Genomic DNA, 71,226 nt, shown 5'->3' with positions numbered 1-71,226 from the left:
AATCTGTAATGTTTCTGTGGTATGCCTGTATTTTTTCACTGATGTATCCTTATCGCCTGGAACACAGTATGCGCTCAATAAATATTTTCTGGCAATGCTGAGCATTAATTAAAGAACATGTTATCTGTGTGATACATATGTACCTGGCCAAATAACATCTGATTTTTCTTTTCTTTTTTCTTTTTCTTTTCTTTTTTTTTTTTTTTTTTGAGACAAGGTCTCACTCTGTTGCCTAGGCTGGAGTGCAGTAGTGTGATCATGACTCACTACTGCCTTGACCTTCCAGACTCAAATGATCCTCCTGCTTCAGCCTCCTGAGTAGCTGGGACCACAGGTGCACACCACCACACCCAGCTAATTTTTGTATTTTTTTTTTTTTTTTACTGCAGAGACAAGGTCTCATTATGTTGCCCAGGCTGGTCTCAAATTCCTGGGCTCAAGCGATCCTCCCATCTTGGTCTCCAAAAGTGCAGGGATTACAGGCATGAGCCATCGCACCCAGCCGACGTGTGATCTTTTCTAGTAGAATATTTCAATGTCTTGATTCTCAGGACCACTTTTCCAAAAGATAATTAAGAGTAGCTTCATCCATCCAACCACACACTCACTCATTATCCACAACCCATCCATCCATTTATCCACTCAATCTTTCGCCATCCATCCATCCATTTTATCCACCATTCATCCACCTACTCACCCAGCCAGCCAGCCACCCACCCATCCATCATCCATGCATCCATTCATCCATCCACTCATCGATCATTCATCCATCCATCCATCCATCCACTGATCCATCCACTCACCCACCCATCCATCTGCCCACCCATTCAGCCACTCATTCATCCATCTGCCCATCATCCATGCATCCATTCATCCTTCCACCCACCTATCATCTATCCATCCATCCATCTATCCACTATAGCATTGTATATAATTGTCATTTGGAAAGGGAATATCTTTGGAAAGTTTTCCAAAGGTGAATTTTCCTTTCTTGTTTCTTCCTTGTCCATATGTCTGCGTGCTTGGTAGTCAACATGTAACCACAGGGCAGCCTTTGTAGGTGCTTTGCTAACCAACATCTGGGTCGAGTCCATTGGTCTGGGAGGTGGACAATGGCAGCCCAAACGCGGGTTTCGTGCCAGCCTCAGGGAGTATGGGATACTTCCTCCCAGGAAGGACAGGAGATGGCCTCGGTGTAGGCTGGCCTTAAGGACAGGACAGGGCAGGGAACAGCGACTTGGGATCCTTACAGTTGCCTCCAGCACAACCCACCCATCCTCCACTCCTCCTGCCTAGAATTCTACTGAGCCTGGATAGAGGCGGGGCCGGGGAGGGGAGAGAGGTGAGGACAGGCCACGGCTGGGCGGGGTCTGGCAAGGTGAGGCGGGTGAGGCGGGGCGTGACTTGAGAGGGCGTGGCATGGGACAGAGGGGCGGGGCCAATGGGTGGGCGTGGCAAGGGAAGAAAGGGCATGGCCTGGAGTGGTGAGCAGAGCTAGGGGGCGTGGTCAAGGCTGGGCGGGGCTAGGACAATGTGGGGCAGAGCCAGGAAAGGTGAGGTGGGGAAATCAGGAAAGGCGAGGCCAGGAGAGGCAAGGTGGGGCTTATCGGGCCGGAAGCCCAGGTGGTGGTGAGGGGATGGGGGAGGTGGGGGTCGGAACCCTGGGCCGGTGTGGCCCTTGTGGGGCCCCAGTTTCTTGCTCCATCCCTGGAATCAAAGAATCTTGTCTCTCAGACCCATCGGAAGTCAGCCGCACCGCACCTGTTCCAAGGTGTAAGGTATCCCACGTACCCAGGAGTAAACCTCCATGTGGATCTGTGCCCTACCCGGTGGTAGGACTTTGACGTCGGGAGGGTCTGACACAAAGAGCTCCCTGCCCACTCCGAGTCTCCCCGAGAGGGGCCTCAAAACCCCAGGCTCTCTCCTGCTATCAGAACTGCTGGCTCCAAACCCATCTCGGCCCAGGCTGAGGGAACAGATGACAGCTCTATTCCAAGTGATATAAATTATTAATATTTATCAAATTGGAACAGAGAAAAATATTTGTCATTTCTAAATAGCTTTATCCAACTCGGACAGGAATGCTCAATATATTGTTCAAGCTAGTGTTTTTAAGTAACCCACATCTCCAACTATAACACATTATTTTGAATGAGTAGCACTTGCTTTCTGAACGATGTAGAGCAATCAGTCTCCATGGTAGAGTACATTTTTCATTAAAAGGCAACTCACAGATGAGCTTACGGAAGTGGGTTCTGCCAGGTGGAAGTGAAACTGAAGGCTCACAAAGGAGCTATTAGCAGCTGCCAAAGAATGAATTAAGTTGTCAAAACCTTGGCATTACCCCAGAGCATAATTTTCCTTGCCTTTCAATCTTGCTCTCACTTTCTGCTTCAGTTTTCTAATTGGCACCGCCATTATATTACACAGCGACTCTCCTACTGCTTGTTTTTGATCAGAAGACAATCAGAGGGGGAAAAAAGCTCGGCCAGGCATGGCGGCTCACGCTTGTAATCCCAGCACTTTGGGAGGCCGAGGCAGGAGTATCACAAGGTCAGGAGTTCGAGACCAGCCTGACCAACATGGTGAACCCCGTCTCTACTAAAAATACAAAAATTAGCTGGGCATGGTGGCGGGCACCTGTAATCCCAGCTACTTGGAAGGCTGAGGCAGGAGAATCACTTGAACCTGAGAGGTGGAGCTTGCAGGGAGCTGAGATTGTGCCATTGCACTACAGCCTGGGCAACAGGGCAAGACTCCGTCTCAAAAAAAGAAAAGAAAAGAAAAGAAAGGCGCAATCTGGCCATTCTTGTGGCCAGGCTGTTTTTTCTTTCTGTCTGCATGTGGAGGACTTGGACCATGACAGTATCATGAAAATGGCCAGGCTGTTTGTACTGTTATTTGAGATGTTCCATTACGGCATTAGGTTGCTGGAGCAGCCTTTTCCACTGTGGGAGCCCTGCAAGTGGCCCTCCTTGCAGGCAACACCCTGCAGTGTGTCTCCCTCCACAGCAAGGGGTGAGCAGCCAGAGGAGCCCCTCCATTGCCACTGGACTTGGGCACATGTTTACCATCTGGAGGGCAAAGTAGAGATTAAAAGTAGGAAAGTAGGAAGCAAAAGGATGAAATTCTTCTTCCCAATAATGAATGTAATCACACATAACACCGAGATTAAATCTTTGTGGCTCACTCCTATAATCCCAGCCTTTTGGAGGCTGAGGCAGGTGATTTACTTGAGCCCAGGAGTTTGACACCAGCCTGGACAACATAGTGATACCCTGTCTCTACAAAAAAAGAAAAAATGAGCTGGACATGGTAGCACATGACTGTAGTCCCAGCTACTCGGGAGGCTGAAGTGGGAGGACTGCTTGAGTCCAAGAGGAGGCAGAGGTTGCAGTGACCCAAGGTCGTACCACTGCACTGCAGCCTGGGCAACAGAGCGAGACCCTGTCTCCAAAAGGGAAAAAAAAAAAAAGATTAAATCTTTATCTGCAGCAATAAATGTATCTGGAATTTAAAGCAGGTTATAAGTGAACTTGGGATATTCATCAGTGAACAGTTTTTAAAACGAAGCCACTTAGACTGGTGTTTAATAGGATTGAATTTCAGTGGGGCTCAAAGGCAAACGTGATCCACCGCAGCAGCACAAGAGGCTCTTTCCAAAGACTAAAGGGCAGCTGTGAAAGATGCTACGAGTCTCGGCCTGGCCGTTGCCTAAGTGGTCTAAGATTTTAGAGAACCAGACTAGGAACTGAGCACATTAAACAGCTTCGCGTGTTAAACGCTTGCTTCTCTCCATCAAGTGAACCAAAACCACGCAAATCCCCGATTGATTCACTTCGTGGTTGGGCCACACTTAAAGTTTATCTCTAACCTTTACCTCTCGGTTTATGATTTCCACATCTCTCTTTCTAATCCCCTTTTCACCTAGGCTGTGTTTCCAGCCACACATTCATTTTCACATAAATGACACTTTCTCCTGAAATGTAACAATTCCGAAAGAGCGCTAAGCATTTTCTTCCTTCCTCCTCCCCATCCCTCAGACTGGCTCTGCCTGCATGTCCCCACTCCCACCCCACCCCAGCAGGACCTCTGTTCCCCCAGAGGCCAGGCTCAACCTCTGATGCGTCACCTGTGAGTCACTGCCAGCACTCATTCACTAATAAGGTCAGTAGTATAGCTTTTTCCGGAAAATGTCTGTACCTTTCTTTTTCATTCTTTCTCCCTTTTCAGTGCTGTCTCTACTCCAAGGTTTCCATTGTCTGCTGGAGCCAACTTGAAGCCCTGGCTGCTGAAAATCCTCTGGCCATCTCCTCAAAGACACGATGTCTAAGACAAAGGAGGTTAAAAGTCTGTGCTCCTACTTCATCAGACCACATGACAAGTGTGAGATTTCACCAGAACTTTTGACAAACCCAATTGTGTCCAGATGATGTTCTGGAAACCATCACTTAGATTAAGGAATACTTGAGTCCGCCAAGAACAATTAGCTGTGGGATGGTTGGAGGAACATGGGGGCTGACTGTGAACATTTTGAGAGTTGTCCTGTGGATATGAGTAGATTCATGGGGCTCTGAACAGACTTTCTGGGTGAGAATCCTGCCCTGCCTCTGACCAACTATGGGACCTTGGCCAAGTTACTTCCCTCTGCTTCTTGATTTCTTCACCAGCAGATTGTGGACAATAAGAGTATGCTCATAACTGCTCGAGGGCTGGTGCGGGGTTAGGGTGCTCATAAAGGGAAACGCTCAACACATATTAGCTGTGATAATAATGGTGGTGAACGTTTTGATGGGAAAAAAAAAAAAAAAAAAAGCCCCAGAGAGGACAAATGAGAAAGTGTAACAAAGTAGAATTTGGCCAGGTATGGTGGCTCATGCCTGCAATCCCAGCACTTTGGGAGGCTGAGGTGGACAAATGGCTTGAGCCCAGGAGTTCAAAACCAGCCTGGGCAACATAGGAAGGCCTCATTTCTATAAAAAAAAAAAAAAAAAAAAAAATTACAAAACCTAGCCAGGCGTGGTGGCGTGAGCCAGTGGTTCCCGCTAAGCAGGAAGCTGAAGTGAAAGGATTGCCTGAGCCTGGAAGGTTGAGGCTGCAGTGAGCTGAGGTTGCGCCACTGAATTCTAGCATGAGCAACAGGGCAAGATCTTGTCTCGAAAAAGTGAGAAAGGAAGGAAGGAAGGAAGGAAGGAAGGAAGGAAGGAAGGAAGGAAGAAGGAAGGAAGGAAGGAAGGAAGGAAGGAAGGAAGGAAGGAAGGAAGGAAGGAAGGAAGGAAGGAAGGAAGGAAGGAAGGAAAGAGACAGAGAGAGGAAGGAAGGAAGGAACGAAGAAAGGAGGGACGGAGGGAGAGAGAGGGAGGGAGGAAGGAAGGAAAAGAAAGAACTCAATATAAGAAAGATCCGGCCAGGTGCAGTGGCTCATGCCTGTAATCCCAGCACTTTGGGAAGCCAAGGCAGATGGATCACTTGAGGTCAGGAGTTTGAGACCAGCCTGGCCAACATGGCAAAACCCAGTCTCTACTAAACATACAAAAATTAGCTAAAAATACAAAAATTAGCTGGGAATGGTGGGCGCCTGTAGTCTCAGCTACTCAGGAGGTTGAGACAGGATAATCGCTTGAACCTGGGAGGTGGAGGTTGCAGTGAGCCAAGATTGTGCCATTGCACTCCAGCCTGGGCAACAGAGTGAGCCTCCATCTCAAAAACAAAGAAAATCCTCTTTTAAGCGCTCTTTAAAAATAGAGCCTCTCCCCCCTTCATTAAGAGTGGAATTAAAATAATAAAAACAAAATCAACCACAAGGATTATCTTCATAAGTGCCCTAAAAAGTCTCCTCAGCTTCTTCACATTCCAAGCCTTTCTCTTGACTTAACTGCCATGGGCTAAGAGTCAGGTTTTTCTCTGCCCTTGCAAGTGACCTGAGAAGTACTTACCCTCTCCCTAAGGGCCATGGACAGAGAGAAGCAAATACCAGCCCAGGTGGCTCTTCTGTCTTCATGGTGAAAACTTAGGAAGCCCTAAAATAGGAATGTGACTCAAAAATCTTTAAATGTAGATCATCTTTGATCTGGCAATTCCAGTTCAACGAACACATCCTAGGGAGATAACCAGAAGGTTTACAGATGCATTTACGAAGATGTTAACAGCAGCATTAAAATGATGAGGTAAATTAGACATTGACATAGAAAGATGCTCACAACCTATTAAGAGTAAAGGATATTGGGAGGCCAAGGCAGGAGGATCCCTTGAGCTTGGGAGTTCGAGACCAGCCTGGACAACAGAGTGAGACCCCATCTCTACAAAAAAAAGAACTAGGCATGGTGGTGTGCACCTGTGGTCCCAGCTACTTGAGAGGCTGAGGTGGGAGGATCACAGCACCGCAATCTGAGTGACTGAGACCATCTGAAAAAGAAAAAGACCTAACCACTCTGTTCCTGGGTATTTACCTGAGAGAAAAGAAAACACTTCCCCACAGAGACTCACGTACACGTGTTCATTCCAGCTTTATTTGTAATACCCCCCCCCCAACACTGGAAACAACCCAAATGCCTGCTAACAAGCGAATGGGCAAACAATTGATGGTACAGCCATGCAGTGGAATATTATTCAGCCCTGAAAAGGAATGAGCTATCGATACATGCATGGATGAATCTCCAGATCATTATGATGAGTGAAAGAAACCAGAAAAAGAACTCATAGAAGCAGAGAGTAGAATGGTGGTTACCAGGTGATGCAGAGCAAAGGATACAAAGTGTCGGTGAGAGAGGAGGAACAAGTTCAAGTCTGTTTTACAACATGGTGACTGTCATTAACGATGCATTATATACTTGAAAATTGCTGAGAGGGCCAGATCACCTGAGGTCAGGAGATCGAGACCGGCCTGGCCAACATGGTGAAACCCCGTCTCTACTATAAATACAAAAATTAGTTGGGCGTGGTGGTGGGCGCCTGTAATCCCAGCTACTTGGGAGGCTGAGGCAGAAGAATCACTTGATCCGGGGAGGCTGAGGCTACAGTGAGCTGAGATCGGACCTCTGAACTCTAGCCTGGGTGACAAAGCCAGAGTCCATCTCAAAAAAAAAAAAAAAAAAAAGAAAGAAAGAAAATTGCAAGAGTAGATTTTGAGTATCCTCATCACACAAAAAAATTGGTAAGTATATGAGGCAATGTGTATGTTCATTAGCTTGATTCAGCCATTCCGCAATGTATAGATATCCTAAAGCGCCATGCTGTGTACCGCAAATATGTACAATTTTTATTTGTCAATTAAAAAATAATCATTAAGATGTTATAAAGAAAGAAACCAGATCAAAAAAGGAGCACATATGTTATCGCTTCATTTATGTAAACTCTAGAACATTCAAGCTCATCTATAGTGACAGCAGACAGGTGAGTGGTTGCTTGCTGATGGGGGATTCAAGGAGATAAAAGGTCATGAGGCCTTGGGGGATGGCTCTGCCTGTGGTCTTGATGGTGGTGACAGTTTAACACATGTGTACACACGTGCCGGCTCTCTGCCTGGTGAAGTTCCACCCATCCCTCAAGATGCAGGGCTGGGAGAACCAGCTAGTGGCCTCCCTGGGCCCCCACCTTGCCCTGGAGTAGCTGTAGCTCCATCGTGCCTGAGAGCAGCGCTGCAGGATGCTTGTCACTGCATGGTCAGGGTCGGTGCACGAGTTTCCTGTTGCTGCTATAATAAGTTACTGTACTACAGACCTGTGGCTTCAAACAACACGATCTTATTCTCTTACCATCCTGGAGGTCAGGAGTCTGAATGGGCCTCACTGAGCTAAGATCAAGTGGTCACCTGGGCTTCCTTCCCTTTGGAGGCTCCAGGGGAGCATCCGTGTTCTTGCCTTTTCCAATTCCTAGGGGCCGCCTGCATTCGTGGGCTCCTGGCCCTGCCTGCATCCACAATGCATTGCGATACAGCATCTTCAAGTCTTTCTCTGACTCTGACACTGGTTCTCCCTCATGTATCTTTTTTTTGTTTTTTTGTTTTTGTTTTTGTTTTTTGAGACGGAGTCTCACTCTGTCATCCAGGCTGGAGTGCAGTGGCTCAATCTCGGCTCACTGGAACCTCCACCTCCAAGGTTCAAGTGATTCTCCTGCCTCAGCCTCCTGAGTTGCTGGGATTACAGGCACCTGCCACCACGCCTGGCTAATTTTTGTATTTTCAGTAGAGGCAGGGAGGCGGGGTATTGCCATGTTGCCCAGACTGGTCTCAAACTCCTGAACTCAAGCAATTCACCTGCCTCGGTCTCCCAAAGTGCTGGGTTTACAGGCGTGAGCCACCTCACCCAGCCCCACATTTGTCTTTCACCGAAAGGCACCCTTGTGATTACACCAGGCCCACCCAGATAATCCAGGGAACTCTCCCACCTCAAGATTGTTAATCACATCTGAAAAGTCCTTTTTGCCATGTAAGGTAAAACATTCATAGGTCTTAGGGCATAGGACGTGGACATCTTTAGAGGTTGTTATTCTGTCCACGTTGTTTGGTTTAGTATTAATACTTGTCTTGTGAAATCTCAGAGCAGAGGCTATGCTTTCTTTACCTTCATGCTCCTAGCTCCTAGCAAAAGGAGCTTAGTAAGTTTTTGTTGGTTGAATAAAGTGATAATGAGTGTTATTAAATGTCTATACTATGCTTATTTACTTTCTCTCTTTTGGACCGTTTGCAATCCTTGAACACAGAGCACTGGCTCATAGTAGGAACAAAATATTAAGGAGATTTAGGCCGGACACAACGGCTCATGCCTGTAATCCCAGCACTTTGGGAGGCCAAGGCAGGCAGATCACTTGAGCCAGGAGTTTGAGATCAGGCTGGACAATGTGGTGAAACCCCATCTCTGCTAAAAACACAAAAAATTAGCTGGTGTGTTGGCACCTGCTTAGAGCACCAGCTCCTCAGGAGGCTGAGGTGGGAGGATGACTTGATCCCACGTCATGGTGAACGGAGGTTGTGCTACTGCACTCCAACCTGGACGACAGAGCCAGACCCTGTCTCAAAAAAATAAATAAATAAAACAAAGCAAACCTAGGGATTTAAATGCTTCCAGAAATACCAATTTTGCAAAAATAGGTGGTGACACATCACAGACCCCCAACAGTGTTGCCATGTGAAGGACAAGCATCTTGTGAGGACTCTAAGACCATGAGCTGAGTATTTACTGGCCTGGTCACCTCCGTGCCTGGTTTGATGCTGCTCCTGGAGGGTACAGTCACAGGGCTGGGAGCGGGTGCACCTGATGCAGTATTGCCCTCAAGGCTGTCTCCACATACTCACCTGTATATTTTGTTGCACTTTTTTTTTTTTTTTTTGAGACGGAGTCTCGCTCTGTCACCCAGGCTGGAGTGCAGTGGCCGGATCTCAGCTCACTGCAAGCTCCGCCTCCCGGGCTTACGCCATTCTCCTGCCTCAGCCTCCCGAGTAGCTGGGACTACAGGCGCCTGCCACCTCACCCGGCTAAGTTTTTGTATTTTTAGTAGAGACGGGGTTTCACTGTGTTAGCCAGGATGGTCTCGATCTCCTGACCTCGTGATCCGCCCGTCTCGGCCTCCCAAAGTGCTGGGATTACAGGCTTGAGCCACCGCGCCCGGCTGCACTTTTTAATATTAACTTACAACGCACTAAAATATGACTGTCCTTCTCTCCCTCACCTTGAACAGAAGGAAAAACCCTAGCCATCATTCACTTTTATGCCACAGTTGGGAAATGATAGATTCTTCTTTGTCTAAAAACCGTAGAGTGAGTCAGAGGCATAGCTAGAGAGAGAATTCGGGTCTGGCTGCCGTGCCAAGCTCTCTCTGCCCAGTGGTGGGGGTGCTTGGCCCCCTTAACTGTTGCTTAGTCACTCTGTGTCTCGCCAAAGTAAATGGAGATGTTTGATGGAGATGTTGGAACTCTACCCCATCCACTGTTCTCTCTGGGTTTGCACCACTTCTCTGATTTCTTTCCTTTATTTTTTTTTTTTCTTTTTCTTTCTTTATCTCTCTCTCTTTTTTTTTTTTTTTTTTTTTTTTTAAGATGAGGTCTTGCTCTGTCTCCCAGGCGGGACTGCAGTGGCATGATCATAGCTCACTGCAGCCTCAACCTCCCAGGCTCAAGTGATCCTCCCACCTCATCCTCCCAAGTAGCAGGCCCGCACCACCCCATCCAGCTAGTTTTTGTATTTTCTGTAGAGACAGGTCGCACCATGTTGCCCAGGCTGGTCTCAAACTCCTGGGCTCAAGTGATCCACCCTCCTCGGCCTCCCAAAGTGCTGGAATTACAAGCATGAGCCATGGTGCCCAACCTCTTTGATTTCTTAGCACAAGGGCTGTGGTGAATAAAACAGAACTGTGCCACACCCCCACGTGGCCAGCGCACTAAGGTCAAATCACATATCACATGTGAGCCACTGCCTGCCCCCTCACCGGTCCCGCCTTGAGACTCTGCATTGCTAATGAATTCCCATGTGATTCTAGGGCTAGAGACCCATGGACTCCACCTTGAATAAACAGAATAACATTTTTGCAATAAAAAATATGACTGGGCACAATGGTTCATGCCTGTAATCCCAGCACTTTGGGAGGCTGAGGTGGGCAGATCACGAGGTCAGGAGATCAAAACTAGCCTGGCAACATGGTGAAACCCCGTCTCTACCAAAAACACAAAAATTAGCCGGGTGCGGTGGCACAAGCCCAGGAGTTCAAGTCTGCAATGAGCTCTGATCACACCACTGCATTCCAGCCTGGGCAACAGAGCAAGACCCTGGCTCAAACAAAACCAAACCTGGAAGTTGTTTATAATCTTTTATTTATTTTTTTGCCTCTATTTTTTTTATATCATTGTAATTGTCCAGATGTTTAACTTATATCTTCTTCATCGGCTTTGTGCATAAGGAGAGCACACCACTCAGTTTATCAGTTAAAATTAGGCCTAGGCCTGGCACAGTGGCTCACGTCTGCGATCCCAGCACTTTGGAAGGCTGAAGTGGGTGGATCACTTGAGACCAGGAGTTTGAGACTAGCTTGGCCAACACGGGGAAACCCTTTCTCTACTAAAAATACAAAAATTAGCTGGGCATGGTAGTGGGCGGCTGTAATCCCAGCTACTTGGGAGGCTGAGGCAGGAGAATCCCTTGAACCTGGGAGGCAGAAGTTTCAGTGAGCTGAAATCGAACCACTTCACTCCAGCCTGGGTGATAAGAGCAAGACTCCATCTAAAAAAAAAAAAAAGAAAAGAAAAATTAGGCCTAAACTGAAAATGTCTGCAGTGATCTTTTTTTCCCCCTCTTAATCCTATTCCCTTTAACTCTTAGGGAACAGAGTGATTCAAAGCTGGTGTGCTCAGTGCAGGAGAAAATCCTCAGGACTGAGAATCTCAGTAAAAGGAAGATGAGGAGTGCAGACTTGTTTTAAAATCAGTAAATTGTCAATTATTAATTGACAGATAACTACCATCTGACGTGATGGAAACTGAAAAATCCTCCTTCATAATAAGAGCTAAACAAGAGCTTGAATTGCCCAATCTCAATTTCTTACTCAAAAATCGCCAAGTTTCATTCAGGAATTTCATTTTGTAACTGAAATAAAAGAGTTGGATATGCTTCACAGGATCTGTGTATATTGAAAAAGCAGCTTTATGAATTATTTATAAAATTCTATTTGAGTGATTTTCACTTCCAAATTACATGAGGTTTCTGTTTCTACATTTTCTTAGTCCTGGCATATTTGAGGATATGCATCAAGTCATTATGGTACAAAGGATGGGTTCTCTCCATTTTCCAAGCCAGTGCTGGATATGCTAAACCCTAGATGCAACATACATTTTTATATCAGTACTTGAGATAAATGACAGTCTGTGTTTCTGTCATCAGACAAGATAACAGAAGTGGAGGGAGCAAATGCCACATTTTCCTTTCAAATGAAAATGCTCCTGAAAATGCTTCCCAAGGAAAATATTATCAGTGTAGAGTAGAATTGTTTTCTAGGTGTTATTTGAACTTTAATGTCTTAGTTAAGCTCAAAAACTGTGTTTTCATTTTTTTCTGTAATAGATACTTGAGTTCTCAAAAATGGTATTGCAGATAAGTGGGGAAGGGATGTTTATCCATGTAAAAAAAAAAAGAAAGAGTGTCCCTACCTCACACCAAACATAAAAATCAGTTCTAGATGGATTAATTAAGACACAGGTTAAAACTTCATCAAATTAAACCTAATCCCAGATGGCTTTACAGATTATTTCTATCAAACATTCATGGAACTGAACATTAATCTTATAATATTATAGTATATATTATAGCCTTTGAATACAATTTTAATATGTGCATGTGTATGCGTGTGTTGTTCTTAGTGGAAAATGTTCCTGAGGAAGCCTTTAAGAGTTTTAAAATGTTATTCCATATTGGTTTAGAAAAATAAATTATTCTATTACATAAAAATTTTTATGGCCGGGCATGGTGGCTCAAGCCTGTAATCCCAGCACTTTGGGAGGCCGAGACAGGCGGATCATGAGGTCAGGAGATCAAGACCATCCTGGCTAACACGGTGAAACCCCGTCTCTACTAAAAAATACAAAAAACTAGCCGGGTGAGGCGGCGGGCGCCTGTAGTCCCAGCTACTCAGGAGGCTGAGGCAGGAGAATGGCATAAACCCGGGGGGCGGAGCTTGCAGTGAGCTGAGATCCGGCCCCTGCACTCCAGCCCGGGCGACAGAGCCAGACTCCGTCTCAAAAAAAAAAAAAAAAAAAAAATTTTATTATATAGTCACTGAAATATCTGATAAGATTTTCTGTGCCAGATGCTAGACTTTTTTATAATTTTTCTTAGAGAATTAGGTTAATCAGAACCTGTATATTGAAAAAGAAGCTTTTTTTTTTTTTTAAGACGGAGTCTTGCTGTGTCGCCCAGGCTGGAGTGTAGTGGTGTGATCTCAGCTCCCTGCAACCTCCACCTCCCAGGTTCAAGTGATTCTCCTGCCTCAGCCTCCCAGGTAGCTGGAACTACAGATGAGTGGCTAATTTTTGTATTCTTTTAGTAGAGATGGGGTTTCACCATGTTGACCAGGCTGGGCCTGAACTTCTGACCTCAGGGGATCCACCCATCTTGGCCTCCCAAAGTGCTGGGATTACAGGCATGAGCCACTGTGCCTGGTCAAAAAAAAAAACTATAAATTATGTATAAAATTATATTTGAGTAATTTTCACTTCCAAATTACATGAGATTTCTGTTTCTACATTTTCTTTGTCTTGGCATATTTGATGATGTGCATTAAGCCATTATATAGCTTCTAAGAATCTGTTACTTTTTACTATGTAAATAATGAGTTCTTGGGGATATTCCTGTTTGAAAATCATTGTACATGTAATAAATCTGTTTGTGGGATCTCCATTCCCATTCCATTGGTCACCTTCTTTTTCCTTCTGCCGATACCATGCTTTGTAAATTACTACATCTTTTAATGCTTGTTTATCTGGTAGGGAAAGTCCCTCTATCCTATTCTTGTTTAGGAACGACTTGGCTATTCTTCACCCTTTGCTTGTTTATATAAATTTTAAAGATTTTAGAGTCACATTGTCAAGTTCCTTGGAAATCCCTGTTGAGACATTTATTGAAACTGTACTGACTCTATACGTCAATTTGGAGAGAAAGATATCTTTACAATATGGAGACTTTCTATCCATGAACATATTATGTCTCTCCATTATTTAGGTCTTCTTTAATGTCTTTCATTAATGTTTCATAATATTTTTTGAGACAGAGTTTCACTCAGTCTGTTGCCCAGGCTGGAGTGCAATGGCGCCATCTTGGCTCACCACAACCTCCACCTCCCAGGTTCAAGTAATTCTCCTGCCTCAATCTCCCGAGTAGCTGGGATTACAGGCACCTGCCACCACGCCCGGCTAATTTTTGTATTTTTAGTAGAGACGGGGTTTCACCATGTTTGGCCAGGCTGGTCTCAAACTCCTGACCTCAAGTGATGCACCCGCCTCGGTCTCCCAAAGTGCTGGGATTACAGGCATGAACCACCACGCCTGATCATGTTTCATGATCTGTATATATGTCATATCCTTCTTTTGGTAAAGCATTCCTAGGAACCTTCTGGTTTTGTTGCATTGTTGCAACTATGCATTGTTGCTGATAGGTTACAAGTCAACTGATTTATGTACATGAATATTATGGCCAAACATCTTGATGAACTTCTCTTGTTATTTCTAGTATTCTATAGATTTGGGGTTGTCCATGTATACAACCATGCCGTCTGCAAATAAGAATGGTTTTGTTTCTTCCTTTGGGATCTTCAAAATTTAAATTCTTTTTTATTGTCCTAAGTTACTGTCTAGAACCCCCGATACATGTAAAATATAAGTGGCAGTTGTTTTGTCCCATCAAACCTGTGGCAGGAGGTACCCCCAAAAGTGGAGGCAGGGGAATTCCCAAAAAGGAGTACCCCAAGGTGTCCTGAGATCAGGCCAGTTAAATTTACAAAGAAAATAAGCACTAAACGCCAGCCTGGAAAAAAGCGTTTATTAGGGGAACTTACATACCGAGAACTGCAGAGTACCCTCAAGATGGACAGAGAGAGAAGGGGTGCTCTGACTACGCATCTCACAGCAAGGGGGCTCAGAATATAGAGTCATATGAAGGTTTGGTCCAGAGCTAGGGACAGTTTTTTTCTAGTAAACCTAGGTACTTTCATCAGTGTCTGGGAATGTTCAAGGCCCTGATTTGGGTTCAATTGGACAAAACCTATACAGTTGGCTGGGTTACTGTATTAGTCCATTCTCACACTGCTATAAAGAAATGCCTGCCGGGCACGGTGGCTCACGCCTGTAATCCCAGCACTTTGGGAGGCCGAGGCGGGCGGATCACGAGGTCAGGAGATCGAGACCATCCTGGCTAACACAGTGAAACCCCGTCTCTACTAAAAATGCAAAAAAAATTAGCCGGGCGAGGCGGCGGGCGCCTGTAGTCGCAGCTACTCGGGAGGCTGAGGCAGGAGAATGGCGTGAACCCGGGAGGCGGAGCTTGCAGTGAGCCGAGATCGCGCCATTGCACTCCAGCCTGGGCGACTAAGCGAGACTCCGTCTCAAAAAAAAAAAAAAAAAAAAAAAAAAAAAAAAAAAGAAATGCCTGAGACCGGGTAATTTATAAAGAAAAGAGGTTGAATTGGCTCGAGGCTCCACAGGCTGTACAGGAAGCGTGGCTGGGGAGGCCTTGGGAAACTTACAATCATGGCAGAAGGTAACAGGGAAACAGGCACACCTTACGTGGCCGGAACAAAAGGAAGAGAGAGAGGAGGGAGGTGCCACACACTTTTCAACAACCAGATCTCATGAGACCTTATTCATTATCATAAGAACAGCATCGCCCCATGACCAATCACCTCCCACCAGGCCTCACCTCCAACATTGGGGATTACAATTAGACATGAGATTTGCTGAAGACACAAATACGGTCTGATTCAAACCATATCAGAGAGCAGTCAAGGCAATCTGATTTTCAGAAAGGACACGGAAAGAAAACAGAGAGGCCGGAGGGATCCCACAGTGATCGTGACCATCTTTATCCTGTTTCAGCTCATAAGTAAAACACTTTCAACATTTTCTCATTAAGAGTAATGTTGACTTTGAGTCGATGTAGTTAGGTGTTTAAAAAAAATAAAATAATAATGTTTACTAATTTTTTCTTTAGATATCCTTTATCAGTTTGTAGCAGGACGAGCTGCAGACAAAACCCCTCAGACACCGAGTTGTAGAAGGAAGGGCTTGATTCAGCCGGGAGCATCGGCAAACTACCGTCTCAAAATCTGAGCTCCCCGGGTGCACAATTTCTGTCCCTTTTAAGGGCTCACAACACTAAAGATTTCACATGAAAGGGTCATGATTCATTGAGCAATCTAAGGGGTACGTGACAGGGCCTTCCTGCACCGGTAGTCAGAGTGAAACAGAACAGAGCAGGGAGTTTCACAGGGTTTTTCCATACAATGTCTGGAATCTATGGATAACATCGGTTGCTAAGTCATGGTTGATTTTTAACTACTAGGTTTAGGCCAGGCAGGCCCAGGCCTGGTTTTGGGTCTGGTTTTGGGTCTGGTGCCTGGCACTGGGCGGCCTGCCTTTGGTTTTACTTCCTTGTTTCTTCCTAAAACAGGTACTGAGTATAAAACAATATGAGAGGGTTTCTCTCTTCCCTCAAGTTAAGGAATTTCCTGTCTAGTCCTGTTATGCCCAGACCGTTTATTCCCCGAAGAAGACCACCAGAGTCCAGAGTCAAAGCTAAGCAGCAAGGATCTTTATTACAGGTTCGAACCTGGAACTCTCCCTCGCTCGTGAAACGAGACGGGCAGGAGAGCTCCCCCACTGAGCTCCGAGCAGTGTTATATAGTCTAAGAAAAGTGGGCATAGAGTTATTATACAAATCAGATATATGATTGGCTAGTGTTTGAACAAGGCGATTTGGCTAACTATGATTGGTTCCCGCCATTTCTGATATTTTGGTTCAAACTTTGAGGCGGGAGAGCAGGTTTATGGCAGCAAGAGTTTATCTTACTTAAACACGTCTTGTGACCTTGCCTCAGAACTTACAAAATCTCTGGTATGTGCAAAACAAAATCTCTGGTACGTGCAGAAAACCAGGTACTCACAGAACTTACGAAATCTCTGGTATGTGCAAAGATTAGAGAGCAGAACAAGGGTGTAGCGGGTGGGGGGGCGGGTACACATCTATCTTTGTGTCCTTTCATTTCCCCCTTCTCATAAGTAACTGGATGTCCAATCCTGGATTTCCAGAGTCTTATAATATAGCCTCACTTTCTGGGTGCAGGAGAGGCTGGTGATGGCTACGGAGGACCATTAGTTGGATGGTATCAAACCTTTCTCTGACAAATTGTAAAATTTTATTTACCACACAGGGGCCTATAGTGAATAGAAGTAGTAAAGACATTAGGGGGCCTAAAAGGGGTGCCAGAAGGGAAAACATTGAAGAGCTCCACCAATTGTTAGCGGCTGTAGTGAATTGTTGCTTTTTCATTTCTTTTTTTTTTTTTTTTTTTTTGAGACAGAGTCTCGCTCTGTCGCCCGGGCTGGAGTGCAGTGGCCGGATCTCAGCTCACTGCAAGCTCCGCCTCCCGGGTTCACGCCATTCTCCTGCCTCAGCCTCCCGAGTAGCTGGGACTACAGGCGCCCACCACCACGCCCGGCTAATTTTTTGTATTTTTTAGTAGAGACGGGGTTTCACCGTGTTAACCAGGATGGTCTCGATCTCCTGACCTCGTGATCCGCCCGTCTCGGCCTCCCAAAGTGCTGGGATTACAGGCTTGAGCCACCGCGCCCGGCCTACATTTCTAAGCTTAGTTCGTGCAGGCTTTGGACTCTTTCCTCAACTAACCCTGACTCATTTATATAGAAACAGCATTCTTCTTTGAGGAACATACAGGTACCTCCTTTCTCAGCCGTGAGTAAGTCTAAGGCTCTGCGGTTTTGAAGGGTGACCTGTGCTAGGGAGGTGAGCTGCCGCTGAAGGGAGGCTAGGGAATAGGCGGAGTCTTCCATAGCAACAGAGAACTGTTGTAACAGCTTGTCGTTTTCTATCATGGAGTGTTGTAGGGCCCCTCCTGCTAACCCCGCTGCAACGACAGAGGTGGTTAAGGATATTCCGGCCATTAGTGGTAGAAAAACTGCTCGTCTATGTCGCGCAGTTTCAGTTGGGGCAGTCCCTGCCCAGCCTATGAACTCTGCTGGGGTCAGCAGGGTCAGTCGGGGAACTAGTGTAACAGGGATGCACAACTGTCCGTCAGAGATGCTTTTGGACAGAGTTTTTAACAGAGTCATATTACACCAGAAGAACACACCAGGGGGAGCACGTATGGGGCTATTAGGGTATGTAGCCGTCTGGTTGCAGAGGCTGCTACTAAATGCTGAATAACAGTAGGGGTATTTCTCTTGGTATGGGTCACGGTACAGGGCTACATCAGGTATTGCAACTGTTGATGAATTAGAATCTGGCATATAGTTTGTGGGTGGGGAGGAAAGGGGAACAGCGGTTAATGGTGGTCTTCCTAAGGTTGCACACATAAAGAAAGAGGACAGGTCGCCTAAACCGGTGAGGTTGGCGAATGCTAGCCCTTCTTGTAATAGGGTTAGCCAGGAGAAGGGCTGCAAGTCTTGTGATAGCTTGGTTTCCTGTCTGTGGATTTGTGTATGGATTAAGGGTCGAATCTGGACTAGACTCCGCCACAAGTACAGGTGGCTACTAGGCCAGCTACTACTGGCATCGTAGTAGACTGCCCCATGTTGGGGCGATGTCCACCGGGAGTGCCCTGGATCTGTTATTATCTAAGTGAATATGTTGGGAGTCCCTGTCGGGTAGTGAGTCCTGAGGAGGTTAGACTTTCTCGGGTATTCGTCCTATACCCTGGCTGAGTGCATTTTACAATAGTGGTATGGGCAACCTGCATTCTGGTGCCACCAATAATTCTTACAATTATATTCAGTCTGATCATATTCAAAACAAATCATGGGTATCCCCGGTTGGGCAATTTGGAAATTAGTGAAATTGAGGTAAATTGGAGTATTGCACCCGGAGGGGGGGCAGTCTGCACTAGCTAGCAGTTTACCCGCTTGGAGGGTTTCCCCGGGGTGAGTTTTGTTCTCATAGAGCCAGAACCTCCAGACATAGGGATTAGACGACGCAGCAGTTAGGAGAGTCAGATGTATAAGGCATAAAAGCATAGGCAAGCTAGACATGGTTACGGCTATGTGGGTGACGGCGCAGGGTTAGCTTTAAGGGATTGTTCTTAGCTTTGTCTACAGTCCATGTAACTGGTGCTCCAGACGGCTCGAGAAGGTCGGATGTTGGGTCCACTGGTTTGACGTGTGTGTAGTGGATCCACGAAGCGATGCCTTCTACTTTGAGAGCGGTGGGAGTAGTCAGGAGTACTTGCAGTGGTCCTTTCCACCTGGGTTGAAGAGTTTCTTGCCGGTGGCGCTTGACTAGGACCCAGTCTCCCGGCTGGAACGGATGAGGCGTCGGCGGAGGTCCTGCCTCGTACAGTTCTCATAGTCTGGGCCAAATTTCCTGGTGAATTTTCTGTAAGGCTTGTAAGGAGAACAGGAGCTCAGAGACATTTTCAGTTTCAGGTTTGAGTAAGTCATCTTTTAGACTGGGGACCAGGGGTGGGGGTCTGCCATACATGATTTCATATGGTGTGAGGCCCAGTCTGTAAGGGGTATTTCGGGCCCGGAACAGAGCGTAGGGGAGAAGTACTACCCAATTAGCGCCAGTCTCCATGGTCAATTTAGTTAAGGTCTCCTTCAGAGTCCGATTCATCCTTTCTACCTGTCCTGAGCTTTGGGGCCTATAAGCACAATGTAATTTCCAATTTGCCCCAAGAATGGAAGCCAAATCCTGACTTACCTTAGCAACGAAGGCTGGTCCATTGTCTGACCCTATTTGGACGGGAAAGCCATACCTGGGGAGGATTTCTTCCAAAATTTTCTTTGCTACAACCTGAGCAGTTTCTCTCTTAGTTGGGAACGCTTCTGTCCATCCTGAAAAAGTATCTACAAAGACAAGTAAGTACTGATACCCATATTTTCCAGGCTTTATCTCAGTAAAGTCTATTTCCCAATAGATACCAGGCCTAGTTCCTCTACACCTAATTCCTGCGGTGGTCTGGGTTTGGGGGCAAGCGTTGTTTAGTTGGCAGGCTTTGCAATTTGTTGTGACATCGCTGGCCAGTTCAGCTATGCGCCTGATTCTAAACTTGGTGTGCCTGATTAAGTCCATCATTCGCCGGGCACCCAGGTGGGTTGTCCGGTGGATGTGTTCCAACACCTGCCATCCTAATTTTTCTGGTAGGATGGTTTGGTCATTTATATCAGTCCACCACCCATTTTTAACCTGTTTTAGGGGAAGCGTGTTCATCCATTCGCGATCCTGTTCGGTATAGTCGGGAAAACATGGCAAATTTCGCGGGCCAGGATCGGGGAGCTGGAGTGCGAGGAGCTGACTGGGAGCTTTTGCTATGCTCCTTGCGGTTTGGTCGGCTAAGAAGTTGCCTTGAGCAATTGGCGTAGTTGGTTTCTGATGCCCAGGGCAATGTACGATAGCCAATTTCTTTGGTTTCCACAAAGCAGTTAATAGAGCTAGGATCTCTTGCTTGTTTTTTATTTCTTTGCCTTCGGCTGTTAATAGTCCCCTTTCTCTGTAGATGGCCCCATGTATGTGCGCAGTAGCGAAAGCATAGCGGCTATCCGTGTATACTGTTAGTTTTTTCTCTGCCCCTAGGGTGAGGGCCTGTGTGAGGGCTATCAGTTTGGCTCTTTGGGCCGATGTCCCTGGAGGCAAGGGTTCCGCCCAGATTACCTCAGTCTCTGACGTTACAGCCGCTCCTGCATACCGCTGGCCTTGGTGGACGTAGCTGCTGCCATCAGTGAACCAGGTGAGTTCTGTGTCGGGGAGCGGACGATCTTGCAGGTCCTCCCGCACCCCATGCACCTGAGCCAGTATCTCAGTGCACTCATGGAACTGGGCGTCCAAGTCTGGATTTGGCAGCAGTGAAGCAGGGTTTAAAGAGGTTGGGGGCAGAAAAGTTATTCTGAGGGGGTTTAACAGCAGTCCTTGATAGTGGGTGAGCCGGGCGTTACTCATCCATCGGTCTGGCGGCTGCCGGAGGACGCCTTCAATGGCATGCGGGGTTATAACGCGCAACTCTTGCCCCATGATAAGTTTATCAGCGTCTCGGACCATTAGGGCGGTCGCCGCGATTATCCGCAGGCAGGGTGGCCAACCAGCAGCCACTGAATCTAATTTTTTTGACAAATAGGCAACTGGCCTCTGCCAGGGGCCTAGGTACTGTGTTAACACGGCTTTTGCAACACCCTTACTTTCATCTACGTATAAGTGGAAGGGCTTGGAGACATCAGGGAGCCCCAGCGCGGGGGCTGATAACAAGGCAGTTTTGATTTGTTGAAAGGCCAGCTCAGCCTCTTCCGTCCAATTGAAGGGCTGCCGTTCCTTTGTTGCCTGGTATAGGGGCTTGGCTAACTCAGCAAATCCGGGTATCCATAACCTACAGAACCCTGCCGACCCCAGGAATTCTCTCACTTGCCATGTCGACTGGGGTCTAGGGATGCGTAGGACTGTTTCCTTTCGGGCTTTGGTTAGCCAGCATTGCCCCCCTTTTAATAGGTACCCCAGATAAGTTACCTCCGACTTGCAGATCTGAGCCTTTGTTGCTGAGGCTCGGTAGCCTAGCTCCCCCAGAGTCTTCAAGAGGTCCTCAGTCCCTTGAACACAAGTTTCCGGGGATCTGGCTGCTATTAAGAGATCATCAACATATTGCAAAAGAGTTATTTCAGGGTGTTGCCGCTGGTACTCACCCAGATCTTCATGAAGGGCTTCATCGAACAGGGTTGGTGAGTTCTTGAACCCTTGTGGCAGCCTGGTCCATGTTAGCTGACCGTTGATGTCCCTCTCAGGATCCGTCCATTGAAATGCAAAGAGTCCTTGACTTTTGGGAGCCAGAGGAAGGCTGAAGAAAGCATCTTTTAGATCAAGAACGGTATACCACTGTTTTTCGGGATGTAAAGCACTCAGAAGGGTGTATGGATTGGACACAGTGGGATGTATGTCCATGACCCTTTTATTAACTTCTCTTAAATCCTGTACTGGCCTGTAGTCCGTACTGTTGGGTTTACGAACAGGTAACAGTGGAGTATTCCAGGATGAGTGGCAAGCCCGTAGGACTCCCTGGTCTAGGAGTCGGCGGATATGGGGCGTAATTCCTTCTCTTGCCTCCAGGGGCATAGGATATTGCCGAACCCGAACCGGGTCCGTCCCTGGCTTAACTTCCACAAATATGGCAGGTCGATGTTTAGCTAGCCCTAAGCCCCCAGTTTCTGCCCACGCTTCAGGGAAACGCTGGAGCCAAGAGTCAATTTCCTGATTGGGGGGCTTTTGCTCTTGATGGAGTCTGTACTCATCTTCTAAGGTGACAGTCAGGATAGATATTGGCCTGTTTTGGGAATCAGTTATCTTGGGCCCTTCTGGCTCAAAGTGGATTTGGGCCCCCATTTTTGTCAGCAAGTCCCTCCCTAGTAGAGGGCAGGGGCTCTCTGGGATGACTAGGAAGGAATGGGAGACTTTTCCCGTTCCTAAGTCTACAGTCCTCTGGGTTGTCAGGGGTATTTTTTGATGCCTGTGGCCCCGTGCACCCAGGATGTTTTCTTAGACATTTTTCCAATTGGTTTGGTTAGGACTGAGCGTTCCGCCCCAGTATCGACCAAGAAGCGAACTGGGGACCCCCCCACTTGCAAAGTTACCCTGGGTTTGGGGAGGGGGTCCGAACCCCGTCTTCCCTAGTCAGAGTCCTGGGTAATGAGTACGGAGGTAGGGTTAGCTGGTCTCCGTTTCTTTGGGCAGTCTTTAATCCAGTGACCACGTTCCTTGCAATAAGCACACTGATCCTTTTCTAATCCTTGCCTAGAGCCTTGCTTTGTCTGCTTTCTGCTTTGGCCATTCCCTGCCTGGGGGAAAGCTGCTACTAAAACTTTGGTCATTTCTTTGGTTGCCTTGAACTGTTTTTCTTCTGGAGTATCCCTATTATTATAAACTCGCTGGGCCATCTGAAGGAGGTCCTGAATCTGCTTTCCCTCTAAACCTTCTAATTTCTGGAGTTTTCTTCTAATATCTGATGCTGCCTGGTTTACAAAGGACATTACTACCGCAGCCTGATTTTCCGGTGCTTCCGGGTCCATAGGGGTATACTGTCTGAAAGCTTCCATTAATCTCTCTAAATACACAGCAGGGCTTTCTGTCTTACCTTGTAACACAGAATATACTTTAGCCAAATTGGTGGGCTTGTGAGCTGCAGCCCGGAGACCCGCCATTAGAGTCTGGCGATAAATGAGCAGTCGTCCCCTACCTTCTGCCGTGTTGTAGTCCCATCTGGGCCGGGTCAAAGGAAAAGCCGCGTTAATGAGGTCAGGATTTGCAGTTGGCTGGCCGTCATCTCCTGGAACCAGCTTTCTGGCCTCAACTTGGATTCTTTCCCGCTCCTCCGTTGTGAACAGGATTCGGAGGAGCTGTTGACAGTCATCCCAGGTCGGCTGGTGAGTAAACATGACACTGTCTAACAACGAGGTTAGATCTTTGGGATTATCGGAGAACCGAGCATTTTGGGACTTCCAATTGTATAAATCACTAGTGGAAAAAGGCCAATACATGAGACGGGAGAGCCCGGTATCATCGAGCGATCCTATTTCTCTGAGAGGCAGGGCTACAGTGGAGTCAGGGAGTCGGGAAGCTTGGTCCCGCAGTACGCGGCCTCGCGTTCGGCCGGCCGGCCCCCCCAGGTTACTTTCGCTCTCGGCTGCTTCCGCTTCTCGGTTTCCCTCTACGGAAGCACCACCCTGGGGGACTGGGTCCTGCGGGATAAGGTGCGGATATGGTGGGGGAAGTGTGGGTTCTAACGTTAGGGGGTCCTGGCTGTCTGGCAGCACAGGGGCCGAGGGAGCAGAGGGAGTCTTTTGTCTTGTAGGTCGCATTACTAGGACCTTGCAAGGCTCAAGGATGAATGGAGTTATCCAGGGCGGTGGGTCTTCCACAAGATTTTGCCACACTAGAATATAAGGAATTTGATCAGGATGTCCTGACTGCCCTGGCAGGAAAATCTTAGTTTTTACCTTAGTAATAATAGAGAGACAGAAAGTTCCTTCGGAGGGCCACCCTACGCCGAAAGAGGGCCACTCCGAACGGCAGAAAGTAACTAGCTTTCCCTTCTTTAGTTCTACGCTTAAGTTACGCCCCCGAGCCTTCACATCCTTAAAATTGGTAACAAGGAGTGAGAGCGGCGTGCTCTGGTTGTTGCCCATCTTTGGACTGCTCCTAGAAAGAGAAGGAGGGACGAAAATGAGTGTGAAGCAGAGGGGAGTATCCGACAGGTCCGGTCCTGGAAGGGGAAGAAAAGGTTTTATGTTTCGTTTTGGACTTACACTTAACACTTAACAATAACGGACAGACAGTGAGAAACGATGAGCCTTCGCGAGCGCGTCGGACTTCCGACCTGAGTCAGACAGGGCAACCAAGGATGGAGGCCCCCAGATGGGCACTGGGGGACGTCTCCCACCAGTCCCGAGTGGCTGTCTTTTAGCGCGTCCGCCAAGACCATGCCACTTATAAAACAGACCAATACAGATTACAGATTACGGATTTCGCGAAATTTCAGGGAGACAGACAGAGACAAAGACAGAGACAGTGACAAAGCCGGCTTACCTACAGATTAAGATCCATTGACTTGGGGGTCTGGTGGGCTTGGGGGAAATCCCGGACGAGCCCCCATTTGTTATGCCCAGACCGTTTATTCCCCGAAGAAGACCACCAGAGTCCAGAGTCAAAGCTAAGCAGCAAGGATTTTTATTACAGGTTCGAACCTGGAACTCTCCCTCGCTCGTGAAACGAGACGGGCAGGAGAGCTCCCCCACTGAGCTCCGAGCAGTGTTATATAGTCTAAGAAAAGTGGGCATAGAGTTATTATACAAATCAGATATATGATTGGCTAGTGTTTGAACAAGGCGATTTGGCTAACTATGATTGGTTCCCGCCATTTCTGATATTTTGGTTCAAACTTTGAGGCGGGAGAGCAGGTTTATGGCAGCAAGAGTTTATCTTACTTAAACACGTCTTGTGACCTTGCCTCAGAACTTACAAAATCTCTGGTATGTGCAAAACAAAATCTCTGGTACGTGCAGAAAACCAGGTACTCACAGAACTTACGAAATCTCTGGTATGTGCAAAGATTAGAGAGCAGAACAAGGGTGTAGCGGGTGAGGGGCGGGTACACATCTATCTTTGTGTCCTTTCAGTCCTTTTTATTTTTTGAGACAAGGTCTCACTCTGTTGCCCAGACTGGAGTGCAGTGGCATGATCACGACTCATTGCAGCCTCGACCTTCCCAGGCTCAGGTGATCCTCACACCTCAGCCTCCTGAGTAGCTGGGACTACAGGCATGAACCACTGCACCTATCCTTATGATGTTTTTTAAATGTTGTTAGATTTTGTTTGTGAACTATATTAACGTAAGAAGTTATCCCACACTTTAGTGGCTTGAAACAGCAAGCATTTGTTATATATGTTTTCTCAGGAGTCCAGGAGGGGCTGAGCTACGTAGTTCTAGCTCAGGATCTCTTATGAAGTTGCGGTCAATGTGTTGGTCAGAGCTGAAGTCATCCGGAGGCCCCACCAGGGAAAGATCCGCTTCCAGGTTTACTGTGTGACTGCCAACATGTAGGCTCTCAGATACAGCAGCTGGCTTCCTCCAGAGCCAGCAATCGCAGAGAGAGCGAGAGTGTACCCAGCCGGGAAGCCACAGACTTGTTATAACCTGGAATCATCAGATGAGTCACTCCATGCTCAAGTGGAGGAAAGCTTAGCTCCACCGGCTGAATGTAGAAATAGCAAATAAATGATCAGGCACAATGGCTCACGCCTGTAATTCCAGCACTTTGGGAGGCCAAGGCAGGAGGATCACTTGAGCTCAGGAGTTCAAGACCAGCCTGGGCAACATAGCGAAACCTCTTCTCTACAAATAATTTAAAAATTAGCCAGGCATAGTGGTGCATGCCTGTAGTTCCAGCTACTCAGGAGGCTGAGGTGGGAGGATCATCCGAGCCTGGGAGGTCGAAGCTGCAGTGAGCCAAGATTGTACCACCACACTTGGCCTGGCAACAGAGCCAGACCCTGTCTCCAAAAAAAGAAAGAAAGAAAGAAAGAAGGAAAGAAAGAAGGAAGGAAGGAAGGAGAAAGGAAGGAAGGAAGGAAGGAAGGAAGGAAGGAAGGAAGGAAGGAAGGAAGGAAGGAAAGAGGGAGGGAGGGAGGTGTCAGGCCTCTGAGCCCAAGCTAAGCCATCATATGCCCATGACCAGCAGGTATACATCCAAATGGCCTGAAGCAGGTGAAGAATCACAAAAGAAGTGAAAATGGCCAGTTCCTGCCTTAACTGGTGACATTCCACCATTGTGATTTGTTCCTGCCCCACCTTAACTGAGCATTAACCTTGTGAAATTCCTTCTCCTGGCTCAGAAGCTCCCCCACTGAGCACCTTGTGAACTCTGCCCCGTCTGTAAGAGAAAAACCCCCTTTGATTGTAATTTTCCACTACCCACCCAAACCCTATAAAACGGCCCCACTGCTCTCCCTTCGCTGACTCTCTTATCGGACTCAGCCGCCCGCACCCAGGTGAAATAAACAGCCTTGTTGCTCACACAAAGCCTGTTTGGTAAGGTCTCTTCACGCTGATGAGTGTGACAGGAGGGAGCAAAGTAGGTTAAATAATGTGTGGGCATGAAACACCACATTAATATTTTGTTTGGCCAGGTGTGGTGGCTCACGCCTGTAATCTCAACACTTTGGGAGGCCCAGCCAGGCAGATTACCTGAGGTCAGGAGTTCAAGACTGGCCTGGCCGACATGGCAAAAACCCCATCTCTACTAAAAATACAAAAATTAGTCAGGCGCAGTGGTTGCCGGTGCCTGTATTCCCAGCTACTCAGGAGGCTGAGGCAGGAGAACTGCTTGAACCCAGGAGGAGGAGGTTGCAGTGAGCTCATATCATGCCACTGCACTCCAGCCTGGGCAACACAGCGAGACTCCATCTCCAAAAAAAAAAAATTGTTTCGTATTTTTGCCTCTATGTCCCTGATTGAGATTGGCCTTTTATTTCTCTTTCTTTTCCTGTCCTTGCCTAGTTTTGGTATCAAGGTTACACGGGCCTCACAGAACACCTAGGAGAAGATAACCACTCTTCTAGTCTCTGGCAGAGTTTGTTTTTTTTTTTTTTTTTTTTTTTGAGACGGAGTCTTGCTCTGCCGCCCAGGCTGGGGTGCAGTGGTCGGATCTCAGCTCACTGCAAGCTCCGCCTCCCAGGTTTACGCCATTCTCCTGCCTCAGCCTCCCGAGTAGCTGGGACTATAGGCGCCCGCCACCTCGCCCGGCTAGTTTTTTGTATTTTTTAGTAGAGATAGGGTTTTACCGGGTTAGCCAGGATGGTCTCGATCTCCTGACCTCGTGATCCGCCCGTCTCGGCCTCCCAAAGTGCTGGGATTACAGGCTTGAGCCACCTCGCCCGGCCCAGAGTTTTTATAAGATAGGAATGATCCACTCCATGAAAGTTTAGGAGAACTTACCTGGAAAGTCATCCAGGTCTAAGTTTAATTTGACAAAGGTTTTCACTCCTGTTTCAATTTCCCTAATCATTTTATGACTATCCATACATTTTCTTTCTTCTTAAGTCAGTTTTGGTAAGTTATGTTTTTTCTAGGGAATTGGTCATTTTGTCTGAGTTTCCAAATGTACCGGCAAAAAGCTGTTCATAGTAGTCGCTCATCGCACAATAAGCTCTCATCCTACATAGATTAAGTAATGGAGCTTGGATTTGAAGCAGGCTATTGGAAGGCTACTGCAATAATCCAGGCCAGAAATAACGCAGGCATGAATTAGGACAGTGGGAGTAGGATGTGAAGAATGGATTGGATTCTAGAAATACACACTGGGATTTGCTGTTTTGTTAAAGGTGGGTGGTGAAAGAGAGGAAAAAGTCAAAAGGTGCTAATCTGATCTCTGCCTCGGAGAGGAGGTGGAAGGAGCTGCTTTATGGAGGAAAATGTTAGCATTTACTGTAAAGGTTGTCATTCATTGAGGTATTCTATGGATCAGGCACTGTGCTACATGCTTTATATGTATATTTGTATATGCTATATACATATGTATGTATATACATATATACATACAGCTGCTATATACTTGTGTGTATATATATTCATCTGTGTGTGTGTGTGTATATATATATATTTTTTTTTTCATTTAATCCTCACTAAAAGCCTGTAAGGTAGGTGCTATTCTCTTCATTTTACAAATGAGGAAATGGACTTTGTGGAGGAGCTGGTTCAATTCATTGCCACCAAAACAAAACCCCTTGGTCAGTTTGGAACACCCTGGGTTTGAGATGCCTATGAGGATCCATGCAGACTGGCCCAGCAGGTCACTGAATGTGTGAGGTCTGTGGGGAAAAGCGTTTTAGAAAGAAGGGACAGCAAATTCCAATGTCCTAAGCCAGAGAAAAGTTTAGTGGATTCAAGGAGCAGAAGGAAATCGAGTGACCCTAGAGGGAGTGGGTGCAAGGGAGAGGGTGATGGATGTGGTGGGAGAGAATGGCCGGGGGTGATTGAGAGCAGGGCTGGACTCAGCGCTGGTAACACCAGGCTGGGAGGGAAGCTTAGGGGCTCTGTGACTTTGGGTAGGGAGGATTGCGGAGGGCGGCAATTCCCCACCAGCTCCTGCAACAGGGTCTGGGATCAGACACAGCCTCCGGGCTCCAGGCTGTCTCTGCCCCCTCCAGGTGAGGGTTGTACAGACCTGACTCCTTCAGGGAGAGTTTTGTCCTGATTGATACCACCCCGCTTTTTTGTATGGAAGTTAGAAATTATCTCTGGTCTCTCTGGGCTCTGGGCAGAGTGCCTGTCTCTTCAACAGGGAGGGGGTGATTCTCTGGGGGAAAGCAGGAAGTCGTGGAAGTTCTGACAATGTAGTCATTTTGGCAAAGACTCTGAAAATCATTCCCATTCACATCATAGGGGCCTAAAGACGGCCTGGGTCGTCAGCGTGGCTTTTTCCATACTTTCACTCCCCATACATTTTCTTTCTTTAGGCGACTTGCACATCATTGTTGGACTATTAAGTTATGGGGGGAGGGCGTCCCTACTAAGGAGCCTCCTATTTCTTTTCTTTGTTGTTGCTGTCAATCTAATTTTTCATAGAGACCGGGGTCTCGCTATGTTGGCCAGGCTGGTCTTGAACTCCTGACCTCACGTGATGTTACTACCTCGGCCTCCCAAAGTGCTGAAGAAGTGAGCCAGGGTCCCCAGCCAGTGCCTCCTATTTCCTTACCTTTTTTTTTTTTTTTTTTTTTTTTTTTTTGAGACGGAGTCTCGCTCTGTCGCCCAGGCTGGAGTGCAGTGGCCGGATCTCAGCTCACTGCAAGCTCTGCCTCCCAGGTTTACGCCATTCTCCTGCCTCAGCCTCCCGAGTAGGTGGGACTACAGGCGCCCGCCACCTCGCCCGACTAGTTTTTTGTATTTTTTAGTAGAGACAGGGTTTCACCGTGTTAGCCAGGATGGTCTCGATCTCCTGACCTTGTGATCCGCCCGTCTCGGCCTCCCAAAGTGCTGGGATTACAGGCTTGAGCCACCGCGCCCGGCTCCTTACCTTTAATTAGGTGGCACGTTAGCCTTTAAGGATAATAGACCCGGGCCAATGGTGGCATGGTTTCAGGTAAGTCGCTGACCCTCTTAGCCATCTCCTTCCCATCCCTGAAGAAGGGGCCTAAGTTAGAGAATCCCCGGGGTTCCTTCCGCGTCCAGAGCCTTCCCTTTGCTCTCGAAGGAGGCCTGCGCGCTGGGTGTCTACTGCCCTCTCGTGGTAGAGCGTTTTTTGTTCTCCAGTTTACTGTCTGACTTTTCTCCCTCCCTCCCTCCCTCCCTCCTTCCTCCCCTCCTTCCCCTCCTTCCTTTTATTCTTTTTTCTTTCTCTCTCTCTTTTTTTTTTTTGAGACAGTCTCGCTCTTTCGCCCAGGCTGGAGTGCAATGGCGTGATCTCAGCTGACTGCAACCTCCCCTTCCCGTGTTCAAGCCATTTTCCTGCCCCAACTTCCGGAGTAGTATCTGGGATTACAAGTTCCCGCCAACATCCCTGGCACATTTTTGTATTTTTGGTAGAAACGGGGTTTCAGTATGTTGGCCAGGCTGGTCTCGAACTCCGGGACTCAAGCGATCCTCCCACGTCGGTCTCCCAAAGTGCTGGGATTACAGGCATGAGCCACCACGTCCGGCCTATTGTCTGATTTTTAAGTACCAAGGAAATCCAAAAGATTGGGGGTTGCAGGAGTAGACACTTGCACAGGAGTGTCACATAACTACATTTAAGTGTCAGGTTTAGCAATAGCAAGAGAAGGGAGGGAGGGAAGAAACGAAGAGTCACAACCCCTTTAGAACCTGAGAGCTTTCATCTTTCCCATGAAAATAAACTGATACTTTGTTTTTACTTAACCAGTACTTCAAATTTGGATTTCAAAAACGAACTTCATGTGTTTCATTACCCATCTGATGTACCTTTCACACAAGGGTTAGGTGAAAGAGGTTTGTTGCTCCTAACAGCTAAAGTTAGAATTTTAGGGTTTTGTGATTTTAGAAATTTAGATCTTAGAATACATTTTTAAAATAAATTTATATTACAATCTTTTTTCATTGATTTAATTATGACCTAATTTCTGGGGAGTTCTAATATTTTTATCTTATACCTGGCTTTTAAGGAATGTGTCTAATGAAAAGTAAAGACAGCCGGGCACATTAGCACTTTGGGAGGCCAAGGCGGAAGGATGGCTTGAGCCCAGGAGTTTGAGATGAGCCTGGGTAACACAATGGGACCACGTCTCTACAAAAAATAAAAAAGAAAATTAGCTGGGCATGATGGCGCATGTCTGTAATCTCAGCTATTTGAGAGGCTAAGGTGGGAGAATTTCTTGAGCCTGGGAGGTTGAGGCTGCAATAAGCTATCATTGTGCCACTGCACTCCAACCTGGATGACAGAGCAAGACTCCATCTCTTAAAAAAACAAAACAAAAAAAGTAGACATGTGTAGTCAATTTGTTTTTACTTTGATTTCAGAATATATTCTGATTGTTGCTGTTTATTAAATATTTACATGTTATGCAGTATTTATGTGTTATTAAGACATGGAAAAGGGGCTGGACATGGTGGCTCATGCCTGTAATCCCAGCACTTTGGGAGGCTGAGGCGGGCAGATCACCTGAGGTCATGAGTTCGAGACCAGCCTGGCCAACATGCTGAAACCCTGTCTCTACTAAAAATATAAAAATTTATATTTTTATAAATTTTAAAAATAAAATTTATTTTTAAATTTTATTTTTAATTTTATGTGGTGGCGGGCGCCTGTAAACCCAGCTACTTGGGAGGTTGAGGTAGGAGAATCGCTTGAACCCAGGAGGCAGAGGTTACAGTGAACCAAGATCGTGCCACTGCACTCTAGCCTGGGTGACAGAGTGAGACTCTGTCTCAAAAACAAAAATAATACAAAAACAAACAAAAAACACATAGAAAGGGGACTTAAAGGCTAATTTAATGAATACATGCATCTCCACCACCCAGCTTAGAAAATAAACATTGCCAACACAGCTAAATACCTCTGTGATGGTTAATTTCATGTGTCACCTTGGCTAGGCTATAGTAAACAGTTTTTGGTCAAACATCAATCTAGATGTTGCTGTGAGAGTATCTTTTTTAATATGTGATTAACTTTTTTTTTTTTTTGAGACAGAATTTCGCTCTTGTTGCCCAGGCTGGAGTACAATGGCGTGATCTCAGCTCACCACAACCTCCGCCTCGCAGGTTCAAGCAATTCTCCTGCCTCAGCCTCCCACGAGTAGCTGGGATTACAGGTATGGGCCACCATGCCTGGCTAATTTTGTATTTTAGTAGAGACGGGGTTTCTCCATGTTGGTACGGCTGGTCTGGAACTCCTGACCTCAGGTGATGCACCCGCCTCAGCCACCCATGGTGCTGGGATTATAGGCATGAGCCACTGTGCCAGGCCGCAATGAACACTAACTAGGTTGGTCCAAAAGTAATTGTGTTTTTTGCCATTAAAACTGTGGCAAAAACTGCAATTTCTTTTGCACCGACCTAATAAATCAGTAAACTTTGAATAAAACAGATGGCCCTCCACAATGTGGGGGGGCCTCCTCCAATATGTTGAAGGCCTCAAGAGAAAAAGACTGCAGCGTTCCAAGGAAGAAGGGAATTGTGCTTCTAGATGGCCTCCAGGCTCAAGACTGCAACATCAGCTCTTCCCTGGATGAAATGAACATCTTTCTTCAGTATTTAAGGACAGGTTGTATTTCTTCCTTGGTGAATTGTTTCTTATTTTCTGGTGGTTCCAAGGTCAGCAGGGATGTAGAGCTTGTTGAGGTTGGGCTGACAGTTTCCTAGGGGAAGGTGGGTGATTGGTTTTACGTTTAGCTCTCTTCTTGGACATTTCATAGTGATGAGGTGGGGCAGTGTCTTGTCGGAGTGAGGGGTGTCTGGGGAGCTTGTCTTGCTGGGCACACAGGGGGGCCTGCAGGGCTCCTTCACAGCCAGTGGGTGGGGGTGGGGATCAGGAACACACGGAGTTCTTTCCAGGTGAGCATCTTGTTTTGAGTCCCCAGAGCTCCCAGCGCTCTGGGAGGCTGAGGCAGAGGATTTCTGAAGACAAGGAGTTTGAGATCAGCCTGACCAACACAGAGAAACCCTGTCTGTACTAAAAATTTAGGCCAGGCATGGTGGCTCATGCCTATAATCCCAGCACTTTGAGGCCAAGGCAGAGTGGATCACCTGAGGTCAGGAGTTTGAGACCAGCCTGACCAACCTGACAAAACCCCATCTCTACTAAAAATACAAAAATTAGTTGGCATGGTGGTGTGTGCCTATAGTCCCAGCTACTCCGGAGCCTGGGGCAGGAGAATCGCTTGAACCCGGAGGCAGAGGTTGCAGTGAGCCAAGACTGCACCACTGCACTTCAGCCTGGGTGACAGAGTGAGACTCCATCTCAAAAAAAAAAAAAAAAAATTAGCCAGGTGTGGTAGCTTGCACCTGTAATCCCAGCTACTCGGGAAGCTGAGGCCAGAGAATTGCCTGAACCTGGGAGTTGGAGGTTGCAGTCAGCTGAGATTGCACTGCTCTGACTGCTCTGACCTGGGCAACAGAGTGAGACTCTGTCTCAAAACAAAAAAAAAGGGAATCATGACTAGTAAACTAAGACCACCCCTAGAAGCCAGCAGAACCCGGTACTGGTCAGATCAGACACCAGCTACACAAGCTTGAGAGGCCACTTCTCTCCCTGGGCCTGGATTTCTATTCCCTTCTGATTTAGAAATTCTGTGGCTCTGCGTCGTTGATTGGTATGTAAATTGGCATATATATTACTCTGTTCTCATGCTGCTACTAAAGACATAACTGAGACTGTGTAATTTATAAGGGACAAAGAGGCTTAATGGACTCACAGTTCCACATGACTGGGGAGGCCTCACAATCATGGCAGAAGGTGAAGGAGGAGCAAAGGCACATTTTTTTTTTTTTTTTTGAGATGGAGTCTTGCCTGTTGCCCAGGCTGGAGTGCAGTGGCGGGATCTCGGCTCATTGCAACCTCCGCCTCCCGGGTTCAAACAATTCTTCTGCGTCAGCCTCCCTAGTAGCTGGGACTACAGCCGTGTGCCACCACGCCTGGCTAATTTTTGTATTTTTAGTAGAGATTGGGTTTTACCATATTGGCTGGGCTGGTCTTGAACTCTTGACCTTGTGATTCACCCATCTTGGCCTCCCAAAGTGCTGGGATTACAGGCGTGAGCCACCGCACCGGGCCTTAAAGGCACATCTTACAGGGTGGCAGGGGAACTGCCCTTTACAAAACCATCATATCGTATGAGACTTATCCCCTATTACAAGAACAGCACAGGAAAGACCTGCCTCCGTGGTTCAGTTACCTCCCACCAGGTCCCACCCAGGAGACGTGGGGATTCGGGCAGTTACAATTCAAGATGAGATTTGGGTGGGGACACAGCCAAAGCGTATCCGTGTACCTTTTTGAAAGGCAATTAAAAAATAATTTTTAGGACTGGGCTTACGCCTCCCAAATAGCTGGGACTACAGGCACCCGCCACCACGCCGAACTAATTTTTGTATTTTTTGGTAGAGACGGGGTTTCAACATGTTGACCAGGCTGGTCTCAAACTCCTGACCTCGAGTGATCTGCCCGCCTTGGCCTCCCACAATGCTGGGATTACAGGCGTGAGCCACCGCGCCCAGCCTTAAACAGCACTCTTGTGCCACAGGAGCACACACAGTACAGAGTCATTTAATCTGCAAAGCATATGTATGTGTTAACCTTACACAAGCCATCCAGGAACTTGTCTTTTAAAAGTAACAGAGTGTTGTTTAAGGAGGATTCATTTGTAAAACTTAATACATGACATTACTGGAGTTCAAAATGAAGGCCTCTGAAGCAAGTTTTCCTCTAAACTTCTCCTGCCCTCCTGTCTGTGACCCTCATTCTCCCCCAGGGCTGCCATGAAACTAGAATCCCCCTTCCCCAAGGTGGGTCATAGAAACCAGAACCCCTTTTTCCCAAAGCCAGCCGTAAAACCTGAAAAGATTACTCCAACTCCCCCTGCCCGCCCACCCTGCATTCCTTTGTGAAAACTGGCTGTAAAGAAATTCCCTGACTTACCTTGTTTGGCTGTAGGTCATAAGGCTCCCATTCCAGAGAGGGTCCTGCCCCACACTCAGAAAGAAGGAAGGCTGCACAGAGAGGCCAAGAAGGACCTACATAGACCCCCCCGGGGTCTCCCCACTCAGTCCATTAGCATCAGATCAGAGACTTTTTGTCCAGTCCTATCTCTACATGGCTGTCCATACTCTGTTGAACCTAAGCATAAAAATTGATGTCTGTATCTTTGGGTCTTCATTCTGAAGGCTCCCATGTAACATAAAACTATGATCAAATAAATTTGTATGCCTTTTCTTCTGTTAATCTATCTTTTGTCAGTTGATTTTCAGCAGCTCTTCAGCAGAGAGCAAAGGAGAAATGTTCCATTGGCCCCTACAGAATGTTTTTTGTTTGTTTTTGGGATTTTTTCAGACAGGGACTTGCTCTGTCTCCCAGGCTGGAGTGCAGTGGCACAGTCATGGTTCACTCAACCTGTTGGCAGCCTCAACCTCCTGGGCTCAAGTGATCCTCTTGCCTCAGGCTCCCAAGTAGCTGGGGTTACAGGCATGAGCCACTATGCCAAGCTAATTTTTAAAAATCATATTCTGTGGAGACATAGGCCTCATTAACTCTCATTAACTTGCCCAGGCTGGTCGTGAACTCCTGGGCTCAAGCGATCCTCCCACCTGGGCTTCCCAAAGTGCTGAGATTACAGGCGTGAGCCACCATGCCTAGATCTACAGAATGTTTTACATCAAAGGGAAGCTCAGGCTAATTTCACCTTCCCAGTGCTTTTGTAGTGAATAAGGAGGAATTGGGGCCCAACGACCGCTATCAGACTGCAAAGGTGCACAGCGGGTGTCCCCCACATTAGACAGTTTGCTTGGATTGCCTTCTTGGGGCCTCTTAGAACCAGGGTCTATATTTGGAAACAGCATAATTGCAGGATGTGTGATCGTAATTGCACTGAATTATAAGCATTTCTTGCATCAGAAATTTTAAATTAGTTAATAGAAGTGAGTGCTATTGTACCGAGCATGGCTAAATACATTACTCATGTTTATTAAATGAGAATCCAAGAAGAGCATTTATTGGGTACTTGATTTGAACGAGGCACTGGGCTAAATACCTCCCTGCAGTCAGGGAGGACTTTCTAAAAGGCAAATCCAATCACACCTCTTCACTGGCTTCCCAGGGACCACATGTTAAAATCGAAGCTGCTACTGCTGCTTCCTTTTTTTTTTTTTTTTAAAGAGACAGAATCTCACTATGTTGTCCAGGCTGGTTTTGAACTCCAGGCCTCAAGGGATCCTGCTACTTTGGCCTTCCAAAATGCTGGGATTACAGGTGTGAGTCACTGCTTCTGACTAAAATCAGAGTTTCTTAATATAACTTATAAAATCTGGCTCTCTGGTCCGTGCTCACTCTGTGGCTTCCTTCCCTTCTCCTCAGTCCCAGCCCCAACCCTCCCTCCCATGTGCCCTCCCAATGAGGTTCCTTCTGAGAAGCACACTGCCTGGACAGGCATTGCCTCCTCTGCATCCCGCCCTCCCTCCCTCCCACCCCTCCCAGCCGAGCTCCCTGGTGTACAGCTGCCCCTTCCCCTGCTTCCCCCCACCTCCCGCCCCCGTGAGCTCCAGGAGGGCAGCTGCTCTCACTCCCCTTTTACAGTCCATCCACGGTGCTTGGTGCCTGGTGGCATTGTGTGGAATGAAGAGTCCTCTTAGAGAAAGCATCTTGGACCCTAATATGGATCTTATCAGGTTGGACATGCCATTCCCCTCGAATGAAAATTCGCAGCTGGGAAGTGAGTTTTACCTTATCATGTGGATGTGTGGATCTTACCAGGTTGGACATGTCATTCCCCTAGAATGAAAGTTCCTAGCTGGGAAGTGAGTTTTATCCTTGTGCTTGTGTCCTGATGTGGTTCCTGGTGCAGAGTAGACACCTGGATGGCTGCTAGTTCAGTGAAGGAGTCATTTGGATCCTGTAGTCAGCGTCTTCAATGAATGTCTCAGAATCTGCCTCTTCAATGAATTTGGAAAAGGTGTTTGAAAGGCTTCAACGGCTTAGTGAATTTTAAATACAGCTATCTGAATCAATATTGATGTAAAAACAGGGTTTTTTTGTTTTTTTGGTTTTTTTTGAAACAAGGTCACACGTTGTCATCCAGGCTGGAGGGCAGTGGTACATTCATGGCTTACTGCAGCCTCAAACTCCTGTGCTCAAGTGATCCTCCCACCTCAGCCTACCAAGTAGCTGGAACTACAGGCATGGGCCATCATGCCTAGTTAATTTTTTGTATTTTTGGTAGAGATGGGGTTTCACCATGTTGCCCAAGCCAGGAAAACAGCATTCTTCTTTTTTTTTTTCTTTCTTGAGACGGAGTTTCATTCTGTCTCTCAGGCTGAAGTGCAGTGGTGTGATCTCGGCTCACTGCCACCTCCACCTCCTAGACTCAAGTGATTCTCATGCTTCAGTCTCCCGAGTAGCTGGTATTACCGGCGTGTGCCACCATGCCTGGCTAATTTTTGTATTTTTAGTAGAGATGAGGTTTCACCATGTTTGCCAGGCTGGTCTCGAACTCTTGGTCTCATGTGATCCACCCGCCTCAGCCTCCCAAAGTGCTGGGATTACAGGTGTGAGCCACCACGACCAGCCAAAAACAGCATTCTTTTTTTTTTTTTTTTTTTTTTTGAGACAGAGTCTTACTCTGTCACACTGGAGTACAGTGGTGTGATATCGGCTCACTGCAACCTCCGCCTCCCAAGTTCAAGCGATTTTCCTGCCTCAGTCTCCCAAGTAGCTGGGATTACAGGTGCGTGCCACCACACCTGGCTAATTTTTGTATTGTTTAGTAGAGACGGGGTTTCACCATATTGGTCAGGCTGGTCTTGAACTCCTGACCTCTGGTGATCCATCCCCCTTGGCCTCCCAAAGTGCTGGGATTACAGGTGTGAGCCACCGCACCCGATCAACAGCATTCATTTTTATGTGACTAATAAGTCAACTGTTGGAAGAAAAAGGAATCTCATACTGGAAATCTTTAGCATCTTTTGGCACTAAAGCCTAAGATTCCATCGTTTACAAAGCATGGCACCTTATTTCATGATTAGCCTTTATGATTTGATGTTGCAATAGTTATAAAAACCTTTTTAAAATAAGGTCTTTTTTTCTTATTCTTTTTTTTTTTTTCTGTGAACATCATAGATTCGTGTCTTATTAGAGAGTCCTTTAAATAAAAACGCTGATAAAGATCACTCTCCAAGTCCTACCACACACAGGGCATACGTAACCTGCCCTAGCTGCAGTGGGCACCTCTCACCCACAGATGGAAACATCTTCCTGTGGGGGAAGACGCCCACTTTAGTAGTCATCTGCCTCTCATATCAAAACTTTCCATCAGAGTGATATCTTCCACTAAAGAAAAAAAATCAAAACTTTCTTCTGAAAAAAACCTGAGCTTGTTCTTAGCATTTAGAAAATGATTTATAATTTGTATATCCCTAAATATGCTAATTTATTTTTAATCATAGAAATTTACATTTATTTCTATGAAACCTAACTATGGAACTTCCTAAATTAAACCCAGAAGGGGATTGTTTTATTCCGTCTCAGTGTTCCTTCCTTATTAATTGTCATTTAGGGGGAGCAGTGACTCACATGCCAAGTTCCTGTGTTTTTCATTTATAGCTTTTGCACATGATACCAGAATAGGCTATGATAAAAATATCGCAGTCTGTATCATAAACACAGCCTCCTTTATCCACAGAATAAACTGTGGATTTTTGGTTTGTAATCTAGGACACATGAGAGGCTCGCTCAGTTATCTCGGATGCCCTAACCCTGTGGGGCATGACCAGTCTCTTTCTGTTTGAGGATAGTGAACAGCAGGTAATTAAACACCACGTGTCCAGAGCCAAGAGGAGAAAGCACTTTAGAACTTACAGCATCATGATTTGGAAAGACAAATAAATTCACACCTAGCTTTGTTCCTGAAATGGCACCAGTATACTTCCTAAGCTTTGCTTTGCCTACTATTTGGAAGTAATTGTACAGCCAATAATTGTTCTCTTATTCTTATTGGAATACCAGATGACTTAATTCTGTAAAACTGTCAACTCTCCCTAAATTGACCTGTAGATTTAATGAAATTCCAATCCAAATCTTTTCAAATTCAGCTTCTAAAATTCATATTGAAGAACAAAGAACCAAGAATAACCAAGACATTTCTTTCTTTTTTATTTTTCTGAGACAGAGTCTCACTCTGTCACCCGGGCTGGAGTGCAGTGGCACAATCTTGGCTCACTGAACCTCCGTCCCCAGGGTTCAAGCAATTCTCCTGCCTCAGCCTCCCAAATAGCTGGGATTACAGGCACGTGCCACCACACCTGGCTAATTTTGGTATTTTTTAGTAGAGACAGGGTTTCACCATGTTGGCCAGGTTGGTCGCAAGCTCCTGACCTCAGGTGATCCACCCACATCGGCCTCCCAAAGTGCTGGGATTACAGGCGTGAGCTATCGTGCCTGGCCTAGCTAAGACATTTCTGAAGTAGAAAAAAAAGGTGGAGGGAGATGTCCTACCAGATATCAAGAGCTGTTACAAAGTTATTGTAATAAACACAGTGTGATATTGGCACAGGATAGACAAATTGACAATGGAACAGAACGGGGAGCCCAGAAGCAGACCTGTGGCCATATGGAAACTTGATGGATGGTAGATGAGATTGCAGACCCGCAGGAAAAGGATGAAGCATTGAATACATGGCGCAGGGACTAGTGGTTACCTACATGCAAGACACGGAATCAGATCACTACCTCCCAACAGGCACAAAAGCCAATTCCTGGTATGTTAGACTTAAAGATGAAAGACAAAACTCAAAACTTTTGGAATAAAATGTGAGCAAACATCTTTATAGTATTGTGGCAGAAAAGGATTTCTTTAGCCAGGCCAGAAAAATTATTAACCTTATGAGAAAACAGTTATAAATTTAACCATATCAAATGAAGAACTTTTTGCTTATTACCAGAAAGACAAAGAAAGACACCATTAATTAGAGAAGAACAGGAGGGGTGCGGTGGCTCATGTCTGCAATTCCAGCACTTTGGAAGGCTGAGGTAGGAGGATCACTTGAGCTCAGGAGTTCAAGACCAGCCTGGGCAACATAGTGAAACCTCACCTCTACTAAAAATAAAAATAAAAAAGAATTTTATAAAAATTTTTTAAAAGGGAAAAATAAATTACAAAGGATATACACACACACACATACACACACATATATATATATATATATTTTTTTTTTGAGACAGAATTTCACTCTTGTCACCCAGGCTGGAGTGCAATGGCGCAATCTTGGCTCGCTGCAACCTCTGCCTCCTGGGTTCAAGCAATTCTCCTGCCTCAGCCTCTGGAGCAGCTGGGGTTACAGCCGCCTGCCACCACATCCAGCTAATTTTTGTATTTGTTTAGTAGAGACGGGGTTTCACCGTGTTGGCCAGGCTGGTCTTGAACTCCTGACCTAGATGATCCACTCACCTCGGTCCCCCAAAGTGCTGGGTTTACAGGCGTGAGCCACCGTGCCTGGCCACAAAGGAGATATTTTTTAACACATATAACTGACCAAAGATTATTATCTAGAATACAAAAAGACCTTTTAGGAATCAGGACAAACAACCACGTTTGGGTTTGTTTGTTTTCTGAGAAAAGGTCTTTCTCTCTTGCCTAGGCTGAAGTGTAGTGATAACAGTCCCGGCTCACTGCAACCTCTGCCTCCCAGACTCAAGCAAGCCTCCTGAATAGCTGGGACCACAGGTTCACACCACTGCACCCGGCTAATTTTTGTATTTTTTGTAGAGACAGGGTTTCATTCAAACATGAGGTTTCACCATGTTTGCCAGGCTGGTCTCGAACTCTTGGCCTCATGTGATCCACCTGCCAAGGCTGGTCTCGAACTCCTGGGCTCAAGCGGTCTGCCCACCTCGGCCTCCCAAAGAGCTGGGACTACAGGCATGAGCCACTGCACCCGGCCCCAAGTTTTTTTTTCAAATGGGCAAAAAAGCATGAGCAAGCATTTTATTTAAAAAATAAACACAAATGGTATATAAATATGTGACAAGGTACTCATCAGTAACCAAGCAAATGCACACTAAGACCACAGTGAGATCTCATTTTGTACCCACTGGCTTGGCAAAATTAAGGGCACCTGATAGTACCAGAGGGTGGCAGGGATGTGGATCAATGGGATACTTACATGACACTTATATGACTGACGGGGGTACATTAGGACAGCCACTTGGAAAAGCAATTTGTTACTGCAGTAGACTATTGTTCAGAAATATTTTCTCCTCCCCTCTATTTAAAGTTTATACTTTTCTGCCCTATTGATGCCTGGCTTGGCTGCGTGATTTGCTCTAAAGGTTACAGTAGAACCAACTAAATAGGAGCAGAAGTGACAGATATCCATTTGCCATGTGATGGCCAGTGTTCCAAAGAGAAGCTGCTCCCTCCACCTAAATCCCAGAGTGAAATAACATGGGACAGAGGCATGGCAAGCTTGCAATAGGCATATCACACAAAAGTGTAAGAAATGGCCAGGCACGGTGGCTCACGCCTGTAATCCAGCACTTTGGAAGGCCAAGGCAGGCAGATCACCTAAGGTCAGGAGTTCGAGACCAGCCTGGCCAACATGGTGAAACCCTGTCTCTACTAAAAATACAAAACTTAGCTGGGTGTGGTGGCATGGGCCTGTAGTCTCAGCTACTCAGGAAGCTGAGGCAGGGAGATCACTTGAACCCGGGAGGCAGAGGTTGCAGTGAGTCAAGATCGCACCACTACACTCCAACCTGGGAGACAGAGTGAGACACTGTCTCAAAAAAAAAAAAAAAGAAAAAGAAAAAGAAAGAGAGAAAGAAAAAGAAATGCACCTTTGTTGTTTCATTGCAATCTATTAAGAGTTGGGGAATTATTTGTTACTTCTACATAACTTAGCATGTCCTAACTGATATAGGCACCAGCTCGTAAAGTTGAGCATCACATGCCCTAAGACCCAGCCTTCCATTTTTAGAAACTTCCCCTGGAGACACTTCTGCAGAGGAGATGCGTAAAATAACATCCATGACAACATTGCCCATGATTTCGAAACACCTGGTAAAAACCCAGCATCTCTTGGTAGAGGATGGATCTATAAATAATGGCATATTTCCAGCAGAGTTAAGACGAATGCACTAAAGCTACACACGACAACACAATGAGTCTTTTTTTTTTTTTTTTTTTTAAGACAGAGTCTTGCTCTTGTCACCCAGGCTGGAGTGCAGTGGTGCAATCTCGGCTCACTGCAACCTTCGCCTCCCTGGGGCAAGCGATTCTCCTGCCTCAACCTCCTGAGTAGCTGGTATTACAGGCACCCGCCACAATGCCTGGCTAATTTTTGTATTTTTTGTAGAGATGGGGTTTCACCATGTTGGCAAGTCTTGTCTTGAACTCCTGACCTCAGGTGATCCACCCGGTTCGGCCTCCCAAAGTGCTGGGATTACAGGTATGAGCCACCATGCCTGGCCACAATGAGTCTTATAAATATAATTTTGAGTGATTCAGGCAGGTCACAGAAGTCTCCATATAGCCCAATACAATTTTCATAAAGCTCAAAAACAAGCCAAACTAAATAACATAGTTTTAGGATATATAATTATATGAGAAATGATTTTTTAAAGCAAGGGAAAGATAGACTCAAAATTCCTAAGAAAGGCTGTCTGGGGATGGACAGAAGGTGAGGGGAGAAAGCAGCACATGGATGGTGGCTCTGACCTTGACTTTGACCCTGTAAGTGTTCAGATATTAAACATTTTGGATTTGTGGTCTATGGAGTCTCTGTCACACCTACTCAACGCTGCTCTTGTAGTGCAAAGCCAGTCTTAGTATATAAATAAATGTGTGTGGCTGTGTTCAGTAGAACTTTACCTATTGACTCTGAAATTTCAGTTTTATATAACTTTTTGTGCCATAAGCTATTATTCTTCCTTGGATTACTTTTAAACCATTTAAAAATGTAAAAGCTGGCTGGGCCCAGTGGGTCATGCCTGTAATCCCAGCACTGTGGGAGGCCGAGGTGGATGGATCACTTGAGGCCAGGAGTTCGAGATCAGCCTGGCCAACATGGTGAAACTCTGTCTCTACTAAAAATATAAAAATTAGTCAGGTGCAGTGGTGCACACCTGTAATCCCAGCTACTCTGGAAGCTGAGGCACGAGAATTGCTTGAACTGGGAGGCAGAGGTTGCAGTGAGCCAAGATCGCACCACTGCACACCAGCCTGGGCGACAGAGTGAGACCCTGTCTCAAAAAAAAAATAAATAAATAAAATTTAAAAAGCTATCCTTAGATCATAAGCCAAACAACGGCAGCCATGCCAGGTTTGCACCTGTAATCCCAGTTACTTGGGAGACTGAGGCGGGTGGATCACGTGAGCCCAGGAGTTTAAGGCTAAAGTGTGCTATGACTGTGCCTGTGAGTAGCCACTCCATTCCAGCCTGGGCAACATAGCAAGACTCTGTCTCAAGCAAGCAAACAAACAAACAAAGGCAAATGGTGCACCAGGTTTGGCCATGGGAGTTTGGCGGCCCCTACTCTAGTGCTGTGGTAGGACGGTGAGCTCGCAGGTGTTCATTTTCTCACTGTACTTCACACCTATCGTGTGTGGTTCATTTATTGGCTTTTGTATAAAATATTATGTTAAAAGTTAAAAATTTTTAGAATATAACCTGGCTTGAAAGGGAGCAGGACAAAGGCAGGTGGTGTACAGGATATGCAGACACTTGAACTCTTTCCAAAACTTCCTCCAGACCTGAGGTTTTTTGCTCTTGACCGCAGAGACAGGCAGTCTCCTCATACTCCCCTGACGGTGGAGCATGTCATGTTACATGACAGAACCAATGGGAAGTTTAGTTGGGGCACTTACTGCACCTTGTGGCTTACTGTCATATGTCATATTAGCACCAAAACACAAACCTGCACTGATTTTGACTATCATTGTAGTTGGACCACTGGCCTACATAATTGAATTTAAACTATGATTTTCTTTGGATTTCAAAAAAACTAGCTCAAGCCTGTTAAGTGGTATCTAGAAAATGCTTTTTTATCACCAGCTCTGGCCCCATCTGTCTGTTCTGTTAAAAGTGGTGCATTATTTTGCCCAGGCATGGCGGCTCATGTCTGTAATCCGAGCACTTTGGGAGGCCAAAGTGAGCCTAGGAGTATGAAACCAGCCTGGACAACATGACGAAATGCCTTCTCTACCAAAACAAAAAACAGAACAGTTAGTCAGGTGTGATGGTTCTTCCTTATAGTTCCAGCTACTCAGGAGACTGAGGCAGGAGGATCACGTGAGCTCCCGCAGGTCAAGGCTGCAGAGAGCCGCGATGGTGCCACTGCACTCCGGCCTGGGTGACAGAGTGAGACCCTGTCCAAAAAAAAAAAAAAAAAAGGAAGTGGTGTGTTTTTAAAGGCCAACTCATTGGCACTGAGGAAAGAACATGTGTTGGGGGAATCCTGGGTATTTGTAGGATGGTGTTCTTGATTTTGAAAGCTGTGATAGTGAGATGACTCATATCTCCTTGCTTCTTTTCAAGGAAGTCCCAACAGCCCTATCGACTTCCATTTCACAGTTCACATCCTCCTTCTTCTTCTTCTGGAAATCGGCAGCTACATCCATCTTCCTCTTGAGTGGTTTGTACCGGTCTCATAAATGCTAAAAAAAATTTTAAAGATACATATATTTTGTTGTCTATTTGAATCATTTAACACTTATTTTCCATAAATTACAACTGCAGACAGTCTCCCTTTTAATTTTAACAAACTCAGCCAGGCGCAGTGGCTGACGCCTGTAATCCCAGCACTTTGGAAGACCGAGGTGGGCAGATCACTTGAGGTCAGGAGTTCGAGGCCAGCCTGGCCAACATAGCAAAACCCCATCTCCACTAAAACTACAAAAATTAGCCGGGCATGGTAGCGGGTGCCTGTAATCCCAGCTACTGGGGAGGCTGAGGCAGGAGAATCGCTTGAACCCGGGAGACGAAGGTTGCAGTGAGCCGAGATTGCGTCATTGCACTCCAGCCTGGGTGACAATGGCGAAACTCTGTCTCAAAAATAATAATAATAATAATAATAATAATAATAATAATACTTTTAACAAACATCCACAAGAGAGGTAACAGCAAGGATGAACTTCCTCTGGAGATTATTTGACATTTGTTTCCGTTGACCAAATATTTTTACTGGTCTTTAAGAATTATTTTCTTTATTTTCTACATTAGCTAAAAAAAAATCATAAGCATGAATCACTAAAGCATAAAATATTAGCCATATCCCAATCATAGCTCTAGTTTCAATTCAGCAGCACATATTTTCGTCTTGAGGGTTAGGTAGATTCAAGATCCAATGGTTTCTTTGGAACACAATGCTATGACTCCAAGAGTGTGGAGGTATCCCCACGACTTCCATCGTTAGGAACCAAGAACTGATCTGCGCATGAGCTGCCGGGCTTTCTTTTACATGTTAGTGAAGCATTTATGTTAGTGCTCAGCAGTTTTTCAATCCTAAGCAGGTATTTATTTACAGACAAGCAAGTCAAAAAGTCCTACCCCAAGTTCATATGCTTGTTGCTATAAAAAAATAACCCGGGCCGGGCGCGGTGGCTCAAGCCTGTAATCCCAGCACTTTGGGAGGCCGAGACGGGCGGATCACGAGGTCAGGAGATCGAGACCATCCTGGCTAACACGGTGAAACCCCGTCTCTACTAAAAATACAAAAAACTAGCCGGGCGTGGTGGCGGGCGCCTGTAGTCCCAGCTACTTGGAGGCTGAGGCGGGAGAATGGCGTGAACCCGGGAGGCGGAGCTTGCAGTGAGCCGAGATCGCGCCACTGCACTCCAGCCTGGGAGACACAGCGAGACTCCGTCTCAAAAAAAAAAAAAAAAAAAAAAAAAAAAAAAACCCAACCCAAATAACCACACCATCTCCTAGAACTTATGAAAAACTGGCAAGATGTTCAGAAATACCAACGGGATGTCTTTTGAAATTGATCCAAAGATGAATTTCAAAATGGAGATCTCCTCTGGGAAGATTGAGATGTCATGCTTTCCGTATTTGTCCCGCTGAGTACTGCTGAAAACCTCTCCAAAAGGCAGAGAGAGGAAGGCCAATGGGGCCGTGATCTCCGGACCCAAGAAACAACAAGGCAATGGGCTTCTTTCTGCCTCGTTTCCCTCTGACTGGGAACCAGAGAAGCAGCAACCTAAAAATGCCAATAGTATGGACAAAGCAAAACGAAAACCAAGAAGAGGCCAGGTGTGGTGCCTCACATCTGTAATCCAAGCATTTTGGGAGGCCAAAGCAGGCAGAACATCTGAGGTCAGAAGTTCGAGACCAGCCTGGCCAACATGGCGAAACCCTGTCTCTACTAAAAACACAAAAATTAGCTGGTCATGGTGGTGCACACCTGTAATCTTAGCTACTCAAGCGGCTGAGGCAGGAGAATCGCTTGAACCTGGGAGGCGGAGGTTGCAGTGAGCTGAGATTGCACCACTGCACTCCAGCCTGGGTAACAGAGCAAGACTCCATCTCAAAAAACACACACAAAAAAAACTAAGAAGAGTTTGTACTCCCTAGTTGTGAGACTAGGAAAGGGGCAGCAGAGCAAGACTAAAAGCTTCTTTTTTTTTTTTTCTTTTGAGACGGAGTCTCTCTCTGTCACCCAGACTGGAGTGCAGTGGCGCAATCTCATCTCACTGCAACCTCCACCTCTCGGGTTCAAGTGATTCTCTTGCCTCAGTCTCCCGAGTAGCTAGGACTACAGGCACCCCCCACCACGCCCAGCTAATTTTTGTATTTTTAGTAGAGATGGGGTTTCACCATATTGGCCAGGCTGGTCTTGAACTCCTGACCTTATGATCTGCTTGCCTCGGCCTCCCAAAGTGCTGAGGTTACAGGCATGAGCCACTGCGCTTGGCCCAAAACCTTCTAGACAATAACCACTCAATTCTAACAAAACACCACAAAAAACACAGTGGCTCCACCTGCAAGCCCACCAGGAAAGACTGGGTAGAGAACCTGAACTTCCTCCCTCACCGTGGATTAAGCCTCATCTCCCCGTCCTTCCTGGGGTGGTGTCAGAGGAGGCCTAGTGGGAGCTGGAACTCCCACATGTCTAGTAATAAAAAGGAGACGCTCACCCTCCAGGAGGTATAGCGCAGAACCCAAACTTCCTCCACCCCTGCCTGGCTGTAACAAGCTGCCCATCCTTCCTCCTTCCCTAGAGTGATGTCAGAGGAACCCTGAGAAAATACAAGACCTAAATTAGATCTAGAAACTGGGCGTGGGGGCTCACGCCTGTAATCCCAGTACTATGGGGGCCAAGGCAGGAGGATTGCTTGAGTCCAGGAGTTCTAGACCATCTTTGGTAACACAGCAAGGCCCTGTCTCTACAAAACATTTAAAAATTAGCCAGGGGTGGTGGCACATGCCAGTGGTCTCAGCTACTCTGGAGACTGAGGTGGGAGGATCACTTGAGCCCAGGAGGTTGAGGCTGCAGTGAGCCGTGATCATGCCACTGCACTCCAACCTGGGTAATACAGCAAGCAAGACCCTGTCTTCAAAAAAATTTTTTTTTCCTTAGGCCTAAATCTAACAAAACGCATACAGAACTTGTATAGTGAAAACTACAAAATGCTGTGAAAGACATTTTAAAATATATAAATAAATGGAGAGACATACCATGTTTGTGCATTGGAATACAGTCATACAGCGTAAAACGATGTTTTGGTTGAAAACAGACCGCATATATGATCGTGGTCCCATAAGATTATAGTGGAGCTGAAAAGTTCCTGTTGCCTCGTGATGTCCAACCATCATAACACTGCAGCACTGCTCACTGCTCACGTTTGTGGTGATACTGATGTAAAAAACCTACTGAGCTGCCAGTTGTATAAAGTGTAGCATATGCAATTATGTACGGCACATAATACTTGATAATAACAATGAATGAGTATGTTAGTAGTTTATGGACTTACTATGCCATACTTTTTATAGTTAGAGTATATTCCACGCACACACACACACACACACACACACACACACACACACAGAGATAACCAGTTAAGGCCAGGTGTGGTGGCTCATACCTGTAATCCCAGCACTTTAGGAGGCCGAGGCGGTGGATTGCCTGAGCTCAGGAGTTCGAGATTAGCCTGGGCAACACAGTGAAACCCCGTCTCTACTAAAGTACAAAACATTAGCCGGGCATGGTGCCATGCACCTGTAATCCCAGCTACTTGGGAGGCTGAGACAGGAGAATCCCTTGAACCCAGGAGGCAGAGGTTGCAGTGAGCCGAGACCGCCCCATTGCACTCCAGCCTGGGCAACAGAGCAAGACTCTGTCTCAAAAAAAAACAAACAACAAACAAACAAAAAAACAGTTAATTGTAAAACAGCCTCAGGCAGGTCCTTTGGGAGGTATTCCAGATATTCCAGAAGAAGACATTGTTCTCATAGAAGATGACAGCTACGTGCATGGTTTTGCCCCGAAGATCTTCCAGTGGGACAAGATGTGGAGGTGGCAGACACCAACTCTGTGTGGGTCTAGGCTAATATGTGTGTTTGTGTCTTAGTTTTTCACAACAAAGTTTAAAAAGTAAAAAACAATTTAAAAACTTTTAAATAGATAAGTTTATAGAATAAGGAAATAAAGAGAAAATATTTTTGTGCAGCTGTACAATGTGCTTGTGTTTTAAGCTAAGAGTTATTATAAGAGTCAAAAAGTTTAAAAAATTGTTTTTAAGTTTATAGGCTGGGTGTGATGGCTCATGCCTGTAATCTCAGCACTTTGGGAGGCCGAGGTGGGCAGATTACCGGAGCTCAGGAGTCCGAGACCAGCCTGGCCAACATGGTGAAACCCCATCTCTAATACAAAAATTAGCCAGGTGTGGTGGCAGCTGCCTGTAGTCCCAGCTACTTGGGGGGCTGAGGCAGGAGAATCACTTGAACCTGGGAGGTGGAGGCTGCAGTGAGCCAAGATCTTGCCACTGCATTCCAGCCTGGGCAGCAGACGGTGCCTCAAAAAAAAAAAAAAAAAAAAAAGTTTAAAAAATTAAATTAAAGTTTATGAAGTTAAAAGTTACAGTAAGCTAAGGTTAATTTATTACTGAAGAAAGAAAACATTTTAAATAAATTTAGTTTAGCTTAAGTGTACAGTGTTTATAAGACTACAGTCATATACAGCAGAGGTCCCCAGCCTTTTTGGCAAGAGGGATCAGTTTGGTGGAAGACAATTTTTCCATGGACTGGGTGGGGGGATGGTTTCGGGATGATTCAAGCGCATTACATTTATTGTGCACTTTATTCCTATTATTATTACATTGTAATATATAAAGAAGTAATTATACAACTCCCCATAATGTAGAATCAGTGGGAGCCTGAGCTTGTTTTCCTGCAACTAGACAGTCCCATCTAAGGGTGATGGGAGACAGGGACAGATCATCAGACACTAGATTCTCTTAAGGAGCCGCAACTCAGATCCCTCCCGTGCGCAGCTCACAATAGGATTCATGCTGCTATGAGACTCTAATGCTGCTGCTGACGTGACAGGAGGCGGAGACCAGGCGGTAATGCAAGTGATGGGGAGCGGCTATAAATACAGAGGAAGCTTCACGCGCTCGCCCACCACTCTCCTCCTGCCGTGTGGCCCCATTCCTAATGGAGTCTCACTCTGTTGCCCAGCCTGGAGTGCAGTGGTGTGATCACGGCTCACTGCAACCTCTGCCTCCCAGGTTCAAGGGGTTCTCCCACCTCAGCCTCCCGAGTAGCTGGAATTACAGGCACGTGCCACCACGCCCAGCTAATTTTTGTATTTTTAGTAGAAACGGGGTTTTGCCATGTTGGCCAGGCTGGTCTCGAACTCCTGACCTCAGGTGATCTGCCCACCTTGGTCTCCCAAAATGTTGGGATTACAGATGTGAGCTACCGCGCCTGGCAAAAATCATATTATTTTCATGGTACCTCTTCTGTGTTTAGGTATGTTTAGCCACACAAATACCATTATGTTACAGTTGCCTATGGTATTCAGTACAGTCACACACCCTACAGGTTTGTAGCACAGGAGCGACAGGCTATACCATCCAGCCTAGGTGTATGGTAGGCTGTACTGTCTAGGTTTGCCTAAGTGCCCTCTATGATGTTCACACAACAACGAAATCACCTAACAACACATTTCTCAGAACGTACCCCTGTCGTTAAGTGATACGTGACTGTACTTCACATAGTAAAGATGTCAATTCGCCCCAAACTGATATGCAGATTTAACACAACTGTTATCAGAATCCCAGCCAGCTTTTTGTAGATATAGATATTATCCTAAAATGTATGTGGAAATGCAAAGGAACTAGAATAGATAAAACAACTCTGAAACGAAATAATAAAGCGGGAGAAACTACCACCCTCTACCCAATTTCAGTGTTTATGGATAACCACAGTAATCAAGGCTGTGTGGTATCGGCAGAGGAAGAAACACATGGATCAGTGGAACAGAAGAGGGAAACCAGATAGCCCCACGTAATTGCAGCCAACTTACTTTTGACAAAGCTACAATGAAAGAAGACTAATGTTTTCCACTAGTGATGCTAGAGCAATTGGACACCCCTAGGCCAAAAACAACAACAAAAAAAGACTTGGCTAAAACCTCTCACACTTTATACGAAAAATTTAAAATGAATCAAGGCTTGGCACAGCGGCTCACACCTGTAATCCCAGCACTTTGGGAGGTCAAGGCAGGAGGATTGTTTGAGGCCAGGAGTTCAAGACCAGCCTGGGCAACATAGTGAGACTCTGTCTCAAAATAAATAAATAAATAAAAAATTACCCAGGCATGCAGGGAGCTGAAGCCGTGAGACATGACCAACTCAACATTCCGCTGGAGGCTATATGATCAAACAGCAAAGTGTTTATCATGAATGCAAGATGTGAGCAAACTCACACTGCCTTGCCGCCAAAAGGTTTGCTGAGGGACATCACTCCCTGGCTCCTTGAAGTTATCTACTGAGAAATCTAGCACCTATTGTTCAAAGGATGCAGTCTGTCAAGTCTGCTGTGAACCAAACACCAAATGGCCAACTGACAATTACTGACAGGACAATCATCCCCACTTTCTCGCTATCTCTTTTGCCTAATAAAGACAGTGGGCTGTGTAAAGTTTAGGGCCTTTGTCCACTAGACGCAAGGTTACCCCTGACTCCTTCTTCCAAATATATTCTTTTGTCTCTTGTCTTTTATTCCCACGTTCTCCCCACTTTGTTCAGTCCAATAGGTCTGCGGCAAGTGGTGGCACACTCCTGTAGTCCCAGCTACTTGGGAGGCCAAGGAGGGAGGATCACTTAAGCCCAGGAGGTGGAGGCTGCAGTGAGCCATGATCACACCAGTGCACTCCAGCCTGGGTGACAAAGCAGAGACCCTGTCTCAGAAAAAAAAAAAAAAAAAAAATCAAGATTTAAATATGAAATAAAAAATTGTAAAAGTTATAAGAGACAGAGGAAAAAAAATCTAAATCTTTGAGACCTGGGACTTAATGAAGAATTCTTAGACATGACTCCATCAATGAAAAAAACCCATAAATTGGACTTCATCAAAATTAAGTAGCTTTTCTCTGTGGAAGAGCCCGTGAAGAGGATGAAAAGGCAAGCTACTGACTGGGAGAAAATATTTGTAAATCATATATATGCCAAAGGACTCCTATCTGGGAAACATAAAGAACTCTTGGATCTCAACAGTAAAACAAATAATCCAACTAGAAAATAGGCGAAAGATCTGAAAAACACTTCACTGAAGAAGACATAAAAATGGAAAATAAGCATATGAAAAGATGTCCACCCATAAGGTAAATGCAAATTAAAGCCCCAATGAGATGTCACTACACACCTATTAGAACAGCTGAAATAAAAATTGAGGCAATGCAAAATGCGAGCAAGGATGCAGAAAAACTCCGATGAGAATGTAAAATGATACGCTTCCTCTGGAAAATAGTTTGGCAACTTCTTTTTTTTTTTTTTTTTTGAGACAGAGTCTCGCTCTGTCGTCCAGGCTGGAGTGCAGTGGCCGGATCTCAGCTCACTGCAAGCTCCACCTCCTGGGTTTACGCCATTCTCTTACCTCAGCCTCCCGAGTAGCTGGGACTACAGGCACCCGCCAACTCGCCCGGCTAGTTTTCTTGCATTTTTTAGTAGAGATGGGGTTTCACTGTGTTAGCCAGGATGGTCTCGATCTCCTGACCTTGTGATCTGCCCGTCTCGGCCTCCCAAAGTGCTGGGATAACAGGCTTGAGCCACCGCGCCCAGCTGGCAACTTCTTAAAAACTAAACAAGCACCAAACGTATAGCCCAGGAATTGCACTCCTGAATATTTCTCATAGAGATACAAAATAATGCCCACACAAAAACTGTACATAATTATTCCTCGCAGCTTTATATGTAATAGTCAAAACAAAAAGCAAACAAAATATCTTTTAATGGGTGCATGGTAAAACAAACTGTGGCACAAGCGTATCATGGAATACTATTCAGCAAGGAAAAAGAACGAATCATTGAAACACACAGCAACTTGGATGAATATCAAGGGCATTCTGCTGAGTGAAAAAGCAAAATCTTAAAAAAGTTCACATTTGTAAAAGTTGTCAGAATCAAAATGGAGTAACTTGTGTCAAAACCCTGACAAATGGGCCGGGCATGGTGACTCACACCTGTAATCCCAGCACTTTGGGAGGCCGAGGCAGGCAGATCACATGAGGCCAGGAGTTCAAGACCAGCCTGGCTAACATGGCAAAATCTCGTCTCTACTATAGCCAGGCATGGTGGCGGCTGCCTGTGATCCCAGCTACTCAGGAGGCTGAGGCACGAAAATCGCTTGAACCCAGGAGGCGGAGGTTGCAGCGAGCGGAGATCACACCACTGAACTCCAGCCTGAATGACACACGGAGATTCTGTCTCAAAATTTTTTTAAAAAACTCTGACAAACGGAGCCAGGGAAGGCCATGAAGAGGGTTTCTTATGCGTGCATGCCTGATAAAAACAACTATCACAAGACTGCAGAAACCACAACCTTGCACAAAGGCTACTGTGTCTTACACAAAAAAATACTTCTGCGGGTATTGATCTTTGTAGCAAAGGATCATTGTTTCAAAATAACTTACATAATCCTCCTCAGTTTTTCTTTTTTCTTTTTTTGAGACAGAGTCTTGCTCTGTCACCCAGGCTGGAGTGTAGGACGTGATATCGGCTCACTGAAACTTCTGCCTCCCAGGTTCAAGCAATTCTCGTGCCTCAGCCTCCTGAGTACCTGGGATTACAGGCACATGCCACCACACTGGGCTAACTTTTTGTATTTTTAGTTGAGATGGGGTATCACCATGTTGGCCAGGCTGGTCTCGAACTCCTGACCTCAGGTGGTCCACCTACCTCGGCTTCCCAAAGTGCTGGGATTACAGGCATGAGCCGCTGCGCCCGGCCCATCATTTTTTCTTTTTCTTTTTTTTTTTTTTTTGAGACGGAGTCTCGCTCTGTAGCCCAGGCTGGAGTGCAGTGGCCGGATCTCAGCTCACTGCAAGCTCCGCCTCCCGGGTTCACGCCATTCTCCTGCCTCAGCCTCCCGAGTAGCTGGGACTACAGGCACCCGCCACCTCGCCCGGCTAGTTTTTTGTATATTTTAGTAGAGACGGGGTTTCACCATGTTAGCCAGGATGGTCTCGATCTCCTGACCTCGTGATCCGCCCGTCTCGGCCTCCCAAAGTGCTGGGATTACAGGCTTGAGCCACCGCGCCCGGCCTATTTTTTGTATTTCTTAGTAGAGACGGGGTTTCACCGTGTTAGCCAGGATGGTCTCGATCTCCTGACCTCGTGATCTGCCCATCTCGGCCTCCCAAAGTGCTGGGATTACAGGCTTGAGCCACCGCGCCCGGCCCATTTTTTCTTTTAAAAACTCTTGTCACCTTTACCTCCCTGAATACACCCATCATATTCCCACTGCAATGCTACTCCTGAAAAAAATACCATAATCTTTTAGAGAGCCTCTTTCTCTGTCTGTGATTTAGCTTGACACATGCTGTATGATTCTATTCACACAATATTCCTTAAATAACAAAAGTATAGAGATGGAAGACAGATAAGTGGTTGCCAGGGGATGGTGGGGAGAGGGAGAGCACCTGACTAGAAAGGAGTAGTGGGAGAAGATCTTGGCGGTGATGGAAAGTTCTGATTTTATTGTGTTGGTTGTTATACGATTTCACATGTGTGACAAAGGGACAAAGTACACACACACCCCATGCCAACGTCAATTTCCTGCTTTGCCATTGCACTGGAGGATGGAACCCAGAAATGGCATGAGAGATGTACCTGTCTTGGCAAATTCCTGTGAATCTATAATTATGTCAAAATCAAAATTTCTTTTAAATGACTAAAAACTTTTTTTTTTGAGACAGAGTTTCGCTCTTGTTGCCCAGGCTGGAGTGCAGTGGCGCAATCTCCATTCACTGCAACCTCCGCCTCCCAGGTTCAAGCGATTCTCCTGTCTCAGCCTCCCGAGTAGCTGGCGGGATTACAGGCACCCACCACCGCGCCTGGCTAATTTTTTGTATTTTTAGTAGAGAGGGGGTTTCACCATGGCCAGGCTGGTATTGAACTCCTGACCTCAGGTGATCTGCCTGCCTCGGCCCCCCAGAGTGCTGGGATTACAGGTGTGAGCCACCGCGCCCGGCCAGAAGGAAGACTTCCCTGACTGGGAATCGAACCCAGATTGCAACGGTGAACGCCGAATCCTAACCACTGGACCACCAGGGAGTGTCCTAAAAACTTTTAAAAAATGGATTACGGTTCCACTGAAACTCACTAATTACTCATAAATACTTTTGAAAAGCATTTTCTAAAGAACTTTGTTGCAGTCTGGGGTGTGGATGGAACTTTGTTGCAGAGGTAGTCCTTTAAATCAGGATTAAGTCCAGCACTTTGGGAAACCGAAGTGGGAGGACCACTTGAGCCCAGGACCGGGCGCGGTGGCTCAAGCCTGTAATCCCAGCACTTTGGGAGGCCGAGACGGGCGGATCACGAGGTCAGGAGATCGAGACCATCCTGGCTAACACGGTGAAACCCCGTCTCTACTAAAAAATACAAAAAACTAGCCGGGCGAGGTGGCGGGCGCCTGTAGTCCCAGCTACTCGGGAGGCTGAGGCAGGAGAATGGCGTGAACCCGGGAGGCGGAGCTTGCAGTGAGCCGAGATCGCGCCATTGCACTCCAGCCTGGGTGACAGAGCCAGACTCCGTCTTAAAAAAAAAAAAAAAAAAAGACTGGCCTGGACAACATAGCGAGACCCCGTCTCCACAAAAAAAATTAAAAATCAATTAAAAATTAGCTCTGCATTGTAGCATGCACCTATAGTCCCAGCTATTTAGTAGGCCGAGGCAGGAGATTGCTTGAGCTCTGGAGTCCGAGGCTGCAGTGAGCTGTGATCACACCACAGCACTTCAGCCTGGGTGACACAGTAGACCCTGTCTCAAAAAAACAAAAGACAAAACCGAAATCAGGCTTAAGTGAGAGCATAGAGGTTTAAATTGGAGGTGTAGACCTCAAAAAGAGAATGAAAGAGCAAACCACAGACTAGGAAAAGATATTTGCAGCTCATGAACAGCAGACTAAAAACTTCCTATACGTAAGAAGAGGACAGACGATCCTATGAGAAAATACTCAAAAGACTTGATCAGGCCCTTCACTAAAGAGGAAATAGCCAAAATAACATGAAAAGGCATCTAACCTCACTAGCAACCAGGAAGCGTAAGTTAAAACCACAATGAGATACGACTATCCGCCCACCATATCGATAAAAATAGTCCGATGATGCCAAGAGTTATCAGGGGATGTGGAGTAAAAAGAACATCATTACTACCAGGGCAGTGTAAATGGGGTCCAATCATTTTGGAAAACAGTTTGGCATATTCAAGACCAAGACACACGTTCCTTGTAGCTCAGCAATGTTATTCCTAGGTTTAAAAACACAACCAAACCAGAAACACGTGTTTACATGTGCTGAGATACACGGACAAAAATATTCAAATGTCATTGCGTGTAATAACCCCAAGCTGGAAGTGATCCCACTGTCCATCAATATTAGAATGGGTAAGCAACAATGTCATCATTCAATAAAAGAGTGTGCAACAATGGAAATCAACTAAAGATGAACTCAACGTGGATGAATCTTCATGATACAACGTTGAAAGAAGGAGCAAGATACAGAAAACACAGTGTGATTCTATTGTATGAAGTTCACAGCAGCCTGATAAAACTGTGTTGTTGGGTAGCAAAACTATAGCAAAAGGAAGTTAATACCATACAAGTCTAGATGTGGTTAGCACTAGTAGGCAAGGAAGGCTGTGATCTAGAAAGGGCAGCCCAGGGCTTCAGGAATGGGTTACGTTCCAGTTCTTGATCCTGGTAGAGTTATTTGGATGTTCGTTTATGACAATTTGTTAAACTTTGCATTTATGCATTTTTCTATATAGGTCACAATGTAAAAAAGTTCTATATTGCTTTAAAAAGAGGCTTTAAATAAATTAGCATAATGTATTAGATAAGACTTTACTGGCCGAGCGCAGTGGCTCTCGCCTGTAATCCCAGCACTTTGGGAGGCCGAGGCGGGCGGATCACCTGAGGTCGGGAGTTCAAGACCAGCCTGACCAACATGGAGAAACCCCGTCTCTACTAAAAATACAAAATTAGCTGGGCATGGTGGTGCATGCCTGTAATCCCAGCTACTAGGAAGGCTGAAGCAGGAGAATCGCTTGAACCCGGGAGGAGGAGGTTGCAGTGAATGGAGGTTGCGGTAAGCCGAGATTGCGCCATTGCACTCCAGCCTGGGCAACAAGGGCAAAACTCCGTCTCCAAAAAAAAAAAGGAAAAGGAAAAAAAAAACTTTACTAATGCTGTTCCTGCACATATATTTTTAACAACCTACAAATAGACACATTCTGGTCTTACATGGTGTTTTGGGTTAAAATTTTGCTCTCAAAAAGCTCCTTCTATTATATCCCTCTTATTAAGTCTTATTAAGCCTGTTATGTCTCGTTCTATCCTTCACGAAGACAAAAAACAGGTTGCCTTCCATCTATACACTTTTTCAAATAAATATCAATGGCTTTTGTCTAGTGGGTGCTGACTCTGTGCCAGGTACTTGCTGAGTACCTTATAGAAATAATACCTTGTTGAACAAATGAATGAATGAAATTCATTATTGAAATTTTTCATGTAATCCATACTGGTGCTGTAATACTCCATTTGTTAAACCCCCTTCAAACTCCCTCTTTGTTCTCTCTGCCTTCCTCAAACACGGGTCTAAACTCATTTTAAACCAGTTTATCAACCAGAGGGACATGGGGACATGGGGGGAACATGGTTTTCTGATTCTTATTTGCCAGTGTCCTCCACACGCACATACACACACACACACACGTACACACACAAGGCACGCACATGCACACACATGCACACACACATACACACACACACGCACACACAGGCATGCACAGACGCACGCACACACACAAGGCATGCACACGCACACACATGCACGCACACATACACACACGCACACACAGGCACTCACACACGTATGCGCGCACACACACATACACACACACGCAATAATCCAAGGCTGCAGCATATTTAAATCTGACATTTTTCTAGAACCGAGGTGTGCTCTTCTATACGCAAGCTTTCTCCACCTCAGCACTGTTGACATTTAGGCAGCATCATTCTTTGCTGGGAGGCTGTCCCGTGCATGGTAGGAGTTTAGCAGCATCACTGGCCTCTACTCACTAGATGCCAATCACCACCTAATCACCCTAATCACCACCACCACCGCCACCAAATACTCCCGGGGACGAAATTGCCCCTGCTTGATAACCACCGGGCTATATGAACCTCATTTCTAGAATTTTTTAAAGAATCATCTTTTCCTTTCTATTATAAAAAGTCTTGCTTTGCCAGAGCTCTAATATGATTACGTTAATCTTACGTTGTTTGAATATATACAGGAGTTTCTTTCTGCTCCGTGTAACAACAGAGAAACGGAGCACGAGGAAGAACAGCAGGAAGAGTACCACAGTCGAAGTCAGCGCAAGAAAGAAGATGATCTGCGGAGAGTGTCCTGCAAAACACAGCAAAAGGAGAAACGCATGCAGAAATGTATGGACACTCATACACCCATGTGTATATTTACACTGGTAAACTCCTAAGCATGAGAAGAATCAGAGCCTTGGGCATCTCCAACCTGCTAATGGAGTAAACTTGGAAAACTTTTAAAAAGGCAAGACATGGTGGCTCATGCCTGTAATCCCGATACTTTGGAAGGCCGAGGCAGGAGGATCACTTACAGTCAGGATTTCAAGACCAGCCTGGCCAACACAGTGGTGGCAGGCACTTGTAATCCCAGCTACTTGGGAGGCTGAGGCAGGAAAACCGCTTGAACCCGGGAGGCGGAGTTTGCGGTGAGCTGAGATGGTGCCCCCACACTCCAACCTGGGCAACAGAGCGAGACTCCATCTCAAAAAAAAAAAAGAAAAGAAAAGAAAAGAAAAAAAGAAACTGAATGGCTGGGCGGTGGCTCATGCCTGCAATCCCAGCACTTTGGGAAGCCAAGGTGAGCAGATCAACTGAGGTCAAGAGTTTGAAACCAGCCTGGCCAACATGGAGAAACTCCATCTGTACCAAAAATACAAAACTTAGGTGGGCACCATGGTGGGCGCCTGTAATCCCAGCTACTCAGGAGGCTGAGGCAGAAGAATCGCTTGAACCTGGGAAGCGGAGGTTGTGGTGAGCCAAGATCGCGCCATTGCACTCCAGCCTGGGTGACACAGACTCCGTCTCAAAGAAAAAAAAAAAAAAAAAGAAAGAAACTTAATAGTTTTCCTAGAGGCCACAAAAATTAAGCAGTTTGTCCTTTCTAGCACATAGAAAATATGGGACCCAGGGGCCGGACGCGGCAGCTCACGCCTGTAATCCCAACACTTTGGGAGGCCAAGGCAGGAGGATTGCTTGAGCCCAGGAGTTTGAGAGCAGCCTGGGCAACATAGCAAGACCCCGACTCTACCAAAAAAAAAAAACACCAAAAAACAAAAATTAGCCAGGTGTGGTGGTGCGTGCCTACAGTCCCAGCGATTGGGGAGGCTGAGGTGGGAGGATTGGTTGAGCACAGGAGGTGGAGGTTGCAGTGAGCCAAGATCATGCCACTGCACTCCAGCCTGGCACAGAGTAAGGAACTCTCTTAAAAAAAAAAAAAAAAAAAAAAGAAAAGAAAATATGGGACCTTATAATCCCCTTTCCTTGGCATTGATAAAGATATAGACTCTGTCTGGGTGAAGTGTCCTCTGGCACTGCTTACAAATGTGTATCTCAGACTGAATAACAAATGCCTGGGAAGGAACCTGCTGGGTCCCTGAGGGCAGGATTCAGGAAGGAATGCACGTGGGCGGTGCCTGTTGTAGGTGGAGATGTGAGACATCATGATATTGGGGCGATTTAGATACCATCTGGAATCGCCATAAGATATACACTTTGATTGAATGGCATAGCCCAGCTACCTGGCTCTCTCGCAGGGGCAGGCGGGGTCGCAGAGGATGCTCCTGGAGAGAGGTCGGCTGGAGATGGTCCGCAGACCACGTCCCTCTCCTTCGTCCCATTCACAAGCACAGACTTTCCATCCAAAGAACAGCTTAGACAGTTCAATGAAAAGAGTTTAAATAATTAACTTAGGTCCAGACGATTCTGATTTAAAACTTTGTCAGTTTTTACCCAATGAAGTAGCCTAGTGAAAAAGATATATGGGTCTGGGTTCGAAGGCGATGCAAAGATATTTTGAGAAACTTCCACTTGACTGTTTGGCTCCCTGCAGCTTTCCATGGCTTCCTTCTGTTCGGTGACAGCTTAGTTCAGGCTGTTTTGCCTGGTTAGTCTCTCACCCCCAGTTTCTTAATCAGACTTGACCATCTCTGGCACGGATGAAGGCCAGCATAGGGTTAACAGGTCTGGCACTGGCATCAGGCAAACCGGGGTTTGAGCCCTGGGTCTGCTGCTTTCCAGAATGACCTTGGGCAAGTTAAGAAATCTCTGGGCCAGGCGCGGTGGCTCAAGCCTGTAATCCCAGCACTTTGGGAGGCCGAGACGGGCGGATCACTAGGTCAGGAGATCGAGACCATCCTGGCTAACACGGTGAAACCCCGTCTCTACTAAAAAATACAAAAAACTAGCCGGGCGAGGTGGCGGGCGCCTGTAGTCCCAGCTACTCAGGAGGCTGAGACAGGAGAATGGCCCGAACCCGGGAGGCAGAGCTTGCAGTGAGCTGAGATCCGGCCACTGCACTCCAGCCTGGGCGACAGAGCGAGACTCCGTCTCAAAAAAAAAAAAAAAAAAAGAAATCTCTGTAGCCCAGGCACGGTGGCTCACGCCTGCAATCCCAACACTTTGGTAGGCTGAGGCCAGAGGATCACTTGAGACCAGGCGTTGGAGACCAGCCTGAGTCACATAGCAAGACCCCATCTCTACAAAAATTAAAAAACAAACCAAAAAAAATTAGCTGGTGGTGCATGCCTGTGGTCCCAGCTACTCAGGAGACTGAGGTGGGAGGACCACTTGAACCCAGGAGTTCCAGGCTGATCACTTGAACGCAGGAGTTTGATGCTGTCTCAGAAAGAAAAGAAAAGAAAAATGAAACCTCCCTAAGCCTCGGTTTTCTCATCTGCAAAATTAGGATTGTATGTGCTGCCAGAACTGTTTCAAAGAACAAACGAGCGAGAGTCAGTGACACACTCTTGCACGTCTGACACGCTGAGTAAATGGCAGCCATCATCATCATCATCACCATTACTGCCATCATTGTTGCTGTTCTTGTTACGCCTTTCCCTCGTCCCTTTACCGACCCCAAATCCACCCATCCTTCAGAGCCAGATTAAACCCACTCTTCCACGCAGACTCACTTAACAACTCTGAAAAATTTGTATTGAAAGACTTTTTTTAAAAAGCCACTTTCCAGCCGGGCACGGTGGCTCACGCCTGGAATCCCAGCACTTTGGGAAGCCCAGGTGGGTGGATCACTTGAGGTCAGGAGTGCAAGACCAGCCTGGCTAACATAGTGAAACCCCATCTCTACTAAAAATACAAAAACATTAGCCAGGCGTGGCGGCGTGCACCTGTAATCCAAGCTGCTCCGGAGGCCGAGGCAGGAGAATTGCTTGAACCTGGAAGGTGGAGGTTGCAGTGAGGCGAGACGGCGCCATTGCCCTCCAGCCTGGGCAAGAAGAGTGAAACTCCATCTCAAAACAAACAAACAAACAAACAAACAAAACAGACCTTTTTAAAAAAACCACTTTCCAAAGAGAGAATTCAGCTAAGTCCGAGAAAACAGTTAATACTTTTCTTGTGAATCACGATTCCATTTGTCAGCCACTCTGATGCTGATAAATTGTAAATAACAAAAGCAGAGGGAAACCATGATTCCTGTTTTAAAACACTTTGTTTTCTCTCCAAAAAAGTCACTTTCCAGTCTGTTATAAACCAATACACTTTTGAAATACAATAAAAATGTCAAAGTAAAATAATAAAAATGATTTTCTAGTAAGAAAATCAAATGGAAAAAGAACAAATACATATAAAATACAACGCCCAAATTTTTACTCTTAGTCAACAGACCGCATTACTCTGCCAATTTGCCTTAAAAGTTTCTAAATGCTTACTCTCTAACCCTACACCGCTGTTGATGGGGGCACAGGACAAGCCATGTGTGGACCAGCACCTATCCACAGACCACAGTGTGAGTTCTGATTCCACAAAACAACAGTCACATTCTCTCGTATACTACTGGCTTTTTACCACCTGTGATGGCCTTGTGTGCCCAAGTGTGTGCCACATTTTGGAGGGTAACGAGCAATTAGTTACTTCTGTATCATTCTAGGGGCTGGCATTGAGCACATGGAGATGGGCTGATCAACAAGAGAAGATAACAGGCAGCAAAGGAATGAGAAGGAAACAGAGAAGAGGCAGACAGTGGCAAAGTTCCACTGGCAATTCTTTTCCTTTCTTTTGAGACAGGGTCTCTGCTCTGGAGTGCAATGGTGCGATCATACCTCATTGCAGCCGTAACTTCCCAGACTCAGGTGATCCTCCTGCCTCATCGGCCTTCTCTATAGCTGGCAAGGCTATAGGCATGTGCCATTATGCCTGGCACATTTTTTGATTTTTTTGTAGAGACGGGGTCTCACCCAGGCTGGTTTCGAACTCCTGGGCTCAAGCAGTCCTCCTGCCTCAGCCTCCCAAAGTGCTGGGATTACAGGCATGAGCCACTGCACGTGCCCACCCTCCACTGGCAATTCTGATCTAAATGTTCCAGGCACTGTTTCTGGAGAAAATGCCCACTTTGCCTATTGAGTTGCTACAACCTCACAGTGTTCCCACACTGCCTATTAGTATGTTACATTCTGTCTACACTTGATGGGTGCAAAATAAGCTTCAATGATAGCATTCCTTATCTTCCAAAAAATTTAACCCAGATCCTTTATTCCATAAACTAAAGGAAATGATACCTACTTTGTCCAGGGTCGACAGATGCCACGTTTCTGGTCATTAAATGTCCCAAAGCAACAGTCTTTACAACCTTGCATTAAAAATGAAAGCAATAACAAAAAAGAAGCATTTTCATCATTTGGTAACTTTCCCTGTGATGAACTTAATAAAATCATTACCGTAATGCAATCTGCACAAATTATTCTATAATTCTTGAAACAATACCCTAAGATGGCTAGTTTTTATTCTAACTGTACATAAAGTATTGTCTATGTCTGAAATGTGTGAAGATGAATGGTTCTGGCAATTAACAAACTTTCTGATTTCAAATTACTTCCATTTATGAAGAAATAACGGAAATATTTTATTAATTAAAATATGACATATCATATACTCACTTGTTACTTTAAGGTTCTACAAATCTGTTTATTTTCAAAGGATCAAGACCTAAGCTAAGTTTGTCTACATCACAAAACTACTCTAGATCAAAGAAGCGCAAACGCAAACGTACCTTTTTTTGTCAATTCTTGACCTTGTTTACAATCCTGTTCACACATGCTGCATTCTGCCCCCAGGCAGTGATATCCTGAAATGCAGTCACACTCTGCATTGCTGGTGGAGGAACACTCCTTCCTGGTCTTGAAAACACCTACAAAGTCCCCCCCAGCCCCCGTTTTATTACACTTGACCTCCAAATCCAGGAAGCAAATTTACGCTCTGCAGTAACAGTCATGCTCACTCAACTACAGTGTTCCCAGTGATTTTAAAGTTTACTTTTAAATCTCCGTAATGACATTTTTACATTTTGGTAAGTAAAAACTTCTCTCTTGTCAAATGAATGTTTCCTCTAATATTTAGAAAGCTCAGTCCACAAATAATTGCTGTCACCCGATATTATTTTACTGGACCTGCTGGTTGTCAGAAGAATCAGAGTCTTTGACACTTGAGATTTTCAAAAGACAGCAGTTAGTAAAGAGGAAAGAAAAGCTTATCTTCCCAACTATCTTCTAGAAGAAGAAAATGTCTTTGAACTCATACCTTTACACTGCCTGCATATGTCACAGGTCCTTTGTCCACCTGCGCTGGAGAAACTATTTGGAGGACAGGGACTGCAAATCTGACTCCTGTTATTATCACAGAATGTACCTAAGAAAGGCAGACAATAATGGTACACATTTGACAATGGGCAATCGTCACCCAAGGCATTCTGAAGTTTACAAGAAAATAGGATTATAAAAGAATGATGAGTTTTCTAGATGCCACAGTGATAGACATTAGTTTGATTGACTTCCTAAAATGATACATTTGCAAGATTATTCTTTGTGTAATCACAGAATTAGAAATAACAAAATACAGGCTAGGTGCAATGGCTCACACCTGTAATCCCAGCGCTTTGGGAGGCCAAGGCGGGCAGATCAACTGAGGTCAGGAGTTCAAGACCAGCCTGGCCAACATGATGAAACCCTGTCTCTACTAAAAATACAAAAATTAGCCCAGGCGCAGTGGTGCACGTCTGTAATCCCAGCTACTTGGGAGGCTGAGGCAGGAGAATTGCTTGAACCTGGGAGGCCAAGGTTGCAATGAGCTGAGATCATGCCACTGCACTCCAGCCTGGGTGACAGAGTGAGACTCTGTCTCAAAACAAAAACAAACAAACAAAAAAAACAAAAACAGATATTGTAACAAATAAATCAGCAGAAAGAAAATACTTTATCTATTGAATAAAACACAATTATTATCTTGATTGATCTAGGAGATGAGGATGACTGGATCCAGGAGGACATCAATGTCCTACACTAAAATTTAAATGCGCCTGACTTTCCCCACTCTGTTAAGCCCTTTACCACCCACTTACTCGCTGCTCTGCCCCCAGTCTGAGCACAAAGTCCTACACACAAAACTAACATTTATTTACATTTTGGTAAGTAAAAACTTCTGTCTTGTCAAATGAATGTTTCTTCCAATATTTAGAAAGCTCAGTCCACAAATAATTGCCACAAATAAATACCACAGTCTTGCCATGTGCCATGCACTGTTCTAAGCCCTTCATTTGATCCTCCCAGCCATCCTATAAAACAGGTTCCCTTATTATCCCCAGATGAGAAAGTCAAGGCACAAGAGGTGGCATGACTGCTGTGTTCACACAGCTAGGTTGTAGCATCCAATAAATATTTGTAAATGAATGAATTTTCATTTTCTGTTCCTTAAAAGGGAGCTCATTGGCCCTGACTACTAGACTAACTGAACCATACTTCCAACAGAACAGATCAAATGCACATGATAACTGGGTACTCACCAGCTGGGCAGTTACTACACAGATCCTGCAATGATCTTGTCCTCTCAAAGTTCAGGACCAGCAACAGAGTGGCTACTATGTTGTAACAGCTGTTTCCCATGATGAAATCTGGTACAGGTATGATACTAGCAAAGCTGATTCCAAGAGAATTTTAATCAAATTAGCTGGTCTCACAAATGTCACTCTGCAAAAGGTAAACATTTCCAAGGAAAGGTGGTTTCTCCTTTCAAAATTATCTATTTGCAATCATTACCTATACAATTCTACAAGAGGAAAACTCAGGGTTTTTCAGGAACAATTAATGATGGAATATTGTGGAAAAGTAGCAAATTCATAGAAACCACTACAACAAGGCAGGCATGATTAAACACACTGCTTTGTGCACGTTTGCCAAAGTCTGAGGGTGCATTTTCCATCGTGTTCTGCCGAAATGCAGAAATAACAATAGCCAGAACTTTTGGGGACTTTCATAGGTACTTTGCAGTACCATCCAGCAATAATGCCAATTACTTACTGCCCCTGGAATAAACTCCTTACAAACAGAATCTGTCAGGGGCATCAGACAATTCAGTTCAAGAAGAAGCTATCACAAAATCACTCTTCCCCCTTTAGCTGAACACCTAACTACTAACATGTGGAAAGACCTCCCTGTTCAACTCACTAACACATTTTCTTCAACACAGACATGTTCTGAGATGTGAAGCTTGTATGGTAACAAAACTCAGGAGTGAAAAACTCTCTTCAGGCCGAATTATTGATGTTTATTTAATGGGCTATTGAAGAGAAGTTATTATAGATTAGAAGGAGAAAAAGTCTAGAAATGGGCAAAGGGAGCAAAAGTTCTATCCTCACCCCCTCTCAGTGCCCCCACCCACTCCCCCAAATGGACAGACCTTGCGATCTCAGGGCTGCTGGAGAACTTTCCACTGCTTGGTCTTCAGGCTTCTGCAGCTCAGGAGGGGGAGGACTTCAGGTCGAACAGGAGTGGATGACTCAGCTGGGGGCGGGGTCTCGTAGGAAATTCCCATCACCGCTCTGTAACAGCTCTGTGAAATCGTTCATTTCACATCTGCTGACCCCAAAATCCCCTAGAGCCCCTGTCCCTGCCTGATAATGGCATTTTAAATTGCTTCTTGGAAGCTGCTCTCTACTGTCAGGATGTGTCATAGCTGATGTAGGGAAAAGGATTTTGTCCCTTAACACAGCTCTCCAGGACAAACCATTTAGCATGTCCCTAAAATACTGGATTTGAGATTAGAGGGACGAAACCATCTTCAAAATAATGATCAGCATTTTGCCATATGCGGTCCCTTAACTCCACAGTTACTGTAAAGCAATAGCTGTCATTACTTGAGCATAGCCGACATCCGAGGCGTCAGAGGTGCACTGTGGTGAATACACACTATCCTCGAAAGAACCCTAGAACTTTGTATGATTGCTGTTGTTACTGGGGGAACACTATGCAAATGAGGAAACTGGGGCCGCAGGTGGAGTCAGAGCGTCAACAGGACAGGGAGCCTGCGGGGTTGGAACCCATGTCTGCCTGGTCCCTTAGGAAGGAGGGAAATGGAAAAAGGGGAAGCACAGCAGTCGCACGGCAAGTGAATGACCAGGACTTGATTCGGGGAAGCTGAGAGCTAGAAGGGATTTTCAGAAAACTATGATTTCAATTTTTCTTAAAAAATAAATAAATAAAGGAGAAAGAGACCAGGCGTGGTAACTCATGCCTATAATCCCAACACTTGGGAGGCTGAGGTAGGTGGATCACCCGAGGTCAGGAGGTTTAGACCAGCCTGGCCAACATGGCAAAAACCTGTCTCTACTAAAAGTTAGCTGGTGGGGGGAGGTGGGGGGTGGGGGGTGGGGTGGCGGTGGACCCCTGTAATCCCAGCTACTGAGGCTGAGGCAAGAGAATCGCTTGAACCTGGGAAGTAGAGGTTGCAGTGAGCCGAGATCACGCCACTGCACTCCAGCCCGGGCCACAGAGCAAGACTCCACCTCAAAAAAAAAAAAAAAAAAAAAAAAAAAAAAAAAAAAAGGAAGAAGAGGAAGCGGAGGGCAGAAGTGCAGAAAACAGAAGGAAAAAAAAAGAACAGTAAGAAGAGAGGAGGAGGATAAGGAGAAAGAAGAGGGAGAGGAGGAGGAAAATAAAGAGAAAAGGAAGAGAAGGAAGAAGAAAAGAACAAAAAGAGAAGGGGAGGAGGAAGAGGAAGAGGAAGAATGAGGAGGAGAAAGAATGAGAAGGAAGAATGAGGAGAAGGAAAAAGAGGTGTTTCTGGAGAAGGAGGAGGAGGAGGAGGAGGAGGAGGAGGAGGAGGAGGATGCTCCAGGCTGTAGATGAACCTGCCCATCACTGAGCAGCTGGAGAACCTCAGGAAAACCAGGGGAACTGTGGCTGGAGCAGGCGTGGGCTGGGGAATGACATCGAGAGTAGTTCGGGCTGTCGCCCCGCCCCGCGGTACCCAGCACGAGCTCTGGGGTCAGAACAGCAAAACGCGGAGCGACTCGGTTCAGCGCGGAGATGTGGCCTTTGTGCCACCGCCTGCAGGCAGAGGGACTCGGAGATCAGGCTGCAGAAGCAGAAGGCAGACAGGAAGGAGGAGGAACCCAAGGAGCCTTGTGGCTTCGTGTCCCACCCTCCTGCCCTTGGCCCGCGTGCCTGGAGCCAGCCCCACCGCGCCCGCGTTTCCTCCTGCGGGACCCTTGGCCCTGGGTCTGCAGCGGGTCCTGCGGAGCTTCCTCCCCTCAGGCAGCCTGTCTCCCGCTGGCCACTCCCGCGGGTGAGCGGGTTACCTGTTCCCAGTGATTTTTATTCACTTTGCTCTCTCCCGTCTCATGTTCCCCATTCTCCTGCCTCAGTTGTGTAACCTTGAGCAAATTTCTCAACCTCCCTAACTCCGTTTTTCCAAGTACATCTTAAAGGTACAGTAACACCATAGGTCTTCCTCGTGAGTGAGGATTAAATGAGACAATGAGCGTGAAATACTTAGCTCAATGCTTGGCACATAGTTATCAAGAAAGTAGGAATTGTTAATGATCAGACTTACTGGTTTGAAATGTTCCTTCCCTATCTCCCACACCGATCATCAGCAGAGCGACCACAGGGCAGGTCATGACAGAAAAGGAGAAAAATGCATGAGTTGCCTACAAAATGTGTTCCCAAATACTGACGGTCATCTGAGAGTCATCTTACCTGTGACATCTGTGGGATCCCTCCTTGCCCCACTTTGGCAGAAATTGGCTGAATGTGAGAGTGTCACACCATGAAAATCAGACTGCTGATCCCCTCCTAACACTTTGAAAGTCACCATCTAACCAAGTAACCCCCTCGTTTACATGTGGTACTCTGTTTAACATTGCAGTGTGACATTTAACTGGGCCGTATTTCATTTAACTAAATGACACTCACTAGTCTATGTTTTGGACGTTCTGTAGGCAGAGACATTACTTCCTCTGAAAGTGACATATTTAGTTTCCCAGCACAGTAATTAGCTCACTGTCTCAGGCTTTTATGCCAGTAACGTAAGAGTCTTTACTGAGCTAAAAGAGTCTCAACATTAGTTTTGCCAGCCCACAGTTAAACAAAATCAACCACTTCAGAATTATGCTACTGAAGGCTATGCTCAACTTTATTCAGGTGTTTAAAAAATTCATGGCCGGGAACAGTGGCTCACACCTGTAATCTCAGCACTTAGGGAGGCTGAGGTGGGAGGATCGCTTGAGCCCAAGATTTCAAGACCATCTGGGCAAGATGCCCAGACCCTGTCTCTACAAAAAATCCAAGAATCAGCTGGGTTTGGTGGCATGCGCCTGTGGGTCCAACTACTCAGGAGGCTGGGATGAGAGGATTGCTTGAGCCTGGGTGGTCAAGGCTGCAGTCAGCCATGTTTGCACCCTAGCACTCCAGCCTGGGCAACAAAACTAGACTGTCTCAAAAAAAAAAAAAAAAAAAAAAAAGGAAGAAAGAAAGAATTCATCTTACTGCATGCATTTTTGTGTGGTATAAAATCATCATAGTAAGCTAAGGCAAATTATATAGTTAACCAGATATACATACTATCTAAGCTAGGCAAAGGTGTAATACTCTTTTGGTATAATTTTCATTTGCTTTATAATATATATCATATTGCTTTATCCGTTGTAGCCCTGTAATCTTTCAAATGCAATGATGTTTTTCTATTCCATAAAACCATTTCAAACTAAATCAGAGATGACACCAATAAGACAGCAACACGTTAGCCGTATTAATAATACGTTTCATTACATCCTAAACATCTCATTCTAAACCAAGAAATAGGCCGGGCATGGTGGCTCACACCTGTAATCCCAGCATTTTGTGAGGCCAAGGTGGATGGATCACAAGGTCAGGAGATCAAGACCATCCTGGCTAACACAGTGAAACCCCGTCTCTACTAAAAAAAAAAAAAAAAAAAAAAAAAAATTTTAACTGGGCGTTGTGGTGGGCGCCTGTAGTCCCAGCTACTCGGGAGGCTGAGGCAGGAGAATGGCGTGAACCCAGTAGGCGGAGCTTGCAGTGAGCCAAGATCGTGCCACTGCATTCCAGCCTGGGCTACAGAGTGAGACTCTGTCTCAAAAAATAAATAAATAAATAAACAAACAAATCAAAAAATAGATTTTATTTCATTTTGATTGACTATAGGTCTAATCTTGAATATCTCAAGCAGCTAAATACTTTGAGGCTAAATAGCATGAAGGCCCAACAATTCTCAACAAGATAAAGAAGACATTTAGAAAGAGAAAGCCCTCAAAATAAGCTTCCTATAAAATATTCTTCCGTCCTTCCAGGGCGCATCTTAGAGCGAATCTCATCTGTGGGATATTCACTATTTACACTTGTTATCTGCCCGAAAGAGCTATTCTTTCAAGATTCAATGTCGCCACCCCTACCCCAAACACCAAAACTAGTAGTCACTATCAGACATATCTGGTGCTTGTGATGTCAGTAGGTGTTCTGAGGCCTGGGAAGGAGTACATTGTTTTTAAACTTGGAACAAAGAAAATGAGTAGGAAATCAAAGAGGAGGCAGAGTAAGGAGAAGGAAGTACGAATCATAAAGAGAGGCAGGTGTCAGAGGTCGTCGACTTTGCTCACCTTTCCTCCTTGTTCTGCCCTTTCTCTAGGTGGCATCCACTCATATAGTAAGACTTATCAATAGTTGTCTCCAACTTCAGACCACCTCCAACACTGTGCAATCCCCAGGACAAGAGTACAAACAGAGGCCTGCTTACCATGTGTCCAAATATTTAGAAATTGTTGGCCGGGCGCGGTGGCTCAAGCCTGTAATCTCAGCACTTTGGGAGGCCGAGGCGGGTGGATCACGAGGTCAGGAGATCGAGACTATCCTGGCTAACATGGTGAAACCCCGTCTCTACTAAAAATACAAAAAACTAGCCGGGCGTGGTGGTGGGCGCCTGTAGTCTCAGCTACTTGGGAGGCTGAGGCGGGAGAATGGCGTGAACCCGGGAGGCGGAGCTTGCAGTGAGCCGAGATCACGCCACTGCACTCCAGCCTGGGAGCACAGCGAGACTCCGTCTCAAAAAAAAAAAAAAAAAAAGAAATTGTTCATCAATCCAAATACGCTGTTAAGTATGTTCTGTCCAGAGTAGAGACACAAACACACACACACAATGAACACAGAGGTGCGTCTGTGACTGGGTGTCTGGTGCATGGTGCTGGCATAGGGACGCATAACTCGGCTCCATCTGCTCTCTGGACCCACACTGCCAGGCCTGGGTGAAGACTCCCCCACATCACTAGATCCATGTCCTTGAAACTCCACTTGAGGCTGACTCTGTGCTGTGAGGGTTGTGGGCTGTGCTGTTGCCTGCAAGGACAGCAGGGAAGGTGTGAGCCATAGGAGTACCAGGCAGACAAACGGCAAGTGGATTTGTCAAATCCATCTCAGATACTAAGGGTGTAACAGATTCTTGTATAATCTATCATTATGCAAGAATATCACAGTGTTATTTCCCAGCAGTCCCAAGTATCCACTTTTTTCTTTTTCTTTTTTTTTTTTTTGAGACAGGGTCTCACTCTGGAGACCTCACCCAGGCTGGAGTGCAGTGGTGCAATCTCGGCTCACTGCAGCTTCCACCTGTAGGGTTCAACCGATTCTTCTGCCTCTGCCTCCCAAGTAGCTGGGACTACAGGTGCGCACCACCTAGCTAAGTTTTGTATTTTTTTGTAGAAAGGGGTTTTGCCATGTTGCTCAGGCTGGTTATCCACTTGCTTGATCCTATTTATGGTCCACTTGGCGGTTTTGGAAGTTCTTGTATATTGCCATGGAATTCACAGCAGTTATGCACAAAGTCTGAGGAAGCCTTTGTAATATTAAACAATTCATATTATTCTTGAATATGCACATATGTAATATGTAGACTAAGAACTGCAGCATTAATTCTTTACTAGAATCACCTAGGACTAGCCTCAGAATGACAATTTCAATTTTTATAAAAATATTTAAAACAATTTAAATTTCAAAAGGTTAATAATCTCAGTTCTTTAATAAAAATAAGTTTTAAATACTTGATATTTATCCACTATTATTTGTTTTTAATTCTAATAATTTTGAAACTTTTAGAAAAATGAAAAAATGAACATAAAACAAATTTAAAATTTTACATACTCAAATTCACATTTTATATTAAATACATACAAATGCTGTATATATTAAGTATAATTATATTTTATTTCTTAATCCTTTAAGTCATTACTGTCCAAACACAAATTATGCGAAATTATCTATTGTAACAAATGAAAACAAGAAAAATAAATTTTATGGGTAAAAATACGGTAATTTATGAACTATGTGTGTCTTTTTTTTCTTTTTTAAGACAAAGTCTTGCTCTGTCACCCAGGCTGGAGTGCAGTGGTATGATCTCGGCTCACTGCAACTTCTGCCTCCTGGGTTCAAGTGATTCTCCCCACTCAGCCTTCCGAGTAGCTGGGACTACAGGTGTGCGCCACCACACCCTGCTAAT

General features: G+C 45.8%; 2 protein-coding genes across 4 annotated transcripts; both read right to left on the bottom strand.

Annotated features, from left to right (window-relative positions):
• Positions 1-18,685: 18,685 nt before the first annotated feature.
• On the bottom strand, positions 18,686-23,875 carry LOC139355448 (uncharacterized). Its single transcript, XM_071066936.1, has 2 exons — positions 22,918-23,875; positions 18,686-19,552 (listed from the first exon to the last, which is right to left on the bottom strand). Exons 1-2 carry the CDS (start codon positions 23,864-23,866, stop codon positions 19,047-19,049), a joined length of 1,455 nt encoding a protein of 484 aa, XP_070923037.1. The 5' UTR covers positions 23,867-23,875; the 3' UTR covers positions 18,686-19,046.
• A 16,882-nt stretch (positions 23,876-40,757) lies between these two features.
• Positions 40,758-65,507, bottom strand: LOC105479294 (TNF receptor superfamily member 9). Of its 3 annotated transcripts, none has more exons than XM_011737265.2 (8): positions 65,119-65,507; positions 64,226-64,409; positions 62,968-63,075; positions 62,441-62,515; positions 61,954-62,020; positions 58,956-59,086; positions 57,392-57,523; positions 40,758-44,045 (listed from the first exon to the last, which is right to left on the bottom strand). In XM_011737265.2, the coding sequence occupies exons 2-8, from the start codon at positions 64,323-64,325 to the stop codon at positions 43,957-43,959; spliced, it is 702 nt and encodes a 233-aa protein (XP_011735567.2). In that variant the 5' UTR covers positions 64,326-64,409; positions 65,119-65,507; the 3' UTR covers positions 40,758-43,956. The 3 variants fall into 3 exon arrangements, with proteins under 3 accessions (XP_011735567.2, XP_011735564.2, XP_024647971.2); XM_011737262.2 differs by having other exon boundaries at positions 62,441-62,578; positions 64,226-64,359; positions 65,119-65,501; XM_024792203.2 differs by having other exon boundaries at positions 62,441-62,578; positions 65,119-65,500.
• Between the last annotated feature and the right edge of the window lie 5,719 nt (positions 65,508-71,226).

The sequence above is a fragment of the Macaca nemestrina genome, chromosome 1, assembly GCF_043159975.1.
Source record: "Macaca nemestrina isolate mMacNem1 chromosome 1, mMacNem.hap1, whole genome shotgun sequence".
Classification (NCBI taxonomy): domain Eukaryota; kingdom Metazoa; phylum Chordata; class Mammalia; order Primates; family Cercopithecidae; genus Macaca; species Macaca nemestrina.
This window is presented reverse-complemented; position numbering and strand designations above follow the sequence as displayed.

Coding starts and splice junctions, on each gene's coding strand:
- LOC139355448 (XM_071066936.1), bottom strand. CDS start 23,866: ATGGGCAACAACCAGAGCACGCCGCTCTCACTCCTTGTTACCAATTTT. Junction 19,553..22,917: donor GGACTACAACACGGCAGAAG/GTAGGGGACGAC, acceptor TTGTCTTTGTAG/ATACTTTTTCAGGATGGACA.
- LOC105479294 (XM_011737262.2), bottom strand. CDS start 64,325: ATGGGAAACAGCTGTTACAACATAGTAGCCACTCTGTTGCTGGTCCTG. Junction 62,579..62,967: donor CATATGCAGGCAGTGTAAAG/GTATGAGTTCAA, acceptor GGGACTTTGTAG/GTGTTTTCAAGACCAGGAAG. Junction 59,087..61,953: donor ATCTGTCGACCCTGGACAAA/GTAGGTATCATT, acceptor GAACTGTCTAAG/CTGTTCTTTGGATGGAAAGT.